Source organism: Bidens hawaiensis, unplaced genomic scaffold (genome assembly GCF_021521415.1).
Source record: "Bidens hawaiensis isolate Kalapana, Puna unplaced genomic scaffold, B.hawaiensis_p1.1 tig00028791_1, whole genome shotgun sequence".
NCBI lineage: Eukaryota > Viridiplantae > Streptophyta > Magnoliopsida > Asterales > Asteraceae > Bidens > Bidens hawaiensis.
Genome location: NW_027494727.1, coordinates 3,383 through 75,471, shown reverse-complemented (window position 1 = coordinate 75,471; position 72,089 = coordinate 3,383). Strand labels below are relative to the sequence as shown.

At 36.2% G+C, this 72,089-nt stretch overlaps 2 protein-coding genes, 2 long non-coding RNA genes, 1 other non-coding gene and 1 pseudogene across 6 annotated transcripts; 4 read left to right on the top strand and 2 right to left on the bottom strand.

Moving 5' to 3' along the window:
• Positions 1-4,407: 4,407 nt before the first annotated feature.
• LOC143577742 (uncharacterized) lies at positions 4,408-7,069 on the top strand. 2 transcript variants are annotated; one of them, XR_013143158.1, is made up of 4 exons: positions 4,408-4,688; positions 5,225-5,314; positions 6,124-6,245; positions 6,644-7,069. It is a non-coding gene; the product is annotated as an uncharacterized LOC143577742 (long non-coding RNA). The 2 variants fall into 2 exon arrangements; XR_013143157.1 differs by having other exon boundaries at positions 5,225-6,245.
• A 335-nt stretch (positions 7,070-7,404) lies between these two features.
• LOC143577741 (uncharacterized) lies at positions 7,405-8,982 on the top strand. Its single transcript, XR_013143156.1, has 3 exons — positions 7,405-7,440; positions 7,592-8,042; positions 8,386-8,982. It is a non-coding gene; the product is annotated as an uncharacterized LOC143577741 (long non-coding RNA).
• A 31,748-nt stretch (positions 8,983-40,730) lies between these two features.
• LOC143577739 (uncharacterized) lies at positions 40,731-45,244 on the top strand (annotated as a pseudogene).
• An 11,917-nt stretch (positions 45,245-57,161) lies between these two features.
• Positions 57,162-57,875, bottom strand: LOC143577738 (uncharacterized). The gene is made up of 3 exons (XM_077061489.1): positions 57,866-57,875; positions 57,600-57,771; positions 57,162-57,513 (listed from the first exon to the last, which is right to left on the bottom strand). Exons 1-3 carry the CDS (start codon positions 57,873-57,875, stop codon positions 57,162-57,164), a joined length of 534 nt encoding a protein of 177 aa, XP_076917604.1.
• Positions 57,876-59,840: 1,965 nt separating this feature from the next.
• Positions 59,841-60,862, bottom strand: LOC143577737 (uncharacterized). Its single transcript, XM_077061487.1, has 3 exons — positions 60,583-60,862; positions 60,170-60,535; positions 59,841-60,085 (listed from the first exon to the last, which is right to left on the bottom strand). Exons 1-3 carry the CDS (start codon positions 60,860-60,862, stop codon positions 59,841-59,843), a joined length of 891 nt encoding a protein of 296 aa, XP_076917602.1.
• A 1,014-nt stretch (positions 60,863-61,876) lies between these two features.
• LOC143577744 (small nucleolar RNA R71) lies at positions 61,877-61,983 on the top strand. Its single transcript, XR_013143159.1, has one exon. It is a non-coding gene; the product is annotated as a small nucleolar RNA R71 (small nucleolar RNA).
• The last annotated feature ends 10,106 nt before the right edge of the window (positions 61,984-72,089 follow it).

Sequence of the window (72,089 nt, the reverse complement as noted above, 5' to 3'; positions counted from 1 at the left end):
TAAAGTTTAGGGTAAGTTATTATTCTACTAGTGCTTATTTATATCTTTTGTTATAGTGAGGAGGATGTCAATGTTTATTATTATCAAAGTATTAGGTTTTCTTTAACCTTGTATCTGAGACTTCCCATCTCGAATTGGGTAATCGGATACCTCCCATCTCGAATCGGGTTATTATGTTTCTGTAATTTAATCGTTTGTTTGAGTCCAGATTCTAGACTCTATCAGCACCATTTTGAATCACTAGTTTTCCAAAATCCCCAACTTATCCATGAACCCTAAGATAAAAAATAATCAAATTGAATGGTTCTAACCACACATAATTCTACTACATGAAGTTTCTAAGCAAACAACATAAAAATTGTTCAAAATATCGTTCATGTCCACTCGTAGGTTCTAGGTAAATATAATGTAACTTAAACAAAGAGACGATACTTACAATGAACATATCATGTGATGTTATAAATCGAAAATCAACATCACAACTCATTCAATCTTCTTCAAAAGCATCCCCCTTCTCTTTTGTTTTCTCTTCCCGTCTCCCCAAAGCTCACACAGTCAAACACATACCCCACCTTTTCTATATAACCCCTTTAACTTTGATTATTTACATTTTAGCCTTTCCATATTGTTTTGACATAAATATTTTCATCTTTATAAAAAGATTGATTTATTTAAATTTTGTTTTACATTAGAAGGGTTTGAATCTTTGCTAGGTTATATAGATTAATAAGGTAATAATCATGGTTATTATAATATATAAAAATGGGATGTTACATAAAAGGATAACTTATTGGAAAAAAATTTATCCTTAGTAATCATCCCATTTTTGGGAAGATAACTTATTGAGAAAAAACACCAATTTAATCCCTCATAACTCCTCCTACTTCTTTCCATTATATCCTAAAAAAAACTCAAGAACACCCATTTTTTAACTATCCTTAGTTTTCTTTTCCTTTCCCTACTTTAAAAAAACTCAAGAAGAGAGCGTAAATGTATCTATGGTGGGCCACATTTAATTTAAAGTATTAATATTTTTTTGTTTTAAATGAAACCTTTTTTCTAAATAACTAATTTTAGTAAATAATAATTTTTTTTGAACGACTAAATTTTTATACATTATGAACTTTGAACCTATGACCTTTAATTTAACATTTTAACCACTTTATCACCCAATTAAAATGAGAATGATTAGTAAATAATAATTAATAAAGAGTTTAACAAAAGATAACTAATAAATTATTTAAATAAATATTAAAACGTTAAATAAATAATATGTTATAGCAAAAATTAAGAAATAATAAATAATATTCAAGTTTTCAGTGTCAACTAAAATTCAAATAATTTTGTAATTTTTCCTCAACGACTGTATTGTTTTAAATCATGTAGTATGTTTTATCTATCTAATTTTTTTATAATCTAAAGTAAACTTATTTATTTATTTTTGTTTAATAATTAAAAATAATCCAATGGCTTGTTATTTAAGAACTTTAAATATTAATTTGAATATTGATTTTCTGTGTATAACTTTCCAACGACTATTTTATTCTAAAACAGTGTTATAAAAAAACAAGTTTTAGAGACAACTAACATACAGAATGATCTAAATAATTAAATTACAAATAAAGTAATATATAATATATAGAGAAAAATGTATTACATCTATGTTTGTAACATTATACATAAATTAACTTTATTTATATTAGAATTGTGTTAATATATTTTGTTTAATTATTTAAATCATTCCTCTAATAAAGAGGATTGTTAAATAAAAATAAAAAAAATAATGATGATTTGAAAATAATAAGGTTGCATGTGGAAAGAATGAATATTGTATTGTTGAGGGTAAAATATGCATTTGAGAAGAATTAGTGGAAATCTAATATGGAATGCTTAGGGGGGTAAACGAGCCGAGCCGAGCCCAAGCTCGACTAGGCTCAAGATCAGCTCGTTTTACTTACACAAAACTCGAGCCCGAGCTCGGCTCGTTTCGAGCTCTATTTTCAAAGCTCGAGCTCGGCTCATGAATGGATTTTGAATCTCGGGCTCGGATCGGGCTCGGCTCGTTTACTATTATCAATTATTTTTTTATATAATTGTAATTAATTTTTATATTTTTATATTATAATTTTATTTATAAAAATATATATTATTCAGTTATTTTTATTTATATTTTCATAACATTATATTTATTAATTAATAATTATAAAATATATACTTTAAAAAAATTATATAAATGACAGGCTCGTTTAGGATCGCGAGCCGGCTCGAGCTCGGGCTTGGACTCGATAAAGCTCGGCTCGATCGAGCTTTTTAACGACTCGATCTCGAGCAGCTCACGAGCAGCTCGGCTCATTTGCACCCCTAGGCATGCTGACTAGTCCTGCATGTTATAAGTATGTCTGATAACGTTGCGGACAATCTTATTGTGGATATGGTTTTTATCATGCGTTTTTAAGTTAAGGTTTTTCACAAGAACTACCAAAAACACCACTATCAGAAATGTTTTTAGTGCGAGAAGTCATTACAACAAATTATAATTTTTCTTTTATTTATATTTTATTTTAATTGAAATGGACATTTTAGTACAAGTTTTATTTCTATGTATGGACGGTGAAAACTAATTGGGATAAGTTGCACATCTTTTTGTTTTTATTCTAAATAATTTTATAATATAGCTAGTTCTGTCTATAAAAAAAGTTTTGACTAATTTATCTAAAAATATAAATAATAAACTAATTTTTATTTTAAATTGTTTGTTTTTTTTATTTTTAATTTATGATTAATTTATTCGTCATAATTTTTTTAACTTAACCAAATCTAGGAAGATTTTCAATTTTATACCGAATTCGTAAAATCATTCACACATTATACAATCCTACACATAATACAATTTGTGCATACACAATTCGAAATACCGCATACAAATATACTAACACAAAATAAAATTTACATGTACAAAATTCGAAATGCCACTTACATTGTACATATATAAAACTATGCATGATAAAATTTACACATACAAAATTCGAAATACCACATTCAAAGTACATATATGAACCTCCCACACAATAAAATTTAACATACACAATTTGAAATATCACATACACAGTACATATATGAATCTACACATAACACCATGTTAACCTACATATATAAAACTACTTCATGTCAAAGCCTACTCATTTGTCTTTAAGTACACATATTAGAATATTAATCTACACAAACAAAAGTTGTATATACAATTGATAGTAATAAATTTAACTTGTAAAATATTCTCAATGTGCAAAAAAATCATGTTTTTTTAATTTTAATTATTTTTAATCAATATTTTTATGTGTAGGAAATACGAGTTATGTGTAGGTAAATATGAGTTATGTGTAGGTGAATATTACACTACAACAAAAAGGGCTTTTTAGGACCTTTTGTGTGGGACGCTTATAAAATATGGTCCTAAAATCTATTTAATAGGACATATGAACATCCGGGGTCCTTTTACAATATACCCTACACAACCGGTGTCCTAAAAAGTTATTTTATAGGATGGATGATTCTTTGGGGTCGTATTATCATATAACTTAATAAGAAATTTAAAATGTAAATCCTAATAAAGTAATCTATAAGACATGTAGTTGTTGGTGTCCCATTATGTGGTGATGTAATAGGACGCTTGATCACTGAAAATCTTATTATAACACAAGTTAATAGGACACTTTGTAGTTAAGTCATAAATGTTCGGTGTTATAGGACCATTTCTAGTCGAAGTCATATAAGAACATAACTTAATAGGACATTTTACACTATGGTTTTATAACTTTAACGTTTATAAGACGCTTAATCATTTTGGTGTTATTATAATACACCATAATACGACATTTGATATTTGAGTCATAAAACATCTGTTTTATAGCACGGTTATTCGCTATAGTTATATTATAACATAACTTAATATGACACTTGACATTTGAGTCTTATAACTTTAACCTTTATAGGACGCTTAATCATTGTGGTATTATTATAATACATCGTAATAGGACACATGATATTGTAGTCATAAACATTTGTTTTATAGGACGCTTATTCGCTAGAGTTTTAATATAACATAACTTAATATTACACTTGACACTTGGGTCTTATCTATATATTTTCCATAATATCTTGGATTGTGAGGTGGCATATACATCGGTTAATCGATTAAATAGTTGTCGACTAAGATGAGGTTCATTATTTTCATGATAAAAATACTTATTGTTCTCTTATTGTTAAAAATACTAAATGATCTATTATTCACAACTTAAAACTTGTTTTTTATTGATAACTTTAAAATAAAAAAGAAATAAATAATGTTTGGAAACTGCTCGATTTTTTATCGAAAAATACTCGATATGATTTAGGCTCGGTTTGTAAAGGTGAAAATAATTGGTGTATCAAGTGTGAATGAATAAACTTAATTTGGTGGGTTATAACAAGTTAATAAAGTGGAGGGACTTGGTTGCAATTTCTGGAAAATCCCTATTAAATTAGTCAAAGAAAGGGGTTTATTGGTCAAAACTGAAAGAGGTGTGTCTGGGTTCGTGTACATCGACGAGGTGAAGGAGGAACTCGATTTCAAGCCTTAGAAGTCGATTAATAGGTTGAACAAGCAAGGAATTGAATGTTACAAGATCATCTACTAGTTAATTGGATGTGTGGTATGTGATTTTCTATCTTATAATCCCTAAACTTTTAGGTGTTCTTGAGTTATGTTGAAGTTATGGAATAACTTGAAATTGGTTGTTCTTTTGGGTTGTATTTGAGTATCTAAGTATGTTACTCTGACTAGAAATTATAAACTCCATGTATGATGATATGCATGTTGGGGATTCTTGAGTGAATCGTGGTTTCATGCTAAATTCTTGTTAGAATGATTGTTATATGAAATGATTTAGTTAATACTAGTAAATTGATGCTTGATGATTATTGATTTTGTTTGATATATGAAATCTAGGTTTATGCTAACAATGAGACTAGAGATAATTGGGTCAAAGAATAACTGCTATTAATCTAGTAAAATTTTTGCACACCAAGTGTTTGTAAAAACACTTAGCTTAAAAGTCTAATGAATGTAAAGTGATTGACATGATATGATCTTTGATGAAGGATTGTTCACGGGTAGATGAATGTATTAAATTGTATGATGTAAGACTAACCCGTGAATATATGCACAGGTGAATGGTGAGTTTCATAGGATCTTACACTTGTGAAGAGGAACAAGATGATATTGGACCATGAAGTATGCAAGCGAAAGAATTAGAGTTATAAAGAAACCACCTATAAGGTAAGTAATTCTAACTTACAACTACTATTCTTTCGTGTTTTCGCATTTCAACAAGGAGTATGGTTTGTGCTAAGAATAATTCAATGTTGTAATGGTGATCCGATGATAAATTCAAGAAAAAGGGAGTGTTAATGGTTAATGGGTCGAGCGATCCGGTTGCTGAAAGTTCAACATATTTTTTGAATTAACCGGTTTTCAAATATCCATAGTAAATTAACCAGGTGTCCATTTAGGGCGTATTTTATATGTAAAGAAAGCTCTCTGAGTCAATTTTACTGAGATTATTAGTTTGAGCTGAAACACCCACTTTAAATGGGTGTAAATGTTAAACTGCTACAGCTGCGCAACTCTGCTTGAAACTGGAAATTCAGCTTTATTCCATAATTTAATCAGCTTTCAAATATTCATAGTAAATTAACCGGATGTCTGTTTTGGGTGTATTTTATATTGAAAGAAATCTCTACAAGTCTATTTTATTGAGATTTTTAGTTTGAACTGAAACACCCACTGTAAATGGGTGTAAATATTAATTTGCTACAGCTGCGCAAATCTGTCTTGAAACTGAAACTTTATAGATTTTAAATAAAAATAAATTATGGGAACCCTACCAAGAACACGTGCGGCGTGTTTGTTTTTATATAGTGTTACCCCTAAAGAAGTTATTCTCTGTTATCATCTATATGGTACGCTCGTTTTGCTTAATCGGGGATTTAAATAATAGAACTCGTGACTCGTGTTGGGATGAGTTCTAATTGTATGTTGACTGAAGTATTAGGGTTCAACTTCATTAGTTGGATATATGTTTTTAGTAACAGCAGAAGAAAATCGGGAAACGAGCAAACATGTTAGCTGTAGAAAGAAGATTTGGGGTTGCAGACTTGCACCCGGCGTACCTTACGCTAATAACCATGTAGGCTACGCCATGGCGTAGGTCAGGGCCGGCTCCGAGAAAGCAAAAAAAGTTTTGGGCTGAAGGCGAAACTTTTTCGGGCCTTAAGTAAAAGGAATATTTTGTTTGGTTTAAATAATTTAATTTTTATGAGTTTACTTGGTTATAATTTAGGTTGTGTAAAAAACTTTTGTATAAAAATAATATTAATCATGTCTCAAATGAGACTAGAACCCATGACCTTTTGGTTGAAAGTAATATCCCTTTGCCACTAGACCAAGCTATTGATTATGTAATTAAGTTTAAACATTAAATATGCATATTGTATTTAATAAAAATACATGTAATTTTTTTAAAAAAATAAAAATTCGGGCCTAGCGGGGTGTCGGGCCTGTGCCCGTCGACCACCCTGCCACCCCTAAGGGCCGGCCCTCGCGTAGGTTACATCGATGGTGGTCTGTGCTACGCCGACTTTACGTCGGTTTAAGTAAAATTGATCTTTTTATTATTATTTTTATACTCTTTCCATATACTTCGCTTAGTGGTGATATGATACAAGATTATTACTAACTTGTAGTATGGATATGTTTTAGGGCATGCTTACGTCGTTTTGAAGACTGAGATTAGTTTTATGGCTCGTGCGGAATGCTTGAGCGGTCAAGTTACTTGAAGAAGGTGAATGGATGAGCATACAAAGAATGTTGACGGTGTGGTGGAATTATTAAACGATGAGTTTATTATGTTCTTTCTAGTAATGTTTGCTAGAGATGTTATACGTTGATTTAGTAACATTAACATTTGTCATAATGTTATAATACCTTGGATGAAATTCCAATCTTGGAATCATATGGCGAAAGATCAAGTGCTCGTGACGGACATCGGAACACACAAGACTTTTAAGTCTCGTCCACATATTTGTGGAATGTGTTTTAAGTTGATGTATTTGATGCATTGATAAAAATAATAATTTTGTGATGCTTGTTGATTGTCGTTGTTATAATTAAGTTGCTATATATGTTTAAAAAAAATTGGGACCGTATTTTCCGCAATAAAATATGATAAAATATGTTAAAAAGTTGTTTCAAATTTTGGGGTGTTTCATCGATGGAGTGGACGACTGTGAAGCATCTGGATCTGCAGCACGTCGGCCGCAGTTCGAAGCCGTTCCAGCCTCACGCTGCCACGTTTCATCCGACTCAAACCTTGGTGGCTGTTGCTGCCGGAACTTATATTATCGGTATGAATGTATGATTAGTTTTTATAATAATATTTTGTTGTTAATTAGAATTAGAAAGCAGTAGATCTTTGTTAGGGCTCCGTTCGTGCTGTTTTATTGTGTTAGGTCTTTGTGCGTGATTTAGTTATTGAATGTTGATATTTGTATGTAGACTTTGATGCTTACACTGGTAGCAAGATATCTTCGATTAACATTGGTTCTCCTGTGGTTAAGATGTCATATAGTCCCACTAGCGGTCATGCGGTCGTAGCTATACTCGAGGTTAGTAATTTGTTTCTCTTCGTTTCGTATAAAGCTTTTCCTGACTGGTGAATTAGTAATTGGAGATTTGAGTGTTTGGAAATGGATTTTGAATTTTAGTTGGTGATTCGTTGGATCCGCGTTTTTGTTTATATGAAATGGATATTGCTAAGTTTGATGAATATGAATTAATTCTTAGTGTTGCAAGATCCTGATCTTTCTTTTTAGAAATATTAAACGAGGCTGATTTTGAAGGATAATATATTGTTTGGATGGTGATGGTGCGGGTATATATTGTTTGGATGGTGATGGTGCCTTATTTGATGCTGCCGTACTTGCTACAATTGGTGCCTTCTTCCATTGTAAGTTGCTTGTCAAGCCACTTTTACACTTTACTTATTGACACAAATTTTTATATATTAATCTCATAAGTGCAAGTGCAAATTGTTTTTAATTTGATATCTGTACCCTGCTCTGTTTTTATAGTATTACACCATTTTCATCTAGATTAGAGAAAGTGAGGAACCCATAGGTTACATATGCTATTCTAGAAATTGAATATCAAATTAATTTGGTTTTCTTCAGAATGTACGATTAGTTTGATATTCAATTTCTAAAATCGGAATGAAGTTCTAAGTATCTTTTTCATAATGTAATTTTACTAAATGTGTTTACACTTATAATCCTTCTTGATTGTGTTGCTAGTGTCAACAGATGTACAAAATGATTTGGTTTGCTATGGAATATGCACTTCAAGTATGGAAACTCTTATCTGTTCTTTATTCTTCAATGGACCCAATGAGCTAGTTGGTGGTACAGAGATTGGACCAAACTGGTGTAAGTTAAATGTTCAAGTACCATAAAAATAGATGAAAATTTGGTGAGACCATATGAGTTATTTTCCACAATTTAAGTTTGTATTGGTGCATCCATCGCAGGGCCTTGTCCATTCATCTCGGTATGTATTTGTTAAACTTGTGATACGAATAATTTTAATAACATGGAACTTAATGCTTATACATGGATGATTTATTTGTAGGTAGTCCGTGAGGATTGAGGACGCAGGATGACTCGGGATTTTATGGTGCTTATTTCTTTTATTGCTTTTAATTTCTTTGTTGAATGTTACATACAAGAGTTTATGTTAGATAATGTTATAACTTATTTATGTTTAGTGTTTTTGTTATGAATAAGCTTATTTAATATAATGAAGTTTTATTTCTTTCAATAGTTGATGTTATACACAATAACTATTAGGATTATATATGTTGATGGACTTCTTATTGTTTAATAAAAACCATTATTTAGATATCCATAACTGCTTCGTAAAATTGTGTGTGTGGACGTTTAAAAAGGGTTGTATAATATGATTTGTTAGGACTTCGAATTTTTGTCCTATTAAACGTTAGAACATTGTAAAAGTGTCATAATATGTTTTTTAGGATGCTATTTAATTTCATAGACATATTATGCGACCATAAAATTTAGTTTCATAATCTTGTTTGGGATATTAGGACCCTTTTCTTGGTAGTATAATGTTCCATCATAAGGGTCCTATAAATTAACTTTTAAGGGCGCTTGTATGTGTATCAAAAGTTTACAATTAGGTAAGCACGTGTTATAACATTGTTAAAGTGTCATAATATGTTTTTATTGGGATGCCTTTTGGGTTGTTAATGGATATATTATGCGACCATAAAATTGGTTTCATAATCCTATTTGGGATTTTAAGACACTTTTTGAGTTCCGAGACTTATTATGACCCCTTTACATGAAACGCTTTTCTCGTTGGTCCTATTAAATGAAAGGTCCTGTAAAATAGCATTTTAGGACGCTTTCGTGCGTACTAAAAAATCCTTTTTGTTGTAGTGTTAGTTCCGTGTTAGTGTAAATAAAAGAAACCAATAATCTGTGTAAGTGAAAATAAGTTATCTGTTGGTGAACATGAGTTGCATGTAGATGAATATAAATTAAATAACAATTTGTATAAGTGAACATAAGTTATGTGTAGATTATTATGTTATTTGTGTAGATGAAATTATTACCATTTACTTACATATACATTTTTTTTCATATGTATGTAAAAGATAATTTAAATGAATCTTATGAAACCGTGAATGTAAAAAGCCTGATCATGAAGATATTTCATTAAAAAATTTCTTAGAATATGTGTTTTATGTAAAAGCCAAATTTATTTTAAAGAAAATTGTAACTTTTTAAGGGAATTAATGTGAAGAATAATTTAAGAGTGATTAGAGAATTAATATTTTGAAACAACTAGGATGGAGACAAAAGTAACCTTTTATCATAAATATATGGCATATTACTTTTCTCTTAGTTACAAGCTTGCCATGATTATTATGTATCATTGATTTGTTTAATAAATTGTTTTGAGATTGACTTCTTGCACTTCTCGTTATAATATTACTTCTCGTATGAACCATCCCTTATATATATATATATGTAGAGGATTGATATCTTTTGAGAACCGCTTTGAGTTTTAAGAACTCGAAAGAACTCAACGTAACAATTTTTTTCGAATTTTTTTACACATGTGTAATAGTAAGTGTAAGTAATGTACAAAAAATTACAACATTTTTTTACACACCGAATCGACTTATTACACATGTGTAACTTACATTTAAACTTGTGTAATCATCAAAAATACTTATTCTCTCTCTTGATTAATTTGTTAATCATATTTATTCTCAGCCACATATTTCATACTCATGTAACTAAATATGTGGTCCATATTGAGTTCTTAAAGTTTTTACAACTCATCAATGTTCTCAAAATATCCCTCCCATATATATATATATATATATATGACATGATATGACATGACAATGTTTTTTTAAAATACCATGTTCGAAGAGTTGTTCGTGTTTTTAATTAATTGTGTTTTTACAACGCGACATCTGATTAGATATCTTTTTTGATGTTTTTCGGGGTGCTTATTATGATTTTACGGATGCTCTTACTTTTATTATTTTTTTGTATTTTCTTACGCGATTCTGACATAAATTTTTATACGTAAATTTTTATACGCATTTACGATCAATCTTTAAAGAGAGAAAAATCCTATAATAACCCTTTAGAAAAGAGAGAATCACAAAATAGGCCAAAAAAGTTTCAAAATCCAGATATAACCCTTTAAATCACGTATGGGGAGACACCTAGGTAATCGAGGCAACGAGCTACAAAACGATTTGAATTTCGTCGCCTTCATCCGAATTTTAAGTTATCCGTCTTTTCCGGCCAAATTTTAAGAGCCATCCCGTCGGCTCTGTCCAAATTTTAGAGAAAAAAAATGTTCCCTTCTATAACAGTTTTTCTCTCTCCTCCAACCCTTCTTTTCTTTTTTCTTTTTCTTCTTCGTCCTACTCATCTTCATCTTCATAATCATCAATCCCTTAAAATTTAAAAAATGATTGAAGTTCTTTAAAAATATAATTTTTATCGGCCCATATGATTTACAAGCCCGATTTAAAATTTATTGGTTAGCCATGTAACAGTGAATCGGTTCTAGATTTTAAGAGCCGATGAGGAGGAGGAGGAGATATTTTATCCAAAATATTGAGCGGAGCATATAGGATTGCGTAAAATTTGGTCAGGAAAGACGATATTACTTAAAATTTAGACGGAGCCGACGATATTCAAATTATTTTTGAATCTTCTCGGCTCAATTACCTAGGTGTCGCCCATACCAGATTTTCAGGATTATTTTCACATTTTGAATTCTTTTTAAGCTATTATGGAATTCTCAGTCTTCAAAAGGTTATTATGAGAATTTCTCATCAATTTTGAGTATTTATTCTCCTGTGCATTTCTAACCATATTTTAATTTGACCATAAGGCGCTTTTCATTGTTCAAGTTTCAACCGTCATTTTTTCGCTCATCTTTTATACACCTTCATTTTACATTATACTTTTATTTCACTAGCTTGTACATACTATACAAAAATAAATATAGTAAAAATCCTAAAAAAAGCGTTTATGAAAACGTTTCAGGTTTTAGGCGTCATTTGCAAGAAATTCATAAAATATGTATTATAAACTAGTCGTGACGAGTAGTTTATGAATACACACGAGTAGTTTGTAGAACCAATTAAAACTTGACACGTGTACTTAAACTAACAATAACGATCAGTTTCACTAATCATCGACTTGTGAACGGAAAGATCCATTAGAGAGTGAACGATTGGTTCTAAGCCATCTCTGGCAATTAATCAACAATTCGAAGTGCTTTTCTTGCATCTTCTTGATAACCAGCGTTTATATAGAGATGTAGGAGGATTTTTTTTTGGGAGTAAGAAGCCTCTTTGACATCTCTTCATCTGCAAATAATTCTCGATGTGAAAACACAGAGACGAATGGCTGAGCTTTGAATAGGAAAAAGAGTGGATCTGCATGATCCCAAATGAATTGGCCCATTTGAAAAAGGCCTTTTTCTTTTGAAGATCTATTTCAAGCCCCATAATCAACGCTCACGAGTAAATAAGTTATTTAGTCGCGACAAGTAGTTTTAAAACTTTTTGAACCACAAGTGGTTTATCAAACTAACCACGACAAGGTGTTTGTTTACCAAAATACATGGAGCCGATTAGTTTTACAAAATACTAACTTGAATGGTTAGATTGAAAGGTCAACTAGTCGTTACGAGTAGATCTTGCTCAACGACTAGTTTACATTCCCGATACGAGTATTTTATTAGTAATTAACTCATCGCGATTAGTCTACCTTACCAGAGTAGTTTATTAATAGTTAACTCGTCGAGACTAGTTTACCTTGTTTACATTTCTAATACAAGTAGTTAATTAGTAATTAACTCGTCATGGTTAGTTTACCTGATTTACATTACTACTACGAGTGGTTTATTAGTAGTTAACTCGTCGAGACTAGTTTACATTCCCAATACGAGTAGTTAATTAGCAATTAACTCGTCGTGGTTAGTTTACCTGATTTACATTATCAACATAGTCAGCCAATGGTTAATACTAAGTGTAAATATCATGTAATTTAGAGAAGTGAACTTTGTTTTCAAAGATTAGATAAATGTAATAATTTAAAATTTTATTAATAATTAAATCACTAGTTTAACTTTTTTATACTATTTTATTTGTAAATATAATACACACGATTTACTAGACTAAACTAATTAAAAAATGATACAACTTTCAGAAAAATTGAACAGCTGCAATAATCGTAGATATAGAATTCAATCGCATATTACATGTAACATCCTACTTTTGATAATATTAATAAAAGAATTTTCGATTATTATCGGCGTTTCATTAATCAGTTAAATAAATAATATATCAGAGAGTGGGCTTGGATATTAAAGGATGGAATAAGGGATGAAATGAGCCTTAGGTTCATGGGCTTAAGGGAGTATAGATACCCCTTAAACCCTAAACCTTTTCATTTATATGCATTTCTACACCATAGCCTACACCTTTAAAAACCACACACACCCTCCTTTATCCTGACCCAAGATCCGAAGGTGTGAACCCGAGCTTGATAGTGTTAGAGAATCGTAATGAGCCAAAACCGACATCAAGACTTGATCGTGTTCGTAAAACCGACTCGTTTAAGGTACGTTCATTAACGAAAACTTGTTCGGCTCGTTTAATATTCCTAGATCTATGCAAACGATAAAGACAAAACAAACCCAATGATCCTCAGTAAAATCCTTTAACTTTTGATAGATTAATCGAGGGTAAATGAGCCGTATGTATATATGCATCAATCGCACCCTTAAAAACGTAATATTTTGACGATTGGTTGGTTAGGGTTTGTAGGCGCTGGGTATGCGAACCCATTGATACCAAATTGGTGTTATTTCATCATGATTTGAAGTTTAATCACAAATCTGGTTCCAAGTTGACCCATCTGTGTTCTTGACAATTTTGACATTGACCTCTGAGTCAAAGATTGGTAAGAAATGATGCTCATTCGCTATGTTAAACGAGTCGCCGGTCATTCGTTAAATGTCATAACGAATAGGATTCATTTGCGTGTCTTTGATAACAAATGAGCCTCTCATTCGTCTTACAAAATTAACGAATGGCATTCGTCATTCGTTATCTCCCATTCGCCATGTTAAGACCGCGAATAGGCCATTTGCTATAAGATAAGCTTGCATGCCCTTATAGCGAATGAGCCCTCATTCGTCTTATGGAAAGCACGAATGGCCTTAGCCATTCGCTATGTACTCATTCGTCTCAGATCAAGCCATTCGTTATAACGAATGGGACCATTCGTCATAACTAAAGGGATAACGAATAAGGCTTAATCAGAGGCCATTCATTATAATGAATGAGTTAGCAAATTAAATAATAGCTTAACCCCAGCCAGGGGTTATCGCCCCTAGAACCCTACTGCCGGGGGCGCTACCCCTGGACCCATCGTACGTTAAGGGTTATAATAAACTAGAAATATGTTATGGATAGTGATTGTTAATTGATACGTGTAATTTTTATACAGTTAGTCGTTCTCTGTTAAAGAAAGGAGTTACCATTAACTCTGAGAGGTCCCGAGGTCAGGTGAGTTTCTAGACCCAATTCCTTGTTATGTTTTCGGGGCTGTGTGCATACTTGATGTGATTAGTTAATACACTTACCTTAAGTGGTGTAACACCCCGGCTAAAGCAGAAAATGCTCGGGTGTGACGTACAGATTGCCCAAAACACATGTGACACTATTAAGTGACAATAATATCATTAATTCATTCAAATTCCAAGTACACAAGTTGTTCAACAAAACAATTACAAAAGAAAACAATAAAACCCATGTCTTATATATTTATTATTGAAATAATATATCTTCTAGTGACCTCGTCCATTTCACCCTCTAATGATAGTACCTGTAGCATATATATAAAATAATGTCAACTAACTTAATAGTTGGTGAGTTCACACAGTTTAAATACTACATAAAAACCATACAATTCCATGAAAACTTGTGAAAAATACATAAGGGTTCTTTACATTAGAAACAATGGTCCATGAGTGTAAAGAATAAACGAAGGTCTTTTCCAGTTGGGATTGTGCACCAACGTACTCAGATCGGAGTCCCTTTTCCACTAGAAACAATGGTCCATGAGTGCAAAGGGGGGCGTATGATCATACTTATCGAAGAAATCCATGCACGTAATATCATAGCAAGTAGCAAGTAAACACATAAGTCCATGTAGCGAATTGTAGTTTGTAAATGATAAATAAAAGATATAGAATTGTTGATAGGATATTTGTGCTACCCTCAAAATGTAAAAAAAAAAGTTAAAAACGGGGTGTGAGAAACTCACCTTTGTGATTGGAGATAACTTTGAAAAGGAAAACCGTAAGTGCGTTAAATGAAATCGAACGATCGAATCTCACGAGCTAGAACAAGAAATACAAAAGTTACTAACTAGTTTACGGGACTATAATGATGGTTTTAAAGTTTATACATTTTTATTAATAAGAATTTTGTTATACATTTTTAAGTGTATTAATATTTAAGTTAACGAGTTTTATCAATTTTTATTATTATATTATTATTTACAAGATTCATAATTTTTAAGGAATTTGTCATAATTGTTATGTTTCATTTTAAAATTACAACGACATTATATATATATATATTATCTACATAATTATTTGACGAGTTTGAATGGGTGGTTTGATTTGTAAAAGTTGGTTCTTGAACGAATTTGCTAACGAAAATTAAAACATCTTTTGTTTTACCAAAATAATTTTATTTATTTTTGTATGATTTATAAAAGTATATTTAATTTGTTGAAACTAAAAAAAGAAATGGTTTTAAAAAATAAATGAAAAGGGTTTGATGTGACCCGGGTTCGAACCCGGGTCTAACAACCATACAACACATACCCAACCATTGGACCAGTTAAGCTTTTGTTTAAAAGATGAAAAGAGTTAATTATAAACACAAACCCATATTCATCATCTTCTTCACATAAAACCCTAGATTCAATTCACCATAATCGTTCCATGTTTATTTAATTTATGTTAGGGGTTTTGGTTGTCGGGTAAAACTGAATCGAAACCATATATTGTTTTACCTCGATTGGTGTCGGAATAACGGTGAACGGAGTCGCCGGAGTTCGGACTAACACGAGCCGATTAAAGATTTTAGAGAGTTTTAGAGAGAGGATTGAAGGTTGGTGCAAGTTTAGATGATGTTTAGGGTCCTATTTATACTTGAATTAGGAGCGTTGGGTATTTTAATAATATTTATTATTATTATTTAAATTCAAATGTTACACTATAAGCCCTTGTACTTCTTAAATTTCTAAATAAGTGTTTTTGAATTATTAATGATTAACCCTTGAACATTATAACCAAATGTAACTTAATCAAAACTTAGTATATTTTTAATATCCTTGTATTGTTTACGTTTTATACTCGATAGATTTAAACTTTGATTATTTGCTAAACCTTTATAGCTCGGAGATTCGTTAGTTGAACTAAACGGATAGAAAATGAATGAACTATAAATCATCGTAATCAATATTAAATGACCAAACGAATTTATTAAAACGACACCACGGGTCGGTTTAACGAATACAAATACAAAAACGAACACAAATAAAAAAGACAAATGTCACAAGTGGTAAGTGTATGCCTTATATGATTTATGTGATAGTGATTAAGAATGTGGATGAATGTTTGATGGTACATGAACAATCTTCGGATATTGCAGGTATCACAGGAAGGATGAGTTTTATATAAGATGCATGAAAGATACATGAATGATTAAGAGTATGTATGAAAGTATAAAATAAATGTGTGTGTACGGAAGTGAAGGTATGGTTGTATGGAAAGAAGGGACCAGACCCTACCAATATTTGAGATAGAAGGGACCAGACCCTGATAATATCTGAGACATAAGGGACCAGACCCGACAAATATCTGAGATAGAAGGGACCAGACCCTAATAATATATGAGATGATAAAGATAGTTAAGTATGTAGTATGAAAGTATGAAAGAATGTACGTATGAATAAATGTATGTACGAATGGAAGGTAAACAGGTAAAGTATATAATATGCATCTTCGGATACATATATGAAAGTAAGTGTGTGTATTGTATGTAACCTCATTAAATAGAACTCACTCAGCGTAGCCGACTTTTAGTATGCACACAGGTAAATAGACTGAGACAGCTGGCTTGAGGGGGACACATGGCAGGATCTGAAGAGCCTGGCGTCTGAAGATTTGTCATAATGATTTGATATTATATTTTATGTTATGTTTGAAAAGACAAGTTACGAATATTTGTAATAAATGGTTGACCTTTATCATTATTAAGCGAAAGTTTTAATTAACTCTGATATTTAGAACTGTGTTTTTGAGTAAATATAACGCCAATGTAGGGCACCGGGACCGGGGCCTTACATTACATGATATAAAAATAAGAGATCACGAAAAATAAAGACATGGTGTAATATTTTTTAATTGAGTTGTAAGAACTTTAAGAACTCATTTACAACCGTACATTTAATTAATCTATAGTTGTTTTATGGATGAAATTAAATCTTAATAAAAACTAAATGTGGTGAGAGAGAAAATAATTTAAATTTGTATGAAGGGTATTTTGGTAAAATTAAAACTTCACCAACTTTTTATATAGTAAAAAAAATGTCAAAATTAATCATTATTATTACAAAAACTTTATTTTCATCTTAATTGTTTTAAAATATTAAACTTGGTATTATTTTTAAATGATATAAATACACTTATCTTCTTTTATGAAATATAAAATAAAACCCATTTTGTATTAAACATATTTATAATATTAATAAAAAAAGTTTTATATAAAATGCATTCATTTTTTCTCTCTACATACATGTTGAGAATTATATACACAAATACATAACTTACTTACACTAAAAAAATTACTCAAATTACAAAAACTATACAAATTACGGAAAATTACCCCAAGTACGCAAATTACATCTACACTAATTACACAAATTACTCAACTTACAAAAGCTACACAAATTACAGAAATTATGCACTTACACAAATTACTCAAATTACATATACCAAATTATTCAAATTACATCAATTACCCATCCACAAAATACAAAAAATTACATAAATTATCAAATACATGTATATTAGTGCATTATTTAGTCGCCTCGGTTTTTGTTTATTATGTAATATCTTTAATTATATAAAAGGGCATTTGGGTAATTTCACCAGTCCATTCGTGTATTTATAAGGTCATTCGTTATGTATGTCTAACGAATGAACCCATATGTTATGTTTAATGGCCATTCGTTAAGGATGTTTAACGAATGGGCCTAATCGTTATTACTAATATACCATTCGTTATGGAATGTTAACGAATGAGTTATAGCGAATAAGTCATTCGCTATAGTATTAAGTTATGTTAGGGATTGAAGACGAATGATACCCATTCGTTATGTGATGTATAACGAATGAGACTCATCTTATATATATAGTCTGTAAAGCGATTCATAATTTAACAAGTGTCATTTATAATTATTTAAGTGTCGTTCTGCTCAATTTTCCTCTCAACACACACACACTTGCATATCAGTGAACTAGATCTGTATATTAGTTATAATTTGAAATCGATTCGTCCGTAACAGGTTTCTCAAGTGGTATCAGAGTCTAGACATTCAATTTCTAAGGTGAGTTGAGTTATAATTGTGATGAATTACTGAGAATTCATTAGTTAGTTGTTATAGTTTGAGATTTGAAACTGTTTGATTAAGTTTGAATCGATTATCACTAAGTAATGGATAATTGACATCAATTTGAGCCGAATTCAGTTTGTAATCAAATCTACAAGCTATTGTTAAGTTTAATTGGGTTATTGTTGGCTAATAGAGTGGAATTGTGGTTTATTTGGTAATGTATGGAACCGATGTTTCTTTTTGAGGTTTGGATTGATTTCAGACGAGATTGGTTGGTAATTGGAGGTTTGGAATAGTCAGCGTTTGTTCCCGGGGTAAATACAATCGTTTTAAGCTATTAGTTGTTGAAGTTGGTTGTGTTACGGACGAGTAATATATATTTGATTGATGTTTGGATTTAAGTTTGGATATGTGAATATGAAGATCTGGAAATCTTGTTGAAGATTTGAGGATCTCATTCGTTACATATAACGACCCATTCGTTATATTGTAGTTGTTCATTCGTTACAAACATATAACTGTTTATTAACACGTGGCAGGTTGTTATAACTGCTCATTCGTGTACTATAGACCATTCTTCATCGAAACACCATTCGTGATAGACTCATTTGTTACAGATACACCATTCGTGACAGATTTATTCGCTATCAACATACCTCTATTCATCAAACCTATTCGTTATGTTTTTCGAGTGGTCATTCGTTTGTTGATTCGTTAAGATAAACTGATCATTCATTATAGCCATTCGTTACACATTTGGTATCATTCATTATAGTGATTCGTGAAACCATTTGTTACCAGAACCATCATCATTCGTTATCTTAATCTTATACAATTCGTGTTACTGTTCATCATTATTTACCATACCTGATTCATTCGATACAAGAAATTACACTTAACACCCTTATGTTTTAAACTTGGACTTGTTGATCATTTACACTCATACTTTTGACATGGCTAACTTTTACGCGTTAGCATCTCAAAATATGATGATGATGCAGCAAATGCTTTACTTAGAAGTTGGCATCGGTTCACATTCCAAATGTCCTCGACTTATGACATTCAGTGACTTTGCTAAGTGGGAACCAAGATTCCTAGCACATTTAGGATCCGTACATCCTGATTGCTCTAGATGACTTGATGATGTTTATATCGCTCCATTGCTTGGTGATGCAACTACAGGTTTTGAACCAAAGGCTTTTTCTGCTTATACACTGGAAGAGAAAAAGGCTTTAGAGATCGAAACCAAATCATACTCTACTTTGACAATGGCCTTACCACATAATTTTTTCCACCCAGTGGGATGTATTAAGATTTTTGCTTCTTTGTTTCAACACGTCAAGATGAGAAGCATGGGTAATACACAAGAGAGTAAAAAGGTTATATTAAAGTTTCAATTTAGAAACTTTTGTTTGTTAAAGGGTGAGAATGTTGAAGAGATGTTGACCAGGTTTAATCATCTGATTGTAGAAATGAACAAACAGAAAATGGAACCATCTGAATCAGATCAGATAGACACTATCAAGAATGCTTTGCCAAGTTCTTATTCTACTTTTTTACTTGTTTTAAAATAGAATTCATCCTATAAATCTGAGGATTTAACGGCAATGGAATTTATGCAAAAGATAAAGGAAAGGGAACATGACTTGAAGTGTCAGAAAGCATCAAAAGATAATCAAGATCCAACTTTGTATGGAGGTTCCTTAACATTAAGCAGCTCGTCAGCTCCAATCAATGCTTTTCTATCCCAAACCTATCAGGAAATGTCACGATTTTATATGAACAAATGCCTAATGTTTTTTTTATGGCTTCTGGATCGAACAACAGTTCATATGGATCAAACACTTCAATTCCATGTGTTGGTAATGCTTCATCTCAACCACCAAATGTAAACATGAAGGAGGCATAAAAACGTTTTGCCTTTCTAAGTACTTTTATGAGCTCATATGAGAACTTGGTGAATGGTAAAATTTCCACAAGTGAGCTTACTGATGAAGATTATGATCATATTGATCCAAATGATCTGAACTTATGGACTTGAAGTGGAATATGGCCATGATTTTCAAAAAGTCAAGATGTTTATGCAAAGAACGGGAAAAGACTTACCGACTTTGAACAAAAGAGTTGGTTTTGATAAGCTTAAGGTGAGATGCTATAATTTTCTGGACTTTGGTCACTTTGCCAAAGAATGTGACAAGCCAAAGAAAGAATACACTGGATAGAAGCTCAGGCAAGAAGTACAATGACTCAAATGAAAAGGCTTTTGGGGGTGATTCTTCAAAGTCTGTTGGCTAACAAGCACTGCTAATAGCTGATGGAATAGACTGGAATCAAAGGTTGTTGGGTAATGGTACTGGAAATCAAAAAAATCTTGTTGTGTTTGAATCTGCTGAGAATTTTCTAGATGCTCAAGGAGAAGGATTGGTTACCCATAGCGAATCGGAGATGGAACAAGATTCTGATATCTCAATCAACATGCATCCAACTTCTTTTGAATGTATGTCCAAAATCGATGAGGTTAGTTCTATCTCTGGTTCTCCTGTGTCTGAAAACTCAGTTGATGAATCAGTTAGATTAACTGAAATTGTGTCATCTGACGTTTGTGAGGAATTTAAGTCAAAATATGACTTAATTCATGCTCAAAACGAATCACTCCTGAAAGAACTTACTACAATGAAAGATAATTATAGAAAATCTTCATATTTACAAAAGAAATCAAAGGACAAAATAAAAGGATTGTCTAATAGTAATCATGATATGAAAGCCAAACTTTCAGAAACACTAATCATTGTTAACAAAAAATTTCAAGAGATTCTCAAATCGAGAACTAAGATACCCGAACTTGAGAATGAAATACTTTAGTTAAAGTACAAGTTGGGTAAATTTAGAAACTCTTCTTTTCTTTTAAATGAAATAATTGAAGTTTCGGGAAAACAAAAGGGATCAAAGAATGGATTAGGATTTCTAGAGGCACTCCCACCATTTTTCAATGATTATTCAAATAATCCATTTTCTGAAAAAGATGAAGATGTTGTTAAAACTACTAAAACTGAATCAGTCGTTAAAATTGATAAGACAAAACAAATTCCTGATGACAGACCAACTTTTCCTCAAGGATCTCATACTTAAAGCAACAAAGTGTTTGTCAAAACTGATGAAGAGGTTGTTATCGAGGATGTGTATGAACCTCAAATTTATACACAAAGAAAAGAATATTCCACATTTGAATCATATTTTATGTAAGCCTCATGAGTTTGAGGAAGCTGTGTATAGTTTAAATGCCTCTAAGAACAATAATTCAAAAGTCAAACCCATGAAAGCAGAAAAAACAACACTTTCTGATGAGGATTTAATGCGGTTCATTAATCCTTATTTTGGTAAAGTAAACACAGGTCATGTTTTTAAATTAAAAGGGGTAAACAAAGTGTTCAAAGAGAAATATATTCCCTACACATGATCAAACATGAACTGATCGAGAGTGTCTTTCAAACCGAGACTTCTAGTTTACATGATCTTGAGCAACCTTTTACAAGATCTAGATCGTTAAACAAGCCTATACTTAAACCTACTTTGAAACAACATTTAACCAATGTTAAACCTATGAAGTTTGTTAGTTCTACTGGCACTAACACTTTACAAAGTTTTTCTAACTAATCAAAACTTGGATTTTTACAAAAAGAAAAAGGTTGCGACTTTTGACGATGTAGATAATGTGAAAATCTCAAGTGATTCTTGTCAACCAAATGTTACACAATTTTCAATCAAACCACGACGTGTGTTCGTTGATATGAGAACTTGTTTCTTATGTGGAGAACGTGGACATGTTGTAAGGAATTATGGAACACCAAAAGTGAGAAATTTTAATCCTATCATCAAGGAACAAATCAAAAAGGTTCCTTTGGTTAAGGAGATTCTCAAAAGACCAGTGTCTCATGTTGACGAGACCCACATCATGTTTCATAATGTGAATCCACTTAAGATGGTTCATGTTATTGAAAATTCTGTTATATTAAACCGCAGAGTGTTTGTTCCTACACAACCACTTTGCAAGAATGTTGACACAAAGGTGATCCAAGATGCTTATTGGAGACGAAAGTCGAAGAGACCTATGACTTATTCACAAATGCAGGGGTCAACTGATATTAAATCTTCTGTTGAAAAGATAGAGGTGTCCAAGACTGAGGTCTAGACTGCCTTTTTGGTTTAACCGTGTTTCTTGAATGTGCAGAGTTTATACAAGACTATTTCTGGAGAAAATTGGATTGTGGATAGTGGATGCTCTCATCACATTACTGGCAATATTAATCTTCTAACCAATGTGAAGAATATTCAAGGGGGTTATGTAGTTTTTACGGGTAATTCGGGAGGCATGATATCCATGGAGGGTGATGTGTCGAACGGTAGTATTACGTTTGAAAAAAGTAAATTATTGTGACGAGGTGGATCACAATTTGTTGAGTGTTTCTCAAATTTTTGATAAAAAGTATACCACCGTGTTTACTGACAAGGAGTGCATAATACTCAAACTCGGATATGTCAGTACAGAAGACATGGTTGTTTTACGATCTCCTCGGTCGAATGATATTTATGTACTGAACATGAGTACTAAAGTATCGACTTCTACATCTGTTGAAACGTGTTTTATCTCTAAGGCAGCTGAGAAAGACTTGATTCTTTGGCATAGGCATATGGGTCTCATTCATGTAAGAAAGATGAACCATCTTATGGCAAATGATTTAGTGGATGGGATTTCACTAAAACATTTCAAGTTGACCGATCATTGTGTTGCATGCAAGAAGGGCAAACAGAAGAAGAAGTCGCACCCGACGAAATTATTTAATTCCATTGATACTCCACTGGAACGACTTCATATGGATTTGTTTGGTCATGTGAATCATGCGAGTATTGCTGGAGACTGGTACCGTTTACTCGTGACTGATGACTATTCCAGGTACCCGTGGGTGTTATTTATAAGTTCTAAAGATTAAACACAGGTTCTTGTACATAACTTAATCACAATGATCGAATCACTTTACAAACATAAGGTGATACGAATTCGGAGTGACAATGGTACGGAGTTCAAAAATACTATATTGGACTTTTTCTGTATTCAGAAAGGGATCCAACGGTAATATAGTGCTCCATACGTACCAAAGTAGAACGATGTTGCTAAACGGAAGAACCAAACATTGATTGAAGCAGTAAGAACAATGTTGGCAGATTCAGAGCTTCTTGTTCAATTTTGGAATGATGTTGTGAATAATGCTTGCTACACGCTCAACCGTGTTCTGACGGTTAAGAAGCTACAAAAGACAAGTTACGAACTTCTAAACAGCTGCAATCCTAATTTAAAGTATCTAGAACCTTTTGGGTGTCCTTGCACTATGTTAAAACGTGATGCGGGAAAATTCTAGGAAAAAGCTATTGAAGGTTACTTCTTGGGCTACGCATCTCCTAAGAAACGTGTTTTTAATTTCTCTTCGGGTTGTGTTGAATAATGATACCATGTAGATTGTCAAAGCTACACAACACCTCCTGCTGGCAAGGGTCCTGATTGGATGCTCAATTTTTAGGGTTTATTTAATTATTTTACTCCCATAGTTGATCTCCCGGATGAAGACTTGGTGCGTGATTACTTAGAAGATCAAATGTTTTCCACACCAAGGGCTTTTAATTATAGTGATGCAGTTCATGATGATCATTCTGATAATTCTGATGTAATTTCTGTGTCGTGGGATGATTGTTATTTTGTTGATTCTTCTTCTGATCCATTTACTGATAATCCCGAGGTTAGGGAGTCATCTCATGATGCTGAAGAGAATCTGACTAACTTAAGTGATCATGTTGTTTTGCCTGAGAATCCGACACTTCGGATTCACATGTATCATCCTCAGGACAACATCATTGGTGATGTTTTTGTTGGTGTTCGTACACAACAGCAGATTGCTAATGCAAGTGATACTAATGCATTGTGTGCGTATTCTGATATGCATTCATCAGGTATCATGAGTATTGAGAAATACACTTGCTTTCTATCTCAAATAGAACCGACAAGTGTTCATATGGCGCTTGAAGATTCATCTTGGGTTGAAGCAAGCAAGAGGAATTGCAACAGTTTACTCTACTGGGTGTTTGGGATCTCATCGATAAACCTGATTGACTTAAGAAGTCTATCCCGACTAAATGTGTCTTTAAATATAAGAAGGATGACCGTGGGGTCATTGTGAGAAATAAAGCACATTTGGTAGTGCCAGGGTTTCATCAGTAAGAAGGCATAGATTATACCAAAGTGATGCTCCTATTTCAAGATAAGCTATACGCATATTTTTGGCCTATGCAGCCTTTAAGAACATTAAGGTTGAAAGATCGGTTGCTAGATCATATGATGTCATTGATGTACATAAAATTAAACATCTTTTTAGCATAGAATAATCTCTAAAAACTGCAACTTCTATCAAATAACATAGCTCAGAAGGCGACTTATCACATTAAAATACAATTTCAAGTAAACCCAAGCCTTAAACGAAGAAACAAGCGGATAGACGAAGAAAAACGACAGAAAACCCAAGAAAACCCCCAACCAAGCCCACGTGCCTCCCTAACCACGCCCCCATGCTTCTGAACACAAGAAAAGACAAAAATCTATAAGAAAAGACAAATACTGGACACAGAAGTACGGGGCCGTGCTTTAGTAACCATGGGGCCATGGTCACCTTTCAGAAAAGACAAAAAGAATTATCACATGTCACAAAAAAAAGAACGGGGATGTGCCTCAGAGAGAACACCCCCGTGGTGAGTCATCATGTACGATCTGACATAACATTTAATACAACTGGACATGGGGGCATGCCTCTAGAAGCACGAGGCCGTGCCTGCCACTCCAGAATGCCTATAAATAGAGGAGCATGTTGCATTAATCAAGTGTGCTTGAAGAAAATCTCTAAAGCGGTTTCTCTTATAAAAACACCCACATTACACCCATATTGAAGATCGTGTGAGGAGTTTGAATGCTTGGAGGTTACCATTGTTATTCATCATCATCATCCACCATCATCATTAAGAAGAAAAATTCATTCAGATTTGGTTTGATTGTTCTATTTTAATCATGTGTTTGTTATCATCTTCTCTTTTAATGTTTATAACAATGCTCATTATGAGCTAAACTCCATTTACCATCTAAAATCTATGAAGAAGCTTTGTTTTACTTGATGATATGTGAAACATGTGGTTTAGTTTGGTATAGTACATGGTTATTTTTCAATTATCCTTTAATGAAGAAATGTTTTATCACTTAACTCAATACATCAAGGTTGATGATTAACAATCATTCATGTTCATTCATGTTCTTGGAGACAAGAAATGGTAAAAAGAATACTTTGATAACTTATTCAAGATAAAACATGGATCCTTATGTTGTACTTAGAAATGATGAGATATAAGTTATGATCTATTTCTCTAGTTTTGACAACTCTAAAATAACATTGTTAACACAATTGCTTAGGTTATCATGCTAGTTAAAGAAATCATATGTTAATGGAATGTGTAATTATAACCTAATTAAATCAACCAAGGGGAGGTTGTGTGAGTTAACTACAACCACTCGAAGTTGTTAGGATTGGTATTTGAGAAATTGAAGTCAATCCTAATCGTTCTACTAAACCAAATTGCTTGTCTAATTAAATTGACATTCTTGTGGTAGCATGATATTAAGCATAGGATGGACATGAAAATACGCATGTTACTTTCTTTTATGTCATAGAATATGTTCAGCTATAAATGAGGGACTACTCTATCATATACTATTAGGACAAGTTTATCACATGTTTATATAATAATAATCAAGGAAGAATGGAGTGGATTCTTGATCTTAGATGGTAACCTTCATATAATTGAATTACTCACTTAGAATTTCTCTTCTTGTCACCTATAAATTATATATAAGTATTTATGTTTTATAAAAAGTTTGAAAATCAACCTCAAAATGACTAAACCCTCCGATTAAAGTAAGACAAAGATTAATTATTAGAAACATTTGTATCCACGGATCGATACTTGGTTCTTACCAATATCTATTCTACATATACGATAGGTACACTTGCCTATTTTGTGTGTGTTTAGTTATTGTAGAAATCACTTTTATAAATTTAAAACACGATCTTGTGTGAAAGCTAAAATCTCCAATCTTTCATATTTTAACCACACGCGCAGCACACATTAAGTTTTGGCGCCGTTGCCGGGGACATGTTACGTTTCTAAGAACGATTCAAGTTTTAATTCAATCGTTGTTTATAATTGTACAAAGTTTTTTTCTAACTTCTATTACATTGTAATTTTACTAACTATTAGATTAAACTTAATTTTTTTTGGTTAGTCTAACCTTTACTTTAGCTTAATTAAATTATACCTTTGTGTAATTTAAAATAGCTTAGCCTCACTTTTAGCTTAAATTCAACAAACCTTTATTTTAATAGTTTAATCTCGATTTAACCCCATCTATGTCCTCTACATTTGAGCCTAAGCTTGTGTCTCCAATTTCTGAATCGGAAAGACTCTTTCATCGACGAGCACATAAATGGACTGTAGAAACCTCTTAGAACATCAAAGACGAGTCAGTAGATGCCACGACATCAGGAGAAAATCAAATCGAAGAAATGATGGTAGTACAAAACAATGAACCAAACATGAGCCAATATGCCAAGCCAACTCTCGAAGGCTACGGCAATGGAGTGACTCCACCTGATATCACCGAGCATTTCGAAATCAAATCAAGCACCATTCATATGGTGGAAAATTCAGTTCAATTTCATGGTCTCCTCGATTAAGACCCTCTTTCTCATATATCTCGATTCCTACGAATATGCGGAACCTTTACAATTCAAAACTATTTAGAAGATCAGATCAAACTCAAACTCTTTCCTTTCTCTCTAAGGAGTCAAGCCCTAAAATTGATAGAATCTCTTTCTTCTGGTTCAATCACCACATGGGACCAGATGGTTGAACAGGTTCTCCTCAAATACTTTCCGCCTGATAAAACTGTCAAATACCGAGCCAACATTACCGGATTCCGGACCGATGATGAATTGCTACACGCAACATGGGAGAGATACAAAAGTCTTCTGAGAAGATGCCCACATCATGGACTGAGCCTATGATTACAAGTACAAACTTTCTTTGACGCACAATCCAGCCAAAACAAACAGGCCATCGACCAAGTCGCCGGTGGGGACCTGGGATCCAAATCACCTAACGAAGCATTTGAAATCATGGAAAAGGCAGCAAAGAACCCACCAAGATCTACATCAACACATAAAGGAATGCACCACGTCAATTCCAACACTCTTTTCACCGCACATCTTGAAGCCCTTTCTAAAAAATTCGAACAACTTCAAGCCGAACTATTAAAAATCAAGAACATCTGTGACACCTGTGGAGGAACACATAAGACGAGTGACTGCAAACAAGTTGTTATGGCCATGGAAGAAGTTGACTTCATTGTGCGTCAAAACAACGCTTTCAGCAACAACTACAATCCATGTTGGAGAAACCACCCGAATTTCAGTTGGAAGGACGAAGGTAACACGAAAACCCTAACCGGATTTAAAAAAAGGCCGATGAATCAATCTTTCCAGCCTAAACCATAATTTGAAGATCAAAGTTGCAGTAGCCATCAGAATCCAAGCTACTCAAAAACTGAAGAAATGTTGATCCAAATCATGACCAAGACAAACGAAGCTGAAAAGAAGACCGGCTCAAGAGCCGTTGATATCAGCGGAGTATTATTGAAGCATGAAACTGACCTAAAAAGTCAACAAGCATCATTACAGAATCTAGAAACTCAGATCGGACAAATTGCCCGACAATTATCTGAAAGACCACCTGGCTCTTCGATCATCGGGCAATCATTTCATCCCACCTTTCTAAAGAAGAGAAAGATGAACTTCTTAAGATTCTCAAAAACCATATGAAGGCTATCGCATGGAAGATCATGGATATCAAGGGCATCAGTCCTTCCTTTTGTACTCACAAAATCCTCATGAAAGAAGAATACAAGCCTGTGGTCCAACATCAAAGACGTCTCAATCCCAACATGCAAGATGTGGTGAAGAAGGAAGTAATCAAACTCCTTGATACCGGATTAATCTACCCAATCTCATATTCACCTTGGGTTAGTCCAGTTCAAGTAGTACCCAAGAAGAGAGGAATGACAGTTGTGATGAACGAGAAGGACGAGCTGATACCAATGAGGACCATCACGGGCTGGAGAATTTGCCTTGACTACCGGAAGCTTAATGACGCCACAAGAAAATATCATTTTCCACTTCCTTTTATCGATCAAATGCTTGAACATCTATCTGGAAAAATGTTCTACTGTTTTCTTGATGGATTCTCCAGATACTTTCAAATTCCCATTGCTCCTGAAGAACATGAGAAAACCACCTTTACATGTCCGTATGGCACATTCGCATACCGACGAATGCCATTTGGACTATGTAATGTTGCATCCACCTTCCAACGTTGCATTGTGGCCATCTTTCATGAAATGATTGAACACTCTATGGAATTTTTCATGGACGACTTATCAGCTTTTGAAGACTCCTTCTATCATTGTCTAAAAAACCAAGACAAAAATGTTGGATAGGTGTGAAGAAGTGAATTTAGTACTAAACTGGGAAACATGCCACTTTATGGTCAAAGATGTCACACCCCAACCTACGGCAGAAATGCTGGGGCGTGATCTGATTGTCACAGCTCACAAGGTTACTATCATGCAATTGTAAAGCGACAATATCTAATTAATTTATTAATTGTCAACGAACATTTAAGTACAACAAAAATAGAGAAAATTACAATACAAAACCAACTATTCTTGTTTTATGTTTAGCATCCAAGGTCATCTCTACGTGAGCTTTAATTCATTAAGCAATCCAGTCTATAACCTGCAAATGCGTACAAAATATATATATTTGTCAACAACACATGTTGAGTGAGTAGATTCACCAGTTTTGACACAAACAAAATGATAATATATAATGATATAAATAATGGAGTAAAAATAAGCAAAACTGTTATTTGTGAGTATAAACAATGAAAGTGTTAAGCAAGTAATGAGTGTCGGTGAAACCTTTGCCAATGCGATCGGGCTGCGGCCACTATGACGGTCGTATGATCATACTATAATGAGATTATGTTGGACCTCTCCGAAAGCGATTCAAGTAAGAAAGTAAGCAAATAGCAAGTAACAAACAGTCATTCAATTGATACACAACACAAAGATCACAGTTTGCGTTTGAGAAATAATAAGATAAATAATTTGATAAATGGTACGCAAGTGTCCCCAAAACATTTGAAAACAAGTAAAATACGGGAGTGATTACTCACCTGATCGGATGAACGAAGTACAAATGAGGATCATGTGAGAAAGATAAATCCTTCGGGATATACCGTCAAGGATTCCTAGTTAAAAAATATTAATATGAATTAATTATAAATAATATAACATACTTTATTGAATTAAGATTTCGATGCGGTTATGTTAGGCTTGGAATTATATATTATTGATTTGAGCGATTGGATTTATGTTGTTAATATTATTGCGAAAACCATATTATTGTTATAACCTTAAAGACTTAAGACTTTTATTAATTTATAGAAACACCATCACGTATATTTAACAAAAATCATACAGTTAGATTTATAAATAAATAATATAAATAAAAAATTTTAATATAAGATATACTTGTAATTATTTAAATAAATAAAATACTTAATATATAAATAAATGATAATCATATTAATAATATTTGTTTAAATCTTTTAATGAAAAATCTAGCTAAGATGTTTATTAAATATGTAATACATACATACTTATATATATAACTATATATATATATAATTTAATATAATCAAATTTTTAAAGACGTCCCAACGACGAGAAAACACCAAAATTGGTGTCGAGTTTTAATAATCAAATGTTGATTTATAATCGTTGAGAATATACTTATAATACTTATAATACATATACATATATATACGTAAACGAAAAATTTTAACAAGATCTGACAAGATACATAACCCCTAGATGTCGGTTTTAATAAAATAATGATTATTTAATAGTTAATATTAATTATAGTTTTGAAGATTATATATTTAATATATATATATATATATTAACCATAAAAAATAAAACTGAACAAAAACGAGCTGGGTGAGGGTCGAACCCGCGCCCCAGCCGGCCAAGGTAACCAGACAATAACACCACCAGCCATCTGGGCTGGTGCTTTGTATGATTAAAGAGCAGAAACAATTAAAGATAATCAACATAGCCTTTTATCCCCTAAACTAAACGAAACCCTAGAATCGAAATCGCAATAACCAATCAATGTTCGATTAATTAAACTTAGGGTTAATGTTACTTGATTAACGACGACCAGAAAACATGAATCAATTACCATAAACAGTGATGGGTTTGTAGTGTGCGACGAACGGCAGCAACGACGGAGTGGATGAACGGAAACACGATGAACAACTCTAATCAATCCAATTGCGTCTGAGGTTTTGATCGCTAGGTTGTAGATGTGGTGTAGCCACATTTAATTGAATTATGGTTGCGTATAAAACGCAAATCACGAGGTCGATATATACGGGTTAAAGACGGTAAATAAATTAATCAATACGCGTTATAACAACTCAAGTTTCCTAATTACGATTGTCGGTAAGGACGTTTTTGGTATGAGAATCAAACACGCAAATCAATTTCAAGTATAATGCGAGGTTTAAGGCCCGAGAAATCCACCGGGTTATGGTTTCGGGTCATGAAACGGGTCACAAATTTTGGGAAATGAGTTTGAGTTATAATATAATTAAATCTCTATCCACCTTTGCAACTTGGTCCTTGAAGTTTGGGTATGGATACGAAAAGAAGTTAAAGTATTGCTAAGGGTATATATTGTATATATTGCAAAGTTAATTTATATATATTAGATAAATATAATAACAAATAATAATTAAATAATATTATCTCGGACAACATGATATTTTGTTGATAAATATTTCCGAACATAAAATGAGTCGGGTAACGGATCTAAATTGTAAGTTTGAAAACCCGAGTTGTTACAAAAGAGGGCATTGTTCTCGGTCACAAGATATCCTAAGCTGGACTAGAAGTTGATAGGACAAAAATAGAAACCATATCCAAACTTCCGCCACCAACTTCAGTCAAAGCCATTTGAAGTTTTCTAGGCCACGCACGGTTCTATCGTTGCTTCATAAAAGTTTTTTACAAAATTGCTAGATATATGAAAAAACTTCTGGAGAAAGACGCACCATTCGTCTTCTATGAGGAATGTGTTGAATCATTCAACATATTAAAAAGACAAACTTGTCAACCCACCAATCAAGACTACACCCGATTGGACCCTTCCATTCGAAATCATGCGCGATGCAAGGGACTTTGCCATTGGAGACGTACTCGGACAACGCAAAGAAAAACGTTTTCACCCAATTTACTATTCTAGTAAAAATCTTAATGATGCACAAGAAAATTACACAACCACGGAAAAAGAGTTATTAGCAGTAGTTTTTGCCTTTGAAAAATTTAGATCCTACCTAGTTCTTTCTAAAACTATAGTTTACACCGACCATGCCGCCATACGATATCTCTTCAACAAGCAAGATGCCAAACCCAGACTTATCCGATAGATTCTAATACTCCAAGAGTTCGACATAGAAGTTAAAGATAAGAAAGGAGCAGAGAATGTAGCCGAAGACCATCTCTCACGGTTACAATGCCCAGATTCAGAAGAACATCACGAGGAAATTATCAATGATAATTTTCCACATGAAGTTCTCATGCATATCCAAGCAGTCATGCAGGAGGAAGATGAAAGTCCTTGGTTTGCCGATTTCGCGAACGATTTAGCGTGTAGAATCCTAAGAAAGGGGCTAACTCATCAACAGTGGAAGAAATTCTTCTCTGGCCCTAAGTTCTATTTCTGGGAAGATCCATACTTGTTTAGGATAGGTTCCGATCAGGTTTTTCGTAGGTGTGTATCAGGAAAGGAAGCCTTATATATTCTCAAACACTACCGTGAAGGACCTACTGGTGGACACCACAATACCGCGATCACAGTCAGGAAAGTGTTTGATGCAGGATTTTTCCGGCCTAGCATATATAAGGACACACATGCTTTGATCCAAGCATGCGATGCTTGTCAAAGAGCCAGAAACATCTCAGCCAAAAATGAGATGGCTCAAAAAGGCATTCAAATATGTGAAGTTTTTTATGTAAGGGGAATAGATTTCATAGGTCCATTTCCTAACTCATTTGGTAATAAGCACATTCTTGTAGCAGTCGACTACGTGTCTAAACGGGTGGAAGCACGTGTCTAAATGGGTGGAAGCACAAGCTCTTCCCACTTATGATGCTCGAGTAGTTGTACAATTTCTAAAAAGGCCGTTTTCACGTTTCGGTACTCTGAAAGCCCTAATTAGCGACAGAGGTACTCACTTCTGCAACTCGCTAATGGAAAAGGTCTTAGAACGATACGGAGTTCACCACCGATTGGCAACACCCTATTACCCTCAGACCAGTGGGTCTCGAATCGGGGAATTAAATGGATCCTCGAAAGTACTATAGGAATGAATCGCAAAAATTGGGCTATAAAGTTAGATGACGCTTTATTGGCTCTTAGGACAGCCTACAAAACCCCCATATGAACAACACATTTCAAACTTGTTTATGGGAAAGCATGTCATATACCCGTAGCACTGAAGCACAAAGCTTACTGGGCTCTTAGAGCAGTGAATTTTGATTTAACATCCACCGGTGAAAACCAGGAAGATCAAATTCACGAGCTAGAAGAACTAAGAGCATTGGCCTATGAAAACTCTTGGTCTTACAAAGAGAAGACTAAACGTTTGCACGACGCCCATTTAAAAGGAAACAAAAAGTTTCAAGTTGGCGATCTTATATAACACACGTTTACGTCTTTTCCCAGGAAAATTGATATCTCGTTGGAAGGGTCCATACATAGTTGAATCAATTTTTGACTATGGGACAGTCGAGATTTCAAATTATGACGGCCACAAGTTCAAAGTTAATGGACATCGATTAAAAACCGTACATCGACGGGCCATTCAAAGATGTTTTGGAGGTAATAATCCTCCTTCAAAACCAATGAACATGCTGGAAGTAGGGTCTGGCCAAGACCCTCGTTAAACTAGGCCCTGTAAATATGTTCTTTGTTTTGCAAAAAAAATTATGTCTCAAAAACACGAGGGTGTGCTCCTAGAAGCAGGGTCCCGTGCCACAAAGTGCGGGCCGGAATCTTCGCTGCAAATATCTCAGTCAGACTGGTTTGTAACAGAATTGTCAGGCCAAAAAGCATGGGGTCTTGCTTCTCCAAGCACGGGTCGTTCCTGACAACTAGTTGGCTATAAAAGGCACCTCTTGCCAATGCATTTATTGCACCAACCCAAACACAAACACTCTCATGAAAACACCAAATTCCTACTGAAATGAACGAAGCAATTCCCGTTCCTGGTCAACTAAGGAACGAAACCTGGCACGTTTCCAAAATCGAGCTTCTAATGAAACTTCAAGAGCTCGTTAGGGAACTCACTGAGATGAATCTCCTTGCAGAGATGCGTCTCGTGCAACTCACCGAATCAGTGGAGAACATGAAAATGGAGCTTCAAGACATCAACGAACAACTTCAGTTTCAAGTACTTCGTTTCACGTAATTCCCTCCTCCCGGACCATTCGACGGAGGAGAACCTTTTGGTGGGATCTAGAGACATTAATTTTCATGTTTTTATGTGTAATCAAGTGCAATAGGCACAATGTGTTAGGACCATCTGGCTTAACCCAATCAAAATCTATGTTTTAGGAAAACCAGGCTTATCCCGTATTTGTTTCTATGACCTTTAATTTAATGAAAAGTAATTCTTAGAATAATCAAAACTGTTCAATTAACATCTTAAAACATCATTCCAAGAATTCCTATTCTTGCATTTCACTGAAAATTCATAAGAAACAATTCAGTGACAAAAGCATGGGGCCATGCTTCTTGAAGAACGGGGTCGTGGTCACCCTAGAATCTTCAGCATGATACGCGCTAACTCTGTACAATTCTCTGAATCAGAAACATTTATTCCCCTAACAGCACAAGGTCGTGCTTCCAAAAGCACGAGGTCATGCTCGACGTTCCAGTCTCTATAAAATGCAAGCAAAATTCACTATTCCATTCATACCAAATAAAAACTTACTGAAATGGAAAACAAAAGGGTGGAATGGAGACCAGTGAGAAAGAGCAAGAATGGTGATTCTTCCTCACAACTTAAGGAAGAAATCATTAGGCTCTAAAGCATCGTAAGAGACCAAGTCGAAAGTAATATCCAAACCGAAGCTCGCTTAATCGAACTGTCCAACAAAGTCAAACTGCTAAGGTTTGAGAATTTCCACGTTGTAGATAGCCACAAGAAAGATGTGGCATTCAAGCTCAACTATCTTAACCGAGAGATCGCAAAACTCGAAAAAAAGCATTCAGAGCTCTTGGAAGCCAAAAAAGCCCCGCCACACATTCAAGATTTGTTCGGAAATAGTGGTCGTTAGTAGTTCGGACTTTGTCTTGTCTTATTAGGATTTGTTTTCATTTATGCTAGTTTCGTGTTTCTCGGTTCATGTTGTTTTCACTTTCCTTGTAATGTTTAAGAAGTTAATGAATTCCTACGACCTTGCGTTTTATTTTTAACAATAATCTTCAAAGAAAATCAAAGAAATCAGACTAGCACGTTAAACAAAGAACAAACAAGAAAAAAAACCTAACTGCTACATGCAGCACGGGGTCGTACTCCACTCTAAAGTGCAATTACGTTTTTTTAATAAAATAACAATTCCCACTCACTTAACCCTAAAATCGCTTCGCCCAAAGCCGAAAACCGACGCCTTTTTGCCTATTACTCAAATCTTTGCCCCAAATCTTCATTTTCCAATCAAAGGTATGTAAATTTATTAAATCTATTGTTCAAATTCTTCATTCTAGGTCTAAAATAAACCCCAAATCTTACCAATGGATGAAATCGGGTCTAAACCCGGAAATTAGATGGGTTAATTGTTTAAATCTAGGATATTAATTTGTTAGATAGATTTGCACTTAAGTTTTGTTGGAAAAAAACCATTCGGGTTCAGATCTTGGATGATCCATATAACAAATCAAACCCGGATGATTTTTAGAACCGATTGGAACCTCAAGTTCGAGTCTTGATAAGTGTAAATTTAGGATTAAAAACACGGGCTGTGATATGCAAAACACGACCCGTAGTCAATCATAGGTCAACAAAAGTAAAAAACAGAAACTGGTCAAACTGCCAAAGACCAGCAACATGGGGCCGTGCTTTCAAAAGCACGGTATCGTGCTTTTGCAAACCATGGGGTCGTGCTTCTAGAAGCACGGCATCGTGGTTTTTTCTTCTGTTTCAGGTTTTTAGAAACTTTTGTTAAAATTAAACTGATCTAAGTATAAATTGCAGATGGCTGAATACGGAGATGACGAACATGCTTTCTTGATCTTCCACAAAGATACCGAAAGAGATGAATGGGCCCGACAACGAACGGGCTACCTTAAAATTCGCAAACCAAAACCAAATTTCTATGCTTGTAAAGAAATGTTGAGGCAAGTAAACAAATGGGGAAGATATAAGAAATTTGTGAAAGGACCATGGATGCGTGTTTTGAATCAAAAGGGTAAAGCAGTAACCAAATTGACCTAGGAGTTTTTAGCCTCATTCTCTTTTAAGAAGAGAAACTTGTCTATGTGGGACGAAGATGCCGTTGAGTTTAGATGTGGGGAAGAGTGGTACACAACATCGATCACCCAGCACGGGATCGATTTGGGTATTTACACGAGTGATGAGACCGACAGACCCATCAGGTACGACGCCATGATGACATTTTTAGATGAAGAGGCTAAGGAGGGAGCAGCGACTGGTGCTACCAGATTACAAGCATGGGAACAACTGAGTTATGGGGGTGAAACATACCGTGAAAGCAGCACCAAAAGCACCACCCCACGCGACCCATTGATGAAATACATTCACCGACTACTGAGCCACACAGTCACCACACGTGGTTAGAGTGAGGGGTCGTGAACTTAAGGGATTTCTGGGCCCTTTATTGCATCAAGAATGACATGCCTTGCAACATCACTTATCTGTTCTGTCATCTGTTCAGAACCAATGCAAATGCAAAGAGCCCAAATACCCCGATCTTTGATGGTCTGTGGATCTACAAGCTTTACGAGGCTTACCGTGTAGACACAGAAGGAACCTGAAGCCCAAGACCGATTGCCCTTGACCTCACTTTCTGTATCAGCATGCAAATGGTTCAACAAATCGGCAGAAACCTGGACATATGGAGTCAGTGGATCTACAAGCTTTACGAGGTTTACCGTGTAGACACAGCAGGAACCTGATACCCAAGACTGATTTCCCTTGACCTCACTTTCTGTATCAGCATGCAAATGATTCAACAAACCGGCAGAAACCCGAACATATGGAGGTTTCAGGATGCCCTAAACCAGATTTGGGATCCTGAAGACCCAGCTGATATGATGATCCAGGATGTACTCGAGATGAGAGGAGGATCACCACCCCGACAGACCCGCCGACGCACTTACTCTCAGCAGGGCGGCCCATCATCATCAGGGGTAATATGGTTTAAAATATACATGTTATTATATAAATATTTCTTACACTTTCAAATATGTTGAGCCAGTTTTTTATTGAATATATTTCTATTTGCCTCAGAATTGGATTTTAAAGATTAAATTTTTAAATGAGCTAAATTAAAGTATTTATGCTAAACTTGAGACCACCATGGTATCAAAGTAATAATTGGTGGAATAAATGGCCACATATTTTGTAGAGTTTCATGTTCACATGCTTATTAAAGATAAAATTCTACGTTAATCATGCTCCAATTACTTATTTATTAATATGTGATAAATCTTTACAAAGTGCAGGAGGGCTCGTTGAAATATATCAAATAGGCTGATGGTTGGTGGGCCCACAAGAAAATAGAAAGAATAACAAAAAAAACCCTACCATAATGAATATAAAGAGACACGAGGCAGAATATAGAAGAGGAGGGTTTTTCGGGTTCTGGTTTTTGTGTGGTGGAGGAATTCGCAAAAGAAAAAAAAGAAAAGAATATATATTAATTGTTGGTGTACTGCTCGTGTTTGATTGGAGACACAAATCAATCAAGAAACTCTATATTAAGGCTGAGGGGTGTGGGGGGCTTCAATGGGGGCTCCAACCAATAATATTATGACGTGTGGCAGAGAGAGAAACTGGATAAGGGGGGTGTTGGAGCCCCCGTTGGAGCCCCTGGCCCTGGTGTGGAGGGGCTCCAGCAGGGGCTCCAGCGAATTTGTTTTTATTTTTTTTATAAATATATTCAAACAACGTATTATTAAAAAAACTCATAAATTATTAAAAAAACACACATTAATAAAAAAACACATTAATATCTAAAAGAAAATAAAAATTAAAGTACTAAAAAAAACATTCTTCTTATTCTTCGGCTTGGTCTTCTTCGATCAAGCTCTTTCGGATACGTTCCTTTTGCTTTTCCATTAGCATTTGATCGACCGGATTTAGGTTACTGAAGTCTCTAGTAAGAAAGTCCAAATCTCTCATTCGACTTTTTTCCTTTTTGTCATAAGAGACCACCTCCATGGTTTTGTTGAATTTATTGAGGGATTCAACAAGATTGGCGATGTTTACGGCTTCCCCCTCAGCCGGTTTTTTCCCCTTGGCATCCCTTCCCAATGGCCACCTCCTCGGCGGTGAAGACGTTTCCTCCTCCGCAATGTTTAGGTCGAATCCAACGCGGCAATCCGACCCGGTTGAAGTGCTATACGCTCCAGACGAACTAGTTTTAGTCCGTTTCGGCCTTACTTCCGCATCAAAGTCCGGCGCCACCAGCTCAACCCACTTGGAACACCTTTTCAACCTCTCCCACAACTTTAAATCGTCCCACGTCTTCACCATCCCATACCTCCGCAAACACTCCTGCTTCCACTCTTCGACCGTGAAATTGTAAACCGCCAAATCATCACTGCCACTTGGTCTCATACGACCGCTGTTCCTGTTGAAAAGATTAGTAAATAAGCCGACAAATTTTCTGATTTCGGACCACCAACCCGAAATCATATCGGCGTTCCGCTCTGTACTCCCAACGAGCATGTAGAAAGTCTCCCTAACCTTTGTCCAAAAAATCTTGCTCTTTTGGTAGTCGGCTGCAAAATGACTAAATAAATTAGATTTGCATTTAACTTTTTTATTTAACTTTTTTATTAAAAATCATTTTTAAAAACGTTAAAACAATTACTGCAACGCCGATCCTCAGAAATGACTATCCAAGCCCGACACAAGGCTTCCTTCTCATCCGATAACCACAGAGTGGCTTTCCGTTTCGTCCTCGGAGTCGAAGCCGGTCCCGACCCGTCCGTTGCAACTTGTTTTTTCCGGTGGACGCGTCTTTTTGGTCCCGTAGCTTCACCGTGTGATTCTTGTGTCTCCGGAACAACAAAGTTAGGAGACGGTTGAAAGCCGGATGATTCTTGCGGCTCCGAATATTGTTTTCGTAATGGAGGCTGGCGCACAAAAATCAATAGAGGAGCAGAAGTTTATATTATTATTATTATTATTATTATTATTATTATTATTATTATTATTATTATTATTATTATTATTATTATTATAGGAAGAAAAGGGCTACTGTGTAATTCGAAATCAAGTTGAAAAGAAGCAACACACATATTGGAGGTTCACAAGTAAATTATTATTTTTTTTATTTCTTTTTAAGATTGCACGGGAGTGAGTTATCCTAGGTCTCTAAGATTATTGTGAATCAAGTTGTGCTCAAGTTAATTAAAAATACCCTCTTAATATTATTTTATTGTATCCGAAGAGACCGGGAGGTGATTTGGATTTTGGGGTATCATAGTATTATTAGGCAATGTGAGACCGGGAGGTGATCCAAACCTTTAACAATTAAGCTTCACATGTCATTAGAGTTCTAGGGTGTCGTTGGTGAGGCCGGGAGGCGATCTAGCGTACTTTAGTGGTCTTTAGTGTCATATTTTTTAAGATATTGTTTTTCAACCAAGTCAAGTTCGTTAACTATTAATCTTAACTAGTAGAATTCCATTACCTAGGTAGTCGTTTCTCATATTTGTTTAAAACCCAATTTTTATAAAGTTTTAGTTTAATTATTAATTAGTTAAGTATTATTAGTTTAATTAATATAAAAAATTCTAAAAAAATCAAAAGAAAGTCGAGGTTAATAATCTTTAAGGTTTAATAATAAGAGTTTACCCTAGTGTCCTAGATTCGATATCCGTTCTTACTTGCTAGCTATATTGTGTCCGGTACACTTGCCGATTGTGTGTGGTTGTTTAGGTGAATTCGGTAAAACTTGGTTTTTAATATTATATACGTTTCTAACACATCAAGTTTTTGGCGCCGTTGCCGGGGACACTTGCAAATTCTTTGTTTAAATCGAGTTGATTATCTGATCTGTCTAATTGGTTATTTTCTTTTTAGTTGTTATTTTTCCTTTAGGTACCTTTACTTGCTATTTGTGCCTTTCGGTTTAGTTTTCCTTTACAAAAATAAAAAAAAAAATAATTAAATCATTTTTGTTTAGTTTATGCATAATACTCGTTCTCAAGGCCCACCTTTATTCACTGCATCAAAAGAGCCTGAGAGAGAGAGTTTTTGGAGCGACTTAAGGAGACTATAGATAGCGAGAGCGATTCACCCGACATCCAGGTTAGCGTCTCTACTCCTAGAATAGATATGTGAGACGTCGTTCCACCACCGAGACAAAGTGTTCATGCTACAGCCAGCGATGGCATCATGGGAGCCCGATCTACAATTGTCCGACCTGCTGCGACTAATAACCAAAACTGGCAAATTCCCTCTCACGTCATGAATTCCATCACAAATTCTGCTCAGTTCCATGGCTTGGATGACGAAGATGCTCCGGGACACCTGTCCCGATTCTTGCGAATCTGCGAAACTTTTAATATTAATTTCATCTCGTCTGATGTCATTCATCTTAAGTTATTCGCATTCTCACTTTCCAGTCGTGCTGCTACATGGTTTGAATCTCTTCCGAATTCCTCAATCGCCACATGGCCATCTTGCAATCCAAGTTCCTTAGAAAGTATTTTCCTCCATCGAAGGCCGGACGTCTACGCGAGCAAATCCGTTCTTTTCATATGGACCCCGATGAGTCCTAATATTCTGCGTGGGATCTTTTCCAAACTCTTATAAGTCGTTGTCCTCAGCGTGGCCTAAACGATTGGGCTATGGTTGACAAATTCTATAACGGTCTTACTCCTGAAACCCAACAGCGGTTCAATACCGCCTCCGGAGGAAACAAGCTCGATAAACTTACCATAGAAGAGGCTGAAGAAATGTTTGAGAGCATTGTATTAGGGGATCAGTATACACCGAGTAGAAGGTTTATCTTGGCTGCGAAGGCCACAGCCATCTCAACATCATGTGGAGTGCACCATGTTGATCAAAATACGAGTGTGTCGGCAGATGTGGAGGCACTGAAAAGGTAAGTCAAAGAGGTTAAGTTACAAGCTCGTAGGTGCGAGATATGTCGTGGAAATCACGAGACAGCCGATTGTGCCGTTTATTCACAGGAGGAGGTAGATTTTCTTGCTAATCAAAACCGTACTTTCAATTCAGGGTGGCGAAACAATAATTCTAACTCTAATTGGCGGGCAGGTAACTCCGGTTATCAGCAACGCCAGCATCTGTTCCAAGAACCCACCCTTGAACCTGCTCCTATACCAAATAGTACTTCCAAGATCGAGGAGATGTTGGCTAACCAATCTCAATTGTTAAATCAGCTCTTACAAAATGATGCCAACACCAAATCCACTCTTTTGTAGCATGAGACGTTTATGAATGGACAACAAGTCGCATTTCAGAATCTCGAGGCCAAGTTTGGTGAGTTATCCGCAAAGATTGATCAAATACCCTCGGGGAGTCTTCCAAGTAACACCGTCCCTAATCCCGGTCCCACCTATTCTAAACCATTTCAGAATGCTCAGGCCAAGACAGTGACCACCCGAAGTGGACGAGGTGTCGCTAGAGATACACTAGTGAGGAGGAAGTTGATGAGGAGCTGGAGATGGAGACACCGCCTGATAAGGTGAACCAAAGGCGAGGCCCAGCAAGTACCTCACGGTCAGGCGGTGCATTAGTTGAGAAGGAGAAGCAGGTTGAGCAGGAACCGGTGCGCGTCTATAAGCCAAAACCGCCATATCCAGGTCGTCTAGTGAAGAAGAATGATTCGAAGTAGTACTCTAGGTTTCTCGACATGCTTAAGAAACTCCATGTGAACATTCCGTTTGTTGAAGCTCTTGCGAACATGCCAAAACACACCAAGTTTCTTAAAGATTTGCTCACTAATAAAAAGAAACTTGAGGAGCTTTCGACTGTTACTCTTAGTGAGGAGTGTTCTGCCGCCGTACAAAACAAGCTTCCTAGGGAGATGACAGATCCGGGTAGCTTTACCATTCCTTGCTTTATTGGTAATCTTCATGTTAGGAATGCTTTGGCCGACCTCGGTGCAAGCATTAACCTCATGCCCTATTCTGTGTTTGCCAAACTTAACGTGGGAGAGCTGCTTCCCACCCGAATGAGTATCCAGATGGCAGACCGATCTGTGAAGTTTTTAGGGGAGGGGTCTCAACTTCCCATCATCATCTCTTCGAGTTTGGAGACGGAGGAGAAGGAGAAGTTGATGGTTGTTCTGAAATCTCATAAGCATGCCATCGCATGGAAGCTTATTGATATCAAAGGTATAAACTCATCGTTTTGCACATATAAAATCTTTATGGAAGACGAGTTTAAACCTGTGGTTCAGCCACATAGGAGGCTTAACCCAAACATGCAGGAGGTTGTTAAGAAGGAGGTTATTAAGTTGCTTGATGCTGGTTTGATTTTTCCGATCTCCGACTCCGCGTGGTTTAGCCCAGTCCAGGTGGTACCTAAAAAGGGCGGTATGACAGTTATCATGAATGAAAAGAATGAGCTCATACCGACACGGACTGTAACAGGGTTGCGAGTTTGCATCGACTGCTGCAGACTTAACGAGGCCACACGAAAGGACCACTTCCCGCTTCCATTCATCGATCAGATGCTTGAGCGATTGTCAAGACAACAGTTCTACTGTTTCCTTGACGGCTTTTCTGGTTATTTCGAGATCCCCATCGCCCCGGGTGATCAGGAGAAGACCACATTTACATGTCCCTTTGGCACGTTCGCGTACCGACCCATGCCATTAGGATTATGTAACGCTCCTACTACATTTCAGTGGTGCATGGTTGCCATTTTTCATGTGTTAATCGAGGGTTCCATGGAAGTCTTTATGGATGATTTTTCCGTCTTTGGGAATTCCTTCGATGATTGTCTGCGTAACTTAGATCGAGTGCTCGCTAGATGTGAAGAGACGAACCTTATGCTTTATTGGGAGAAATGTCACTTTATGGTTCGTGAGGGTAGTGTTTTAGGTCATAAGATTTCTAATGCGGGGATTGAGGTAGATAGAGCTAAGGTAGACACAATTTCGGAAAATCCACCGCCCATTTCCGTGAAATCTATTCGTAGTTTCTTAGGTCATGCGGGATTCTATCGCCGATTTATTAAATATTTCTCGAAAATCTCCCGTCCTATGGCCCAGCTTCTAGAGAAAGATAGGCCATTCGATTTTAGTATGGAGTGTTTAAGGGCCTTTGAGTTGATTAAGGATAGGTTAGTGAGTGCTCCTATTCTTGTTGCTCCCGATTGGACTCTTCCGTTTGAGATCATACATGATGCGAGCGATTTTGCTGTTGGAGCCGTGTTAGGGCAACTTCGAGAGAAACGTTTTCATCCCATCTATTATGCTTGCAAGACCCTTAACGATGCTCGGGAGAATTACACCACGACAGAGAATGAACTTCGTGCGGTTGTTTTCGCGTGCGATAAATTCCGTTCCTATCTCTTTCTTTCTAAGACTATCATTTTCTCTGATCATGCGGCTCTATGTTACTTGTTCGCTAAGAAATATGTGAAGCCCCGACTCCTTCGTTGGATCCATTTGCTTCAGGAGTTCGATATAGAAATTAAAGATAAAAGAGGAGCTGAAAATGTCGCCGCCGACCACCTGTCACAACTAGAAAATTCCGACATGGAGAGGACCCAGGAACAGGGGATTGGTGATGATTTCCCGGGTGAGACTTTATTGTATGTAAAGGCGAGTGATGAGGGGTTTCCATGGTTTGCTGATCTTGCTAATTATCTATCCTCTGGTGAGTTAGTGCCCGGACTGACATATCAACAAAAGAAGAAGTTCTTTGCAGATATTAAGTTCTACATTTGGGAGGATCCGTACTTATTCCGTATTGGCGCGGATCAGGTAATTCGACGATGTGTATTTGGTGATGAAGCTCTTAGTATTCTTCGACATTGTCATGAGGGCCCAACTGGTGGCCATTTTGGTGCGACTTATACCGCCAAACGCGTGTTTGATGCGGGATTCTATTGGCCGACTATTTTTCATGATGTGCATGAGTTTGTTCGTTCGTGTGATGCTTGTCAGAGAGCTGGTAACATCTCATCCCGAAATGATATGCCCAAAAATCCCATCCAGGTGGTTGAGATCTTCGATATATGGGGCATTGACTTTATGGGTCCTTTTCCTATGTCTAGAGGGAACAGATACATCCTCGTTGCTATCGATTACGTGTCCAAATGGGTGGAGGCTCAAGCCTTACCTACAAATGACGCCCGGGTTGTAGTGGGATTCCTTCGAAAACTCTTTGCTCGATTTGGTACACCTAAGGCCCTGATTAGTGATCGGGGTACCCACTTTTGCAATGCTCAGATGGATAAGGTTCTGAAACGTTATGGGGTCACCCATCGACTTTCTACGGCTACTATCCTCAGACTAGCGGTCAAGTGGAAAACACCAATCGTGGCATTAAGAGGATCTTAGAGAAAACAGTAGGGAACAGTCGCGGGGACTGGGCTGAAAAGCTTGATGATGCACTTTGGGCCTTTCGTACTGCATTCAAAACGCCTATCGGGACCACTCCCTTTCGGCTAGTTTATGGAAAGGCATGTCATCTTCCCGTTGAGTTAGAACATCGTGCGTATTGGGCTTTAAGAGCCGTAAATCTTGATTTATCTGCGGTGGGAAAGAGTCGTTTTCTTCAGATTCATGAGGTTAAGGAGCTACGGAACGAGGCATATGAAAGAAGTTGGGGGTATAAGGAGCGGACGAAGGAACGTCATGACAAACATATTAAGGAGTCCAAAGAGTTTAAGTGTGGGGATAAGGTGCTTATGTATAATTCCCGGTTGAAGTTGTTTCCGGGTAAATTGAAATCCCGATGGGCTGGTCCGTTCGTTGTGAAAGAGGCATTTCCGTATGGGGCAGTTGAGATAGAGGCTGACGATGGACATTCTTGGAAAGTGAATGGGCATAGACTGAAGCATTATGTTGGAGGTCCACTTGGAGATCGCGAGGAGGAGGCGATCTACCTTGATCCGCCTGGAGAGTAGAGAAGGAGAGCACACTCGGGACTTTGCCCGAGTTGTAGAGTTTGTACAAAACTTACTCGCATTATTTTCTTGTCCTTTTTATTTTTTTTATTCTACTTTATTTTATTTTTCTTTGAGTCTTTTTAGTCCTTAGAGTCTGTTTGATGTCTGCTTTGGGTTGTTTTGAGTTTTATTTTGCAGGATTGGATTTTCTCATTCGTACTCAATCTCCATTCGGATGAGGATTTTCTGAGCCTATCATATTATAGAGGACACCCGGAAGATGCGGCCGCGAATGAAATGCTGTACGGTCGCCTTGGAACGAGAGTTGTGAAGATAACTGCATTATTATCAGGGGAGTCTGTTCCACTTTATTGTTTTATTTGCTTAATTTTTTTTATTCTGCTTTATTTTCTGTCTTGTTCTATTCCTACATTGGGGACAATGTAGATTTTAAGTGTGGAGATGGGAACTGACGTTTTTCTTTTGGTAAAAAGTTTAAAAATAATAAAAAACAGTTTCAAATTTTATTAATAACAAAAAACGAAATTTAAAAAAAAATACATATATAAAAAAATAAAAATTTAAATAAAAATAAAAAAAGAAGAAGAAAAATTCAAAAAATATTTACAAAAGTTTTGAAATATCCCTTGAAATTTTTTTCTGCATTAAACAGGAAATGATATTATTACCGATGATTTTTGGCAACACTCTTGATGTTTTTAAGAAATTTTAAAAGAAAAAAAGAGTTTTTAAATCAACACATATAATGGGATGTGACTGAACGGATAGGCTCCGTAATTGATGTGTCAGTAGGCTCAGCCCATTAAGAATGAAAGGACAGTATGATTGTTGACTTAATTGAACTTAAATTGCTTGATCTTAGTGGGATATATGTTAATCGTTGTAAAAAAATAGGATGAAAGGTCGGGTCATACTCAAGCCCTATGTTTAGTTGGATCGTAAAATTATAATTTTATAGAAATCTAAATAGACTAATCCTCTATCTAGGCCAACATTCATTCTAAGACTTTCACCAGCAAGGGCTGAAATAGAAGAGCAGGGGGTGGTAGGCTTAGTAGGGCTCGAACCTACAATATCACCGTTATGAGCGGTACGTTTCAACCAATTAAACTATAAGCCCCTTCGACCAATTAAACTATAAGCCCCTACGGATCTCTACATGCAATTCGCTCACTTCGGGAAGAGCGAACGGAAAGAGGAGGCCTTTGCTCTATCTGCTTCTTCCTCTCCCCAGGAATGAACAATTGGAAAAGAAAAAATTAGAAATATCTTTTTTTTAGATAGATAAAGAATTATATTTTATATATATAGAGAATTCTTTTTTAATCTAGAAAAATGAAGTTAAGCAAGCGGCCCTTTCGCGACTCAAACTGCCGGTACGCTTTCCGGCTCGCAACCGAGCGGAGGCTCTCTATTTGCTTGCAATGCCGGCTCTTCGCCTTTAGTTAGAAGTAGAAGTATAGGGCGTTGTTTGCCCCCCACACTTCCTAAAAAGTAAAAAAGTATGGATGAAGTAAGAAAAGTACAAAAGGAATGATAAAGAAAAACTTGGTTACGGGAACCGAAGTTTAGGCCAATTTAGTATAGCTACACCTATAAAAGTGTATTCCTACCCTTTCCCCTTGCTGTCAATGTTGCCAATTCCCAGAAGACTAATGTACCCTCGTGTATACAGTTGTCCAACTATTTTCTTCCTCCGACTTCTTTAGCCACTTCCGGCTTCCCCACTTCCGCATCTGTCGTTTCGGGAGAGCTTGCTTCGTGGCGGAGCATTTAGCAATGCTAGCAGCCTGGTGAGGGCTGGCTGTCTGGGCAAATTTTAAGGTAGGGCCTGCTGGGCTTGCTTCTCATGAGATTGGGTAAGGGAATCGGAAATGGCTCATAAACCGGGGGGTCGGGCTTTTGGGCACACGAAAAAAGGGAAGTGGATGGAGGGTGCTTCTCAGCTAGAGTTGGGGGTGGGGTCGCTATAGTGGCTAGGGTGAGTCTTCCGTGTTGCTTGGGTAGGTTTAACGTTAGGGTATGCCTACATAGCCTGTGATATAAACATAAATTTCATACTTCTAGTTTTAGTGGTTAACACTTCATAGGCGTATGGTTTTATAACCTTAAATCCTGTATTGATGGGATGCTCCAGGGTTCGGAGACCGTGGGTCTATATGCGGTATATCATCTGGGTATTCATATCTCCTAAGTGGATTTATGAATATTTAAAAAGAGCTCAAAGAGCAAACCCACAGTTTTTCAGCCAAACATAAGTCATTAAACTTGATCATCTAGTACTTCAAAGTATAAAATACACTACTGACTTGATCATCCACGCTATTAGCCATATGGGGTCCCCTTGCTCGCGTCTCATTACCATTAAGAAATGGACCCCAAGGGACACTCCATATGTAAGCCTACAGATGAATTCGTGCATATTCACCTATGGTGATGGACTTTGGGGTATTTCTTGATAACGGGGGTATGTCATGTAGTGGGGAACTACTAGTTAGTTACTTAATACATACCTTAATCATATCTAATGCCTGCCTGGTAGACCTTGATGCTTAAGCTTAGGTGGATAAACAATATCCTTGATCGTCTTTAGCTATTCTTAAAAAAAATGGTATAATATGTTTTGATCAACTAGATATAAGGTTTAAGTCAACTTGGGGTGGCTCGGTTCCGGTAAAACCATACTTATATAAAAAAAAATTGTTTCGGTTGTGGGTCCCGCTAGATCATATAAACTAATAAAGTTGTCGCATTTTACTTGTCTCGGTAAATATTAAAGGGCATGGGTTTAGGTGGACAACAATACTGGCATCAACCTGATTTATATTATTAGGCGAATTTGTATAAATGGACAACTATTTGGTTGCCAGGGTTTAAAGTGGATAAGTGATCGTTAATCATGATAAACGTGTTTGATAGTTTTTGAGAAAATTTTTTTTTTTAAGAGTTGTGGGTTTATATTATATTTCTCTGTTATGATCCTGTGCATAGTACTTTTTCAGGGACGAAAAAGGTTTAAATGTGGGGATATTTGATATGGTTTAAAATATACATGTTATTATATAAATATTTCTTACACTTTCAAATATGTTGAGCCAGTTTTTTATTGAATATATTTCTATTTGGCTCATAATTGGATTTTAAAGATTAAATTTTTAAATGAGCTAAATTAAAGTATTTATGCTAAACTTGAGACCACCATGGTATCAAAGTAATAATTGGTGGAATAAATGGCCACATATTTTGTAGAGTTTCATGTTCACATGCTTATTAAAGATAAAATTCTACGTTAATCATGCTCCAATTACTTATTTATTAATATGTGATAAATCTTTACAAAGAGCAGGAAGGCTCGTTGAAATATATCAAATGGGCTGATGGTTGGTAGGCCCACAAGAAAATACAAAGAATAAAAAAAACCTACCATAATGAATATAAAGAGACACGAGGCAGAATATAGAAGAGGAGGGTTTTGGGGGGTTTTGGTTTTTGTGTGGTGGAAGAATTCGCAAAAGAAAAAAAAGAAAAGAACATATATTAATTGTTGGTGTACGGCTTGTGTTTGATTGGAGACACAAATCAATCAAGAAACTCTATATTAATATTGTTTTCGTAATGGAGGATGGCGCACAAAAATCAATAGAGGAGCAGAAGTTTATATTATTATTATTATTATTATTATAGGAAGAAAGGGGCTACTGTGTAATTCGAAATCTAAGTTAGAAAAGAAGCAGCACACATATTGGAGGTTCACAGGTAAATTATTATTATTTTTTTATTATTATTTTTTTATTTCTTTTGGGGTATCATAGTATTATTAGGCAAGGTGAGACCGGGAGGCGCTTTGAATTTTGAGGTATCATAGTATTATTAGGCAAGTTGAGACCGGGAGGTAATCCAAACCTTTAACAATTAAGCTTCACATGTCATTAGAGTTCTAGGGTGTCGTTGGTGAGGCCGGAGGCGATCTAGCGTACTTTAGTGGTCTTTAGTGTCATATTTTTTAAGATATTGTTTTTCAACCAACTCAAGTTCGTTAACTATTAATCTTAACTAGTAGGATTCCATTACCTAGGTAGTCGTTTCTCATATTTGTTTAAAACCCAATTTTTATAAAGTTTTATTTTTAGTTTAATTATTAATTAGTTAAGTATTATTAGTTTAATTAATATAAAAAATTCTAAAAAAAATCAAAAGAAAGTCGAGGTTAGTAATCTTTTAGGTTTAATAATAAGAGTTTACCCATAGTGTCCTAGGTTCGATATCTGTTCTTACTTGCTAGCTACATTGTGTCCGGTACACTTGCCGATTGTGTGTGATTTTTTAGGTGAATTCAGTAAAACTTGGTTTTTAATATTATATATGTTTCTAACACATCAGGGGCCGACCTCAGCTCGTCATACCACAGCAAGTACTCTTTTGAGGGCCTATATGGGCTCATTGACCAGTTTCAGGCTCACACTACTGCCTCTTTTGACATGTTAACGTGAAAAATTGCTGCTTCCAACGCACAGCGAGCAGCAGAATACACAGAGATGAGGCGAGAGATTGACCGTTTGGGTGAGCGCATGGATAGGCATTGGGGACCATTCGACCCGGACATGGGTAACTGACGAGCAGCGGCACTGGTAGGTCTGGAATGGGTATGGGTCTAGGTGATAGTACTTTCATAACATTATTATTATGTTTGTCTAAACAATTTACATTCTGTTGTTTATTTGTTTACTTGTTTGGATACTTATTATGGCTGTGGATGCCAAGACGCTTTATTAGGTACTTATTTAGCCCGTGTGGGCAGGGTTTGGATGATTCCATACCCAATTTTTAGTAGTATTATGTTTGGTTGTTTGTGGTTGTTTGCAGTTTTTATTATTCAGGTACGAAACAAGAAAACATACGAAAAACAATGGACGCTCTATCGAAATTTCGTTAACTCGTAGAGAAGTTCCTTTCCATTTTATCCACCATACTTTATTCGAATCTTAATCTTTTTACAAATCTTTTCACATTGAGGACAGTGTGAGATTCAAGTGTGGGGAGGGTAATTACTTGACCAATCGCTTGTTAAACTAATTAAGATTCTCTAAATAAACACAAATTTTGTAGCAAACAAAGACTATTCTTATGATAAAACCAAAAGAAAATCCAAGAAATTTTTTTGCAAATAATCAACTAAAAATCTATTATAACCAAAAGGTGAAAAGGTAAAAAGAAGTTTTGTAACATTGAGAATAAATTTATGTAAAATATGGCGTCTATACTCAATTCCTTCGTTACTGTGAGATAAACCTCATTCCATAAAAATATTTTTTCGGAAGTTTTAAGTGAGGCATATGTTTCGTGTGATTTAGAACTTATCGCAATTATTCATTTCAAGACCGCACGAAGCGTTGTATAAGGAAGAAGGTAATATTGTCACAATCCTCTTAAACCATTCCCCAAATTACAAAACCCAAAAAACTTAACCAAAACCTTACCACTTTATCCATCTCACCGGTAAAATGCAATACTGGTCTTTACCGGTAGACCCTAAAGAACTGGAAATGTATTCTTTCCATTTCAATTTCCTTTGTTGCATACATTTCGCAAAACTTAGGTTGCCTCCAGAATTTAGGGAGAGAATCTTTCTCTTTAGCAATGAGGTGAGGAAAAAGTGGCGCCAAGATGAACAAAGGCCACCATTATATGGAGTTTCCAAAAGTGCAATGAAAAGAAGAGCAAAAAGATACGAACGATGCTTAGGATGCGGAAACTGGTCCCACGAAAGAAGATGTAGAAAAAGTCAAACTCAGTCTCAACATGAATATACCGAACAAATGAGGGTGGTGGCTATCAGGCTCAAAGTCGAACGATCCATTAGAGTTGGGAGTTATGTTCAGAGCAGGATTGAAGAAGAACTGATCCACATCCTAGACAAAACTGGTCATGACGATCTGACCTTAAAAGAGTCACTAGGTTTTTTGAACAAAAAACACACACACAATCGGGAGAAATGAAGCTAACCATCGAAGACATCTTAAGATTCCCGACAATCAGCAGAAGTTGTATTTACCATCCCCATCTTCATCAACCTAAACCCTTGAACCACTAGAAAATACCAAATCCCTGCTAAAACAAAACCAACCCATATTACATTCCGATCTATGCAACCCTTCACAAAGGTGGAGATTTGAACTTGTTACAAGCTTATTTATCATAGGTTACATCTTGGCTAAGAGTGTTCACATACATACATCACAGGTATGATCAGATATAAAACCGAGTATGAGTAAACATTGTGAGAACGTGACGTTTTGCATAAACGGAAGCTCATAAAAAACACCTTTTAATACATCACTACATATATTCCCATGATTCAAGGTTGGTTATTTTTTTCCCATTTTCTTGGAACTCTTTTAGGGATGTTTAATCTATGGTCCTGACTTGCAATTTTTAGAGAATATTTTATGTAGCTTACTTGAGGACAAGCAAGGTTCAAGTGTGGGGATGTTTGATGTACATAAAATTATACATATTTTTAGCATTGAATAATCTCTAAAAACTGCAACTTCTATCAAATAACATAGCTCAGAAGGCTACTTATCACATTAAAATGCAATTTCAGGTAAACCCAAACCTTAAACGAAGAAACAAGTGAAAAGACGAAGAAATGCGAAAGAAAACCCCCCAACCACGCCCACATGCTTCCGAACACAAGAAAAGACAAATAATGGGCACAGAAGCACGGGGCCGTGCTTTAGCAACCATGGGGTCGTGGTCACCTTTTAGAAAAGACAAAAAGAATTATCACATGCCACAAAAAAACACGGGGACGTTCCTCAAAGAGCACGCCCCCGTGGTGAGTCATCATGTACGATCTGACATAACATTTAATGCAACTGTACACCTGGACACGGGGTCGTGCATGCCTCTCCAGAATGCCTATAAATAGAGAAGCATGTTGCATTGATCAAGTGTGCTTGAAGAAAATATCTAAACGGGTTTCTCTTATAAAAACAACCACATTACACCTATATTGAAGATCTTGTGAGGAGTTTGAAGGCTTGGAGGTTATCATTGTTATCCATCATCATCATCATCATCAAGAAGGAAGATTCATTCACATTTGGTTAGATTGTTCTAGTTTAATCATGTGTTTTTTATCATCATCTCTTTTAATGTTCATAACAATGCTCATTATGAGCTAAAATCCATTTACCATCTAAAATATATGAAAAAACTTTGTTTTACTTGATGATTATGTGAAACATGTGGTTTAGTTTGGTATAGTACATGGTTATTTTGCAATTATCCTTTGATGAAGAAATGTTTTATCACTTTAACTCAATACATCAAGGTTGATGATTAACAATCATTCATGTTCTTGGAGACTAGAAATGGAAAAATGAATACTTTGATAACTTATTCAAGATAAAACATGGATCCTTATGTTGTACTTAGAAATGATGAGATATAAGTTATGATCTATTTCTCTAGTTTTGATAACTCTAAAATAACATTGTTAACACGATTGCTTAGGTTATCATGCTAGTTAAAGAAATCATATGTTAATGGAATGTGTAATTATAACCTAATTAAATCAACCAAGGGGAGGTTGTGTGAGTTAACTATAACCACTCGAAGTTGTTATAATTGGTATTTGAGAAATCGAAGTCAATCCTAATCGTTCCACTATACCAAATTACTTGTCTACTTAAATTGACATTCTCGTGGTAGCATAATATTAAGCATAGGATAGACTTGAAAATACGCATGCTACTTTCTTTTATGTCATATAATATGTTCACTTAGAAATGAGGGACTATTCTATCATATACTATTAGGACAAGTTTATCACATGTTTATATAATAATCATCAAGGAAGAATGGAGTTGATTCTTGATCTTAGGTGGTAACCTTCATATAATTGAATTACTCACTTAGAATTTCTCTTCTTGTCACCTATATATTATATATAAGTATTTCTATTTTATAAAAAGCTTGAAAATCAACCTCAAAATGATAAAACCCTCCGATTAAAGTAAGACAAAGATTCATTATTAGAAGCATTTGTGTCCACATATCGATACTTGGTTCTTACCAATATCTATTATAAATATACGATAGGTACACTTGCCTATTTTGTGTGTGTTTAGTCTTAGTAGAAATCACTTTTATAAATTTAAAACACGATCTTGTACAAAAGCTAAAATCTCTAATCTTTCATGTTTTAACCACACACGCAGCACACATCAGTCATCGTATACATGTAAGTGCAATACGATATGGACCAAATACGTTGTGTCACTATACTAAGCTATAAGGCAGAAATGTAACATCCTGCTTTCGATAATATTAATAAAGGAAATTTCGTTTATTATTGGCGTGTCGTTAATCAGTTAAATAAATAAAATATTAGAGAGTGGGCTTGGACATTAAAGGATGGAATAAGTGATGGAACGGGCCTTAGGTCCATGGGTTTAAGAGAGTATAAATATCCCTTAAACCCTAAACCTTTCCATTTTTATCCATCTCTACACCATAGGTCCATGACGTGTGTGAATATATATATATAAAAATTTAAATAAAAGTTCCACACAAATCGGGTTTTAAAATAGGTTTTCACCTACAAATAAACCACACACGAAAGGCAAGTGTACCTATCGTTTGTAATAAAGTGTCGTTAAGAACCGAGTATCAATCCATGGACACGACAAATTTCTAGTACTAAATCTTTGTAAATGACCAACCGAACAAGTAAATCTTACGTTGAATTTTAATTAACTAAATTTGCATACAATGAAAATAAGCAAGTAAAAAACACAAGAATATAATCAATCCAACAAACTACCTAGACATGAATCCACTCTACTAATATGATAAAATATCAATAATATGGTAAAACATCATGAATCTAAACATAAATACTAGATTACAATAAAGCAACCTAATACTAGCAAATAATCATCATGATGGGTTTTCAATCAAGAGATAAACATAGACTAACTTGTTTGTCAAAACAACAAAGTCTCATAATCAAAGGAAAGCTAGCATGAACAACATTCTAACCACCTAAGATTACACTTAAGTAGCCAAATTCATGAAATTAATATAAACTTATGAAACTTTAACTAGCAAGTCATCACCAAGTCAGGAATCATAACAACACTCATCAATTTTCCAATATTAAGTGTAGGGTTTCATACTCATCAATAATTATATAACCAAGTTAATTTTTACTAGTCATTCCTAACTTAGTAATGTAAACAAAGATTTCATGAACATTCAAAGTTTACAAACAAACATCTAGAACATAGTTTTCCAACATGAATGCCTAAACATTTGCAAAGCTAACAAGGTTATGTAACATAACAAGCATGAACACCATCAATATCAACTTATAAATTCAACCATATTCTTGAAAGAAAACCACTTTACCAAAATCATGCATAGATAATATATCACATTAATAAGAGTTTCGACATTGTCTAGATAGCAAAAGTAATTAGCCCATAAGGCTTAATACAACTACAATCAAACTAGAAATAAGCTTACAAAACATGTTCAAGAACAAAGGAATGAAAACTAAGATCAAGCAAGGATTGAAGAATGGAATGATGGATCTTGAGGATGGTGGAAGCCTTCAAACTCTTAAGGAACACAAAACATAAATTTCAAGAGTTATGAGAGAATCACCAAGGCTCCACACACCAAAATTAAGTGAAAACAAGTGTTTATAAGCTTCTGGTCAAAGTGCACGGTCATGCACAAAAAGTGCATGGTCGTGCATTTCCGGCACTAGCTAGTGCACTTTCAAAATTAATGTGTCTTGTCCTCGGCATCGGATATTGCACAGGCTCGTGCCCTCGGAATTGCATGATGGTGCACAAAATGTGCATGATGGTGCAGTTTCACTTTTGGCACGATAGTAGATGTGCACGGGTTCCAATAAAGGTGCACCATCATGCACATAAAGTGCATGATGGTGTAGTTTCTCAGCATGGTCATGCACTTTCATAGCATGGTCATGCACGTTGGCACGGTATCAGTTGTGCACGGGTTCCAATAAAGGTGCATGGTCATGCACTTTCATAGCATGGTCATGCACTTTGGCACGGTATCAGATGTGCACGGGTTCCAATAAAGGTGCGTGGTGGTGCACTAAAAGCGCATGATGGTGCAGTTTGGTCAGCATGGTCATACACTTCCTTAGCATGGTCATGCACCGGCTCAGCATGGTCATGCACTTTCTTAGCATGGTCATGCACTTTTGGCAGATTCTTGATTTTTGTTCAAAAAACGCCATCTTTTCATCATTTCTTCGTCGGGCGGGCGCCCGGACCTGCAAATTCATAAATAACTCAAATAAGTACCGAATACAACGAATTTGCATGGAGTTTTACCAAAATAAGAGGATAATTTGATGCTAAAAGGTGTACACTTTGTGTTACATCAAACATCCCCACACTTGAACTTTGCTTGTCCTCAAGAAAATGAAACAAACTCCACAAAAACAAGAATAACCCGCAAGCAATAATCATTCAAAGTTTTTAAAAGATTTACAAGCAAGCACTATTGATGTTTCCAAACAAGCCTATTAAAAATGAAGACATAGTCTAAAGAACATTACATTTGTTGCCATCACATTCCCACCTTGCAAACCTCACAATGTTCACTCATACACTCGGCTATATTTAGTGATCATACATGTAATATTGTATGTTGAGAACACTCGATGCCAAGACGATGACCAAACAAAGCATAGGCTTATTTAAGGCTCAAATCTAACCGACACATACATAACATAAAAAATGAGTACTTGAGGGTTGTAATTTGGCTTAGGGTTAGGGTGTGGAATTTTTGGGAAAAGTGATTAAAATGCTAGAAAATCCGGAACTAAGCTAGCTATAAATGAAAAGTAACTACTAAAAAAACCAAGTGGTCTAAACGAACCGAGAGCTAACGAACCAAAAATTGCTCTTTGAAATCAAACTTCATCAATATGGGATGAACCAAATTTCTTATTCTTCTCTTATTTTCTTGTAACATTTTTTTTTCTCTCTCTCTCTTTTTTTTTGGCTTTTTTTTTTTGCAGAAAGACTATACAAATGAATACAAACTTATAAAACACTTTGGGAGATAGCGTTGTGCTTCTAATATTCCCAAGTGATAAAATACATGAAAATGAAATGAAAAACAAGCTAACTTAGCCGAACCGGATTTCTAACCAAAAATGGGTGAAAAGTAAAAGGCTTTATGGCTAAGTGGGCGATAAAAATAGGGCGAAAAAGGAAAACACGGGAAAAGGCTAAACATGGGCTACTAGGGGAATAATGTGGGTAAGGGAAATATAAGTGAAAAATGGCTAGACATGGGTTTATCCTAAATTCCTCAAATGGTTTATACTATGTATGTGTATATGGTTTGAAATGCATGCCAAAAACAAGTTCTACTTGCAATAATCACCCGGCTCACTCAATTGCCCGCAAAAACATGAGCAAAAACAACTGACTAGGCTAACTCACGGAAACGGGCGGAATGGGTAATTTTTGCAAAGTAAGAATGTGAATCTTTTTGTTTGTCATGTTTAAAGGTATGTCTTTTTAAAGATTTTCGGCTTGAATGTCTTAAAGATTTGTGCTTAAGGACAATGCAATTAAAGTTTGAATTAATGGTTATTATTTGTTACAAAAATTTATTTAGGAGTTTTGCAAAAAAAAAAAATTTAATTTTAGACAAACAAAGTTCAAATTCCCTCCCCACACTTGAATTTTACAACACCCTCAATGTACAACAAAAAACTATAAAAGTAAAGTGCAAAGAGAGAACAGAAAACTCCCCTGAAATCCAGAAAGCTGCCAGAAGGTGACTCCCAAGACTCGGCAATGTGGCAATCCAAAGACCCGACCATGCGATCATGAGCATCCAACAACCAACCTGGCAAAGCAACCAAAGAAAAAAAACAAACCAAAATATGCCCATGACATGCTCAATAAACACAACAATTTCAAATCCATAACATAACAAAAGAACCAAATCCATAATACAATCCATAAGATAGTCTACACACTAACAAAGTACTACACAAATAAACATAAACACAAAGTAACACTAAACACATAAAAAAACTACGAAATTCCTAAACATGCTAAATTTTGAAGGAGTCGATAGCAGACTCACACTCCCCACACTTATTTCATGGGGTGGAGGGCGAGAACCTCCAAGGCAACCTCGACCGGCTCACCCAAATACTGTTTCAAACGATGACCGTTCACCTTGAAGATGCGTCCATCCTCATGGCCGATCTCAACGGTACCGTAGTCGAATACTTGCCTCACACTAAAGGGGCCGGACCATCGAGATTTCAACTTCCCAGAGAATAAACGAAGGTGAGAATTGTAAAGAAAAACACGATCGCCTAATTGGAATTGTTTGTGGTCCTTCAAGTGGGCATCATGAAGCCTTTTGGTCCTCTCCTTGTAAATTTTTGAGTTTTCATAAGCTTGACCTCTCAATTCCTCAAGCTCATGAATCTGACTAAACCTGTTTTTGCCCGCACATGCAAGATCAAGATTAACACTTTTCAAAACCCAATAGGTTTTATGCTCGAGCTCAACAGGGAAATGAACGCTTTTCCGTACACCAATTTAAACGGTGCCGTACCAATCGGTATTTTGTTGGCGGTACGGAAAGCCCATAATGCATCATCCAACTTCCCGATTGTTTTTGCCCGTTCGTCTGCGGGTGATATGCTGTAGAGAAGTGATGATAAACACCGTATCGGGACAACGCCTTTTCCAACTGGGCATTACAGAAATGAGTCCCACGATCACTAATCAATGCTTTGGGGACACCAAAGCGAGAAAACAACTTCTACAAGAATTTCACCACCGACCTAGCGTCATTAGTGGGCAAGGCTTGTGCCTCGGCCCACTTTGAAACATAGTCAACGGCTACTTGGATGTAACGGTGGCTGAAAGAAGTCAGGAAAGGTCCCATGAAATCGATGCCCCACACATCAAAACTTCGCAAACCTGAATCGGTCGTTGGGGCATCTCGTCTCATGATGAGATGTTGCTTGCCCTTTGGCAAGCATCACAAGACTGCACCATGTCATGAGCATCACGGAAGATGGTTGGCCAAAAGAAACCGGCATCAAAGACCTTCTTCGCGGTGGATGTGGCTCCATGGTGTCCTCCGGTCGGGCCCTCGTGGCAGTGACTCAGGATTTTGCGTGCTTCATCACCATACACGCACCTACGAACGAGCTGATCAGCTCTGACACGAAACAAATAGGGATCCTCCCAAAAATAATGCTTAACATCAGAAAATAATTTCTTTTTTTGCTGGTGAGTAAGGCCCTTCAAAACGATCCCACTCGCAAGGAAATTTGCAATGTCCGCGAACCAAGGAAGATCATCATCTCGCGCCTCAATATGCATGAGGAACTCGTGGGGGAAATTGTCATTTATGTGGACCCCCACTTGTTCCGATGAAGCTGAGCACTCAAGACGAGAGAGATGATCGGCCGCGACATTCTCAGCGCCCTTTTTGTCACGAATCTCAATGTCAAACTCCTGCAGCAATAAAATTCAACGAATGAGTCTCGGCTTCGCATCTTGTTTACTGAAAAAAGATAACGAAGTACTGCATGATCCGTGAACACGATGGTCTTAGAAAGGATAAGATAAGACCGAAATTTATCGAATGCAAAGACGACCGCAAGGAGCTCTTTCTCGGTAGTCGTGTAATGATCCTGCGCGTCATTCAGAGTCCTGCTCTCATAGTAAATCGGGTGAAAATGCTTATCCCGTCTTTGACCTAAAACCGCCCCGACTGCAAAATCTCTAGCATCACACATCAACTCAAAAGGAAGAGTCCAGTCGGGGGCTACCATGATAGGAGTGTTTACCAATTTCTCCTTCAACAACTCAAATGCACGAAGGCACTCGGAGGAGAAAATGAACAGGGCATCCTTCTCGAGGAGCTTAGTCATTGGGCGGGCGATTTGGGAAAAGTCCTTTATGAATCGCCGATAAAAACCCGCGTGACCAAGAAAACTCCTAATAGACTTCACCGAATTCGGTGGCGGAAGCTTAGAAAGTGGTATCAATTTTGGCTCGATCAACCTCAAGCCCCGCCTGTGAAATCTTATGCCCTAATACAATGCCCTCCTTCACCATGAAGTGGCATTTCTCCCTATTAAGAACAAGGTTGGCCTCTTCTCACCTGGCCAACATTTTTTCCAAATTTCTCAAACAATGATCAAAAGAACTCCCAAAAACAGAAAAGCCATCCATGAAACCTCCATGGAGTCCTCGATCATATCATGAAAAATCGCCACCATACATTTTTGAAATGTGGCAGAGGCATTACACAATCCAAAGGGCATCCGCTGGTAGGCGAATATGCCATAGGGACATGTGAATGTCGCCTTCTCCTGATCCTCAGGAGAGATGGGAATCTGAAAATATCCCGAGAAGCCTTCGAGAAAACAATAGAACATTTTTCCCGACAGTCGTTCTAACATCTGATCGATAAAAGGGAGGGGAAAATGATCATTTCTCGTGGCGTCATTGAGTTTGCGGTAATCAATGCAAACTCTCCATCCCGTGACGGTACAAGTAGGAATTAACTCGTTTTTCTCATTCATCACAACCGTCATACCGCCCTTTTCGGGACAACCCGCACAGGGCTCACCCATGGGGAATCAGAGATCGGATAAATCAATCCAGCATCGAGTAGCTTGATGACCTCTTTCTTCACAACGTCTTGCATATTAGGGTTGAGACGCCTTTGATGCTGCACCACAGGTTTGTACTCCTCCTCCATCAAGAACTTATGGGTACAATAGGATAGATTAATACCTTTTATATCCATAATCTTCCAAGCGGTCGCATGCTTGTGTCTTTTGAGAACCGTAAGCAATTTAACTTTCTCCTCACTCGACAAACTCGAGGCAAGCGGGACCCATCCTCCAAAAAGGCATACTCCAAATGGGACGGAAGTTCCTTAAGATCAATGGATGGTGGGTCCTCAACTAAAGGTTTTGCCTTAGGCTCGGCAACGCGATCAACATCCTCAATTTTCTCCAAACACTCAGGAGGCTCGTGGTCTACACCATAAACCAACTCCTCAAGTAGAGGGTCAATGACAAGGTCAGAACCATCTCCACTAATCAACTAAGTATCCAGAGAACTCTCCTCACACGTGTCCTGAAGGTGTTCACACACATAAGAACCAATGGTATCAATATAAAGCACGTCATCATGATCCTGTGGGTGTCGCATGGATTTCCCAATATCAAATGTCACCTCCTCGTCTCCAACTCTAAGAGTGAGTCTGCAGGTGCAGATATCAATGAGAGCTCTAGCAGTGGCTAGGAAAGGACAACCTAGGATAAGTGGTACATTTTTATCCTCATCCATGTCTAAGATCACAAAATCGACAGGAAACACGAAATTGTCGATTTTCACAAGCATATTCTCAACTATACCGCGAGGATATTTCACAAAACAGTCGGCAAGCTGGATGCTAATGCGAGTAGGCTTAGGCTCACCTAGGTCTAGTTTGGAAAAAAAACAGAATAGGGCATCAAGTTTATGCTAGCACCTAGGTCGGCTAAAGCATTACTAACCAACAAACTACCAATCAAACAAGGAATGGTGAAACTACCCGGATCAGTCATTTTTTTGGATAGTTTATTCTGAAGGACCGCAGAACACTCCTCATTCAAAGTAACACAAGAAAGCTCCTCCAACTTCTTCTTATTCGAGAGGACCTCTTTCAAGAACTTAGCATACTTCGGCATTTCTTTCAAGGCATCAAGGAAAGGAAGATTGATGTGTAACTGCTTAAAAAGCTCTAAGAATTTCCCATACTGCTCTTCCATCTTTTGTTTCTTCAAACGGCCTGGGTTGGAATCGGAGGAACATAAGTCCTGACTGGCTCACTGGGTTGTGCGGTACTTGCTGGGTCTAGCCTCGAGTGCACCTCACCAGAAGTCTCAGTATCGATCTCATCAGCAGTCGGTTTTGGTGTGGAAACCGATGCATCGATAGGAATGATAGTCCTACCACTCCTCAGGGTAATAGCCTTAGCTTCAGCATTTGGATTCCTTTCGGTGTTACTAGGAAGGCGCTGCCTCTCAGAGAGGAGTTGAGCAATCTGTCCAACTTGATTTTCGATGGTTTGCATGGACGCTTTCTGATTCCTCAAATCAAGATCGTGCCTCTGGCGAGTCTCATCAATTTTCAGGTTCCTTTGCTCAGCCAATTTGTTTGAGGTATCGGTCTTAGCTAAAAGTTGGGACAGAAGGCTTTCAACACTAGTCCCCCCACCTGACTGATTACCACTGCTGGAACCCTGAAATTAAGGCTTTTGCTGGTAAGATTGATTTTGGGTTTGAAATTGATAATTTGGCTTTCTATCAAAACCCGGTGGCATTTGATTTTGATTGCTGCCACCATCTTTCCAGCTGAAATTGGGGTGGTTTCTCCATCCCGGATTGTAGGTGTTGCTGTAGGCATTGTTTTGGCGGCCCACAAAGTCAACATCCTCCACCACCATGGCCTGCTGGCACTGACTGGTTTGGTGTTTTCCGTCACACACACCACAACGAGAACTAGATTTGACAAGATCAGATTGCATTTGGTCAAATCTTTTAGTAAGAGCTTCTAACTGGGCGGAGACAAGGGTGTTTTAATCAATGTGATGAACACCCTTAGAGTAAGGAATACAACGAGGCGGATTATACGCGAAACTCTTCATATCGGCTTTCTCCAAGATATCAAGCGCCTCATTTGGGGTACACCTACCGAAATCTCCTCCCGCAACCTGATCGATGGCTTGCTTTTGTGCCCCGGATAAAGCGTCAAAGAATGTACGGCACTGAAGCCAGCGACTCAAACTGTGATGAGGGCATTTTCTCAACAAGCCCTTGAACCTCTCCCATGCGGCATGAACTGACTCGTCATCATCGACACGAAAACCAGTGATGTTTTCTCGGAATTTAGCAGTTTTATCGGGTGGGAAATACTGAAGAAGAAACTGCTCAACTAATTGTTAGTGCACGGTTTTGCGTCTAGAGTCTTTGTATTTATCGTTAATGTTTTTTTTATTAATTAATGTAAAAATTAATATTTATTATTATCTAGTTTGCTAAGTTAAAGGCTAGTTCTCTATGGGATGTTAGCGAACTAGCCAAGTAATGTATTCCCTCCTGATTCGTTAGGGGATGTTAACGAATCAGGGGGTGCTTCGCTATGGTTATTTATGTAACGAAGGGGAAGCTGGTTCGCTAGGGGATGTTAGCGAACCAGATCACCTTCTATATATAGTGAACTACTGTTCACATTTATAAAGGTTTTGAGCTAATTAATGAATTGATGTTCAATCTCTCTCTCTCAAGCTTCACCTAATATTATACAAACGATACTGATAATATATTGATAATAGATATACATATATACAACACTGAATCGATGTTAATTATGAGCTAGATCTAGTACTAATCGGATATTCACAAATCTGAGATATGTTATTGTTATTGATTGGTATTCCGGGTCCAAACAAGTGGTATCAGAGCTGTTGGTACTCATTACACTTGATTTGGTGTTTTAATTATTTAGTTTTTGTTAGTTTTCGGTTTTGTTTGGTTTTGAATCGAATTTGGTTTGAATTGGTTGAATTATGGACGAATTGGATTGAATTCGTGTTGGTTAAGGTATTGTAGAGGTTCGGATTAAAGGAATTGTTGTTTGGTTTGGATTTGTGTTGTTTGGTATTGATTTCGGTTTAAGTCCGAAACAGAGTTATTGTTTTGGTCAAATTGGTAAGGTAATTAGTGTTAATTGGTTACGAGATGGTGTGTACTGGTTTCAGAATTGGTTTACGAGGATATTGGTAGGTTATTTGTGTGTTTTGGTTGAGTAATGAGAAAGTATTACGGATTTGTATATTTATGAGTTTCTAGGTTTCGAAGTTTGATGTTCATAATTCTGGAAAAATTACTTTGAATGTTTGAAGATTTGAAGATGAACGTAATTCGCTATCATCTGTACGTTGATTCGCTATATGTTTATCTGTGATTCGTTATCAATTTTGCTACTTCGCTACCTAGTTCGTTAATCAATTCGTGTGAGTTATTGGTTCGTGTTATCTAGTTCGTTAACTAGATTAACTGATTCGTGTGACACGCGTCCACGTTGGGATTTGTGTCATAACAACCTTTGCCGCGTGGCATAAGGTGTCAGAGTTTTCTACAAACGGTTGTAACAACCTGATTCGCTAATCCACTGTAGCTGATTCGCTAAGCATTCCTTAGTGATTCGTTAAGTTTATTTTGGTGATTCGTTGCTGATTATCATTTGATTCGCTAAACTAATCTTTTGTGATTCGTTTGGTCAATTCGTTAAGTTGACTTATCATTCGTTATCTGTTTCGTCATTTGATTTGATTGATTAATCTTATTTCGTCATTCGTTAACTTTCAATCTTAACTTTGTTAAGACTTGATTCGCTACACTATTCACAGTTCGTTATAACTGTTCACTGATTCGTTAACTTGACTTGTGATTCTCTAAACAAGTTTCTCATTCGTTAAGTTACTTCACCACTGATCAATCTTAACTTCGTTAAGGGTTGATCCGTTAAACATTGTTCACAGTTCGCTATAACTGTTCACAGATTGTTAAATTTTATTTACACCCTTTAATTTTTTGAAACTTTTCAAAGATGGCCGGTATGTATGCATTAGCGTCTCAAAACATGTTGATGCAACAGATGTTGCAACTTGATACCGAGATAGGTTCGCATTCTAAATGTCCAAGATTGATGAAGTTCAGTGACTTTGCCAAGTGGGAACCTCGGTTTCGTGCACATTTGGGATCTGTTCATCCTGATTGCTCTTACTGTCTTGATGAAGTTTATGTTGCACCAATGATTGGTGTTGATACTATTGGTTATACTCCTAAAGTTGTTTCTCAATACTCACAAGAAGAGAAGAAAGCTTTAGAAATCGAGATAAAAGCCTATTCTACTTTGACTATGGCATTACCAGAAAATATCTTTCATCAAGTTGGTAGTATCAAGAGATGTGCGTCTTTATTTCAACATCTGCGTATGAGAAGCATGGGAAACACAGCTGAGAGTAAGAAAGTGATGCTCAAGTTTCAGTTTCGAAACTTTAATCTATTGAAGGGAGAAACAGTTGAAGAGATGACTACAAGATTTAGTCATTTAATTGCTGAAATGGACAAGATGAAAATGGAAATTTCTGAAAGGGATAAAATTGACACTATTAAGAGTGTGCTTCCATGTTCTTACTCAACATTTCTAATGGTTTTGAAAGAGAATGACTATTTTGTGAATGAAGACTTGACGGCACTTGAATTTCTACAAAATATCGAAGCTAGAGAATACGATCTTAAGTGTCAAAAATCCTCCAAAGAAAATCAAGATCCTGCTTTCTATGGTGGAAGTATGCCTCTTAGTTCAACGATCTCTCCAATCACTGCTTTTCTTACTCATGATGCAAGTGAACAAGAATCAACTATGTTTAATGATCCAAAAGTTTGTTTCTACTCTGCTGGTAATTCTGGTGCATCTGGAAGTTCAACTAATACCAATCCATTTGCTACACCACCTAGTGTTAATATGAAAGAAGCTGAGCAAAACTTTACTTTTCTGACGGCTTTTATGTCTTCATATGAAAACTTAGTGAGTAGTAAGATTGCCACAAGTGATTTAACAGATGAGGACTATGATCAGATAGATCCAGATGATCTAGAAATCATGGATTTAAAATGGAACATGGCTATGATCGTTCGTAAAGTTAAAAGATTCATGCAGAGAACTGGAAAAGATCTTCCAGCTTTAAACAAGAAGTTGGGTTTTGACAAATTAAAAGTAAAGTGTTATAATTGTCAAGAATTTGGGCATTTCGCGAAGGAATGTGACAAACCAAGGAAAGAATACACTGGACCTCGTGGTCAAAGTCAAAATGCTTCTACACCACGAGGAAGTGATGCTGAAAAGAAACCATCTTCTTCTACAACACAAGCAATGTTAGCAGATGGAACTGATTGGTCACAACGGTTACTATGCAATGATGTTCAAGCAAATTTGGCTATGTTTGGGTTACATAAAGATTGTTAAGATGCAACTGGTAGTGAGATTTCTTCCGATAATGATTCTAGATCTGATTCTGACGAGTTTTGCGACAAGCCTTCCGAATCAATGTTTGCTTGCATGGTCAAGATCAATGAGGTTAGTAACTCTATTTCTGCTACTTCATTTGTTAAAGCATCATGTGTTGAATGTGAATCTAACAAATCTAAGTTAGAAGCATTGAAAAATCAAAATGATAGTCTAATAAGAGAAATTGCTTCTCTTAAGGATACTTATCGACAATCTCTTGAATCTCAAATGAGATCTCGAGAAAAGATTGAAGCATTGTCGATAAGTAACCATGATCTCAAAGCCGAGTTATCTGTGAAAATGACCATTAATGACCAAAAGTTTCAGGAAATCTTGAAACATCGTTCAAAGATAACTGAGCTTGAGAATGAGGTTCTTGAGTTGAAGAACAAATTGGGGAAATTTAGGAATTCATCTTTTCTGTTGAATGAAATTATTGAAGTATCTGGAAAACAAAAAGATTTCAAGAAAGGTATTGGTTTTGTTGAAATTCCACCACCTTTTCATAATGATTATAAAATTAATCCTTTTGCAAGAAAAGAAGAGGATTTGATTCAAAAAGATTCTGTGATTTCTGAAAAACCTAAATTGATTAAACCTGAAATTGTCAAACCCCAGGTTGCTCCTCAAAAACCTCATGTGGAAAGTAAAAGGTCTTTGTTGAAAATGTTGACAAAGTGATTATTGAAGATGTGTTTAAACCTGAGATTATACACAAGAATAAGAACATTCCTAGTTCTAATCATATTCTTTGCAAACCTCAAGAGTTTGAGGAAGCTGTGTATGTTTCATTCAAATCTCAAGCGAACAAGGAAGAAATTGTGAAAACCAAACCAGTGAGGGCAAAGAAGTCAGTTAAACTAAAGATTTCTGACGAGAACTTAATGCGTTTCATTAATCCTCCGAGTTCTAAGTCTTCATCAGCTAGAGTTTTTAAGTTAAAGGGAATGGATACGATGTTCACTGAAAAAGATATTCCAATAAGTATTATCAAACCTGAACTTATTGAGAGTGTTTTTGTCAATGAAACTTCAAAAATTCAAGAACTTGAACGTGTGTATGCTCAAACAAAAACTTCAGTTCAATTTGACCCACTGACTAAGGCAAAACAACTTTTAAAACAAGCTAAGAAAATTAACTTTGTGAAGTCAAATGGGACAGATACACTAAAAAGTTTTTCGAACTGTTCTAATTTAGATTTTTATTTAAAGAAGAAATCTGAATTATCTGATGAGTTTGCTAAGAGCATGACTAAAAATGTGAGTCATCATCAACCGTCTGCATCATTCATTCCAAATACTTCACAACATCACCGTGTAGACATGCGAACTTGTTTCTTGTGTGGTCAACAGGGTCACGTTGTGAGAAATTGTAGTCAGCAAAACTATCAGAATCTTCATCCTTTTATCAAGGACAAATCTAAGCCAATTCCATTGGTCAAGGAGATCCTGAAACGACCTATGTCGTATGCTGATGATACTCATATTTTGTTCTCTAATGTGAATCCTCGGAAGGTTCTTCATGTCAATGAGACACATGGTCAAGTGAAACCAAAATTCGTTCCAACTGAACCCATATGTCAGAACAAGAATTCAAACATTGTTCAGGCAGCTTACTTAAGACGAAAGTCTAGGAAGCCGGTAACTTATTCACAAGTGGCTGAACAACAGTTGAAATCTGTTAAAGTTAATGATCAAAGAGAAAACCAAGAGGTTCCCAAGACTGAGGCCTGGGCTGCCTTTTTGAACTAATCACTTTTGTTTGTGTGTAGAGTTCATCCAAGACCATCTCTGGTGAAAACTGGATCATGGATAGCGGATGTTCTCGTCATATCACTGGAAATCTCAACCTCTTATCAAATGTAAAAAATATTCAAGGGGGTTATGTAGCGTTTGCTGGGAATTCTGGGGGCATGATCACACAAGAGGGTGAAGTTTCAAATGGTCACATTACGTTTGAGAAAGTAAATTATTGCGACAAAGTTGATCATAACTTATTGAGTGTATCGCAGATTTGTGATAAAAAATACACTATGATATTTACTGACAAAGAATGTCTTATCTTGAAACCGGGTTATGTTATTCTCGAGGACATGGTTGTCATGCGATCACCACAATCAAATGATATTTATGTCTTAAATATGAGTTCTAAGGTATCCACATCGATCGAAACATGTTTTGTCTCGAAAGCAACCGAGAAAGACTCGATTCTATGGCATCGTAGAATGGGTCACATACATGTCAGAAAGATGAATTATTTAATGACAAATGACTTAGTTGAGGGTGTCTCGTTAAAGAATTTTAAGTTATCCGATCACTGCGTTGCACGCAAAAAGGGCAAGAAGAAGAAGAAGACACATCCCTCTAAGTTATTGAATTCCATTGATACTCCTCTTGAACGACTTCATATGGATTTGTTTGGTCCTGTGAATCGTGCGAGTATTTCTGGAGACTGGTATTGTCTTATCGTGACTGATGATTATTCAAGATACTTTTGGGTGTTATTTATGAGTTCGAAGGATCAAACACCGGTTTTGGTACAAAACCTTATTACTAAGATCGAATCACTGTATAAACAGAAGGTGAGGAGAATCCGAAGTGATAATGGTACTGAATTCAAAAACACTATATTGGATTTCTTTTGTATTCAAAAGGGAATTCACTGAGAATATAGTGCACCTTATGTACCTCAACAAAACGGTGTTGTTGAACAGAAAAATAGAACTCTGATTGAAGCTGCACGTACAATGCTCGCTGATTCAAAGCTTCCTGTCCAATTCTGGAATGAGGCAGTGAATACAGCTTGTTATACGCTTAATCGAGTTCTAACTGTGAAACGACTCAAGAAGACAAGCTACGAGATCTTAAATAATAGAAAACCTAATTTAAAGTACCTGGAACCATTTGGGTGTCCGTGTACAACGTTGAAGAAGGATTCGGGTAAATTTGAAGAAAAAGCTATCGAAGGCTATTTTTTGGGATATGCTTCTTCAAAGAAAAGGGTTTTTAATTTCACATCTGGTTGTGTTGAAGAATGGTACCATGTGAACTGTCAAAAGTACACAACTCCTTCACAAGGGAAAGGTCCAGACTGGATGTTTGACTACGATAGTTTATTTAATTCATTTACTCCTTCGACTGAACACATTGATGAAGATCTGGTTCGAGCATACTTTGAAGATCATTTGACCATTCCAAGATTTTCAAGTTCTAATGATGTTGAAGCTCAACCAGATGCTCCAACTGAGGAACCTCAAGTTGTTTCTCCAGTTGCTATTGATAATGTTTCTACTTCTTCTGATGATGATCAAGCTGAAGTTCAAGTTATTGACCTTGACAGTGATAATGTTTCATCTCCTGAGTTAGGTGAACATTACACTAAATTATTTGATAATGTTATTGTTCCTGAGAATCCCACTCTTCGGATTCATGGATATCATCCACAGGAAAACATCATTGGAGAACTTGATGTGGGCGTTCGTACACATCATCAAGTTGCTTCGTCAAGTGATAATAACATATTATGTGCTTACACTAACTTACATTCTTCGGGAATTGTAAATCTTGCTAAATTCTCTTGCTTTCTATCTCAAGTTGAGCCAACGACAGCTCGTAAGGCACTTGAAGATCCTTCTTGGGTAGAAGCTATGCAAGACGAATTACAGCAATTTGCACGTTTGGGTGTTTGGGACTTAATAGACAAACCTGCTAGAGTTAAGAGGGCCATTCCGACTAAGTGAGTATTTAAGTGTAAGAAGGATGATCGAGGGGTAATTGTGAGAAACAAGGCAAGATTAGTAGTGCAAGGTTTTCATCAGCAAGAGGGTATTGATTACACAGAGGTATATGCTCCAGTTGCAAGATTATAATCGATTCGAATCTTCCTGGCATATGCAGCTTATAAGAACATCAAAGTGTATCAACTGGATGTTAAAAGTGCTTTTCACCATATAAGACAAGAAAACGAACAGTTCTTCACTGTTCGTCTTCTTCCTTCATCTTTAAGTAACGTTATTCAATCTTTCTCTGAAATTTCAATCGTCACGTTTTGATATTTCTAAGATATCTTTGGATTTCTAAGGTATAGCCGATCATGGCGATCTAATTTTCGTCAAAAATGGCTAAGATTTGATAGTTAAATTATTAACAGTTAAGGGTTTAAGGGTTTCTAAGTTTATAAACCCCATTTCGGTATAATTTGTGCTGACATACTTGTTAATTTAGATATCATTGTGATCGGAATGTCATTCTGATACCCTTGGTGGACTCGAATCAACATTTGATTATTGTTTGCTGTGTTAATTATGTGTTTCATGGTCTCCGTGTTAATAGTTGGTTCGTTTAACCCTCAGTACATCTAGGTGTTGAGTCTCAATCTCATCCACCTACGCTTACTAGTGTGTTTCCGAGCTCAACGAGCTGATTATCTTGATGGTTCAACGATAGTTATGGCCTAATTGAATCTGGGTTTAAAATGTTGACTGTTGTTGTTCTTCTTGATTTTGACCTTGACTGTGCGAGTCAAAGAGAAAGTCTTAATTCTTGACCATTCGTTAATCTTAGCGAATTGGGACTGTTTCGTGTCCAATTCGTTAAGATCTTACACGAACTAGCTAAGCGAATAAGATGTTACACGAATCAGATATGGATTCGCTTAGAATATAACGAACTAGAGTTTAGTTCGTCAAAATTAAATAGTAATTCGCTATGTTCAGTTCGTTAAAGTATTTACTTGATAGCGAATCGCCTGATTCGTTATCTTTTTATAACGAATCAGTGTGATTCCCAACTAATGACATTTCTTAATTAAATTAATTTCAATATTCATTTAATTTAATTAAAGGATTTAAATCGTCTAATACATATAAATAGATTAATATCTCTTCTCATATTCGATTTTATTTATACTAGTAAAACATGGCTGATCAAGAACAACAAAATCAACCACCACCAGAACAACCTCCACAAGGACAACCACCAGAACAACCTCCACAAGGACAACCACCACAACAAGATCAACAAGCTGAAGTGATCTTATTGTCGTTTGATAAAAAGCACAACATTTGTACTTATGTTGATCAAGATGTGACTGATTTGGAAACGTTTGGAGCTATGTTGACTTTCTTACGACGTTCAAAGATACACTATGCAATCACTGCTAAACCTAAAGTGTATCTTAGTATAATCAGATAATTTTGGAACACGGCAGAATATGTTGAGGCAGATAAATTGGTTCGAGCTACAATCAATCAGATTCCAATTACGATTGACGTATGAGGTCATTCGTTGGGTACTTCAATTTGACGATAATGATGATAACCTGAGTGAATTTGACAGGACATTGGTTAGAGGTTAATTCACACGCTTGAACTATGGTGGTGATATTCGTAAATCTATGATGAACAAGAATGGGTTGTGTCCACCATACAAGTATCTGTTGCATGTTCTACTTCATTGTATGAGTGGACGTCGCGGTGGGTTTGATGAATGTTGCCTAAGTTTGCAGTCAGCATTTGTTGCCCTAATCCTAAACAAACCCTTCAACTACTCAGAACTCGTCTTTGATCATCTGAAAGAACAGGTTCAGCAAACTCTACAGTCAAAGAAGTTCTTGATGTATCCTCGCTTTTTACAGCTAATTATTCAGGATTTGATTCCGAATTTTGTGATTGATCGGACGTTGGTGAATGATGTTCTTGATATGGAACATATGAAAGCTGAAACGGTGCATCGTATGTTAATTTATAGAGAGGAGAAACCACATGATAAACGGATGATTGGTCATATAATCAATCCGAATTATGTATGTCCTCCTAATGAGCGTTGGATCCACGACGATTCGGATTCCGAGCGTGAAGGGGGTGAAGGTGGGAACAATGATGATGGTGATAGTGATGGGAATGATGGTGATGGTGGAGCTGGTGAACGAGCTCTTAAAGAACAACAAGATGCAGTCGATGCTGCTCTAGCTGCCACCATGAAAGCTCAGCTGGAAAGAAAAAGAAAGGGTAAAGCTGTAGCTACTGGTGAACCATCAAAGAAGCCCCGTGTGTCTGCTGGGGTTCGGGTAATCATTGGAACCCCACCACCACGTCAATCAACTCCTCAAAGCTCGGCGGTGCCGCTAACTACTAGCACTCTGATGCTTACTTTGACGACGACGTTGGTGTCACACGAGAGGCTCGGTCTTATTCCTCAAATGGCGTTAACTGAGATACCGAGACCTCCTGCTGCATTGTCTACAGTATCTCCTACTACATCAATGAGACCTCCTCCTCCGCCAACAACTACTTTTCCTCCTCCTCCACCTCCGCCTAGTGATGTCTCATTCATGAGAATCACTCAGCCTCAAGGACCTGTTCAACCTGTTCATCCGTCCGTATACAACTTGCCAACAGGTCGTCAAACTGAAATGCTGCTAAATCTGCTACATCTATATGAAAATCAAATGGCAGCTGACTGTCAAACTCAAGAACAACTCATGGAGAATCAACGATGAATGATGAGTTATATTTCTCATCAACGACGAATGGAGAATCAATGACTTAGTCAGAAGGAGACTAAGTCGTTGCATACGATTGTTGAGTCTCAGGGGGGTGAAATTAAAGGAACAAGAAGAGTTGATTTTACAATTAACTTGTAAAGAAGATGCCCTCAAGAAACTCAAGAATGACGACGATGATCCTGACGAATCTGGTGCAGGAGGTGAGCCTAATCAATCGCATGGTTCATCCTCTGGTGCTGGTGTTAGTGGCGATGATGATTCGAGCAAGCAGATAATTATTTATCAAGATCCAACAGCTGCCAAGCCGATTGAAATGATTGCAGCTAACACAGTGATATTTGTTGATGGATGGGTGGTTCGTAGTGTGGTAAACAGAGATGAGATAGAGGTTGGTGATTTTGTGGTTATATCCTTGAC

Excerpts from the sequence above, each read along its gene's own strand:
- LOC143577737 (XM_077061487.1), bottom strand. The coding sequence starts at position 60,862 with ATGGAAGAGCAGTATGGGAAATTCTTAGAGCTTTTTAAGCAGTTACAC. Across the intron at positions 60,536-60,582 it reads TAATGCTTTAGCCGACCTAG|ACCTAGGTGAGCCTAAGCCT; the intron begins GTGCTAGCATAA and ends TTTCCAAACTAG. Across the intron at positions 60,086-60,169 it reads TCAGGACACGTGTGAGGAGA|ACCACGAGCCTCCTGAGTGT; the intron begins GTTCTCTGGATA and ends TTTATGGTGTAG.
- LOC143577738 (XM_077061489.1), bottom strand. Across the intron at positions 57,514-57,599 it reads AAATTGGTGTACGGAAAAGC|GTTTAGTCAGATTCATGAGC; the intron begins GTTCATTTCCCT and ends GGGCAAAAACAG.